Below are 72089 nucleotides of genomic sequence, written 5' to 3'. Positions count from 1 at the left end.
ATGGTGGTGCCATTGACTAAAGCCAGGAACATATGAGGATTAAACAGATTGGAAGGGGTAAAACATGATTCCCAGTGGAAATGCCAAGTAAATGTTTTTCTCTTTACAACTGCTTCCCAATTCAGCATCTGACAAGGTCATACAAAAAAATAAGTTAATAAATGTTTACTGAATTGATATTAATTTTATAATAAACATGAAAATTCTATGGTGACAGTAGTGGAAATAAAATACTCCAGAAACATCCTTGAAACTTAAGCTTGTCATCAAGGTAGACAACCAGGCCATTATATAGAATATCTCCTGGCCCCATGTCCAGCTATCATCATGGAAAATTCTCATCACTTGGAAAGTGACTATCATTCGCTAGGTGGCTACATAGGTAAAGCACTTAGGTATTTTATAAACTGTATCTCACAACGTCGCCCCAGCTCTATTTCACTGAAGAGGTAACAGGGTTTGGTTACTTAAAAGCTTTCAAAGAGCAGGTAACAGCAAATCCTGCCCCAGGCACTGTTTTAAGCCCTTCATAAATATTGAAACTTTCACTCCTCATCGCTCTCATGGCAAGTATTACCATCATCTCTATTCGAGGAATTAGGAAACCCGGGCATAGGAAGCTAACCAGTTGGAGCAAGGTCACATGGCAAGCAAAAGTCAGATCCAGGATTGAACCCAAGCAGGTGGGTGTTGGAATCCATGATCTTAACCGTCACCTTACTCAGCTTCTGCAGACTTCGGTGGCATAGTGGGTTGAGAATCAAGTCTCTCTGATGCCAGAGCTCATGTTTTTCCTTCCACCTTTGCCCAGAGCAAACTTTTCTGAAGCTTCCCTCTGAGAATAAAAGAAAAATGATTATTGGATAACTGGCCCAGGATCAGATGGAAATTAATAGTGACGTCTGTAACTCATGATTCTAACACTCAGTTTAGGTTCACGTTGCCCTGCTATCAAAGAGTTAACAGTGAACGGGCTATAATTATTATGTATTTTAGGAATGTCTTTCAAAAAATATAAGTGTGCGTTTTAGTTATTTATAATAAAGGAAACATTGCACTTAAAATCTTTGGGGCAGAGGTGAATACTTGATAAATATAATCAGTGATTTTCCGTGGTTTTTACAAATCAAACTTTAAGATAAATTTCTCAAAAAAAGGTAATTTTACTTATCCACATTCAGATTTCTAGGTGCAGTTTATTATCATGAATCCCCCAATCATCCTTTAGAAACACTACAATATAGGGTTTTATTGTAGCTGTCTTTTGAGGTTGCAAATTGTTAACATCTGTCTCTTAGTATTTTTTTTTACAATACTCTAAATACTCTAATCTCTGGTTATCCTGCTAATAACTATAATTTTCTAGTCAGCTGCTATCTCTCAAGGTAGTTTAAAGGTCATTTTTTGCAATACATAAAGAAGCTTGTGAAGAAAGTGGACGTGATTTATTTTTTAGCAAGTTGAAGTCATGTTTGGATTTGGGTTTTGTATCCAAGAAGAAAGAGTCTCCGTCTAGCAATTTTGCTTCAATCTCTTATTCAATCCCAGCATGATTAATCTGGTCTATTTCATTACATTTTACTTCTGTTACCTGATGTTCCTTCTAATAGGAAAAACAGATATTATTTTCAGAAACATAATTAAAAGATACATTTATATTGTACTTTTTATATTCAAAGTGTTGGTTAATCCATATGTTATCCCTATGAGATAAAAGCATGCTGCACTTTCCCCTAGAGAGACATGTTCCTGAAAACTCTCTTAATCAAGATTTGGAGAATTACATCCACTTCATTTTCTGCAGCACCACAGTGACTGCAGAAATTACAAAACTTGAATAGATTTGTGTAAAACGCATATTCTCATTTATTGAAGGTGCCGATCAAAATATAAGAGAAGCATAAACATAAGCTATCGTGAACATATGGTGAGTTATTTGGGTTTTCTTGGTTGGTTTTGCCTTGTCTGCATCCATTACTTGCTTGTGGCGAGGAAAAAAGCCTGGGTTTCCTTTCAGTAAAATTTATCTCCACTCAACAGTTTACCTGCATGACCATGAAGATAGCTATAGTGATCCCTTTGGGGACAAACATGAGACCCACCCTTGGCCAATGGGATGCAAAATCGGGAGTCTGCAAGAACTCTTTTGGAAAGGAATATCGAACTTATTTCCAGTTTATTGTTCACCAGGTACAATAACAATATGGACTGGGCCATGTCAAATTGGCTGCCATGGGGAAAAATCTAGTCTGATAGTATAGTCAAAGCAGGCTGAAATGAGATGCAAGAAACAGGGAGAGATGGTACCTTGACACCATCCCTGAATTTAGCCCCACCTATGATTACATGAAACGGGTTCTTTTCACTTAAAAATGAGTGACACCCAATTAGCTCATAAGCACAACTGATGTCTCTAGATATTAGTAAAAAATCCAATTTTACTCTAGCAGATAGTAAGTTTGAAGAGAATTTTAATGGAATCTTCTAAACGAAAATAACTGGGCAGGATTAAGTAAGAAAGGCTTCAGGCAAAACATTATCAATGTTTTGACTAAATCAAATAATTATAAAGTAGTAGCTCCTATCCCAGCAGATAAGAGTTTATATGAGGGTTTGTTATGGATTGACTTGTGTCCCCTCAGATTTCATATATATATTGAAGTCTTCACCCCTAGCACCTAAGAAGGTAACCTTGTTTAGAAATAGGGTTGTTGCAGATCTAATCACTTAAAATGGGTTCATACTAGAGTCGGGTGGGCCCCTAATCTAATATGACTATTGTCCTCATAAGGAAGGGGTATTTGAACACAGACACATACGGGGAGAACATCATGGGAAGAAGAAGGCAGAGATGGGTGATGCTTCTACAAGCCAGGGGATGCCAAGGATTATCAGCAAAGCACCACAAGCATGAAACAAATGGTCCCTCAGAGCCCTCAGGGGGAACCAGCCTTGCTGACCCCTTGATCTTGGAGTGCTAACCTCTTGAACTCTGGGACAACACATTTGTGTTTCTTGAGCCAGCCCGTTGGTAGTACTTTGTTACAGCAGCCCCAGCAAACTAATACAGGCACTAAGGAGAATTACAGATGAAGACCAAAAAATATTCCACAGGGAAGAAAAGAGTCAAAATGAAATAGGAGAGCGTTGATCAAAGTTAGCAACATCTGCCCCAAATGTTCATAGAACAGACGTTTAAGGACTAAATTAAGATGATGGTTTCATAATGGAGATAAAGGAATATATCTGAGAAATAATATAATGGGAAAAACTTGAAAATTGACAAGAGGAGGGATTATTGGCATGCAGGTTTGGAGGCAAAAAAGATTTTGTTTTTTGTTTGCTTTTTGAGGTCTTCAAAACTATGGGATTGGAGAATTAGAAACCAATAAGGACACTGTCCGCAAGAGAGTTTGAAAAGAATTGTGGTATGGAGTAGGAAATTCAAAGATAGTCAGAATCATAACACACTTCTAGGTACACATCTGATCGACTTCTTAACCAAGGGGGAAAATGTAATACCACCAAGAGTGGGACAGCTGCCGTTCTGTGTCTCCTGATGTAATACTCTTAGAAAAACAAAAGGTCACCTGTTTGTATTTTTCCAAAACTATCTAGCCTGCATCAAAATGTGAGGAAACATTCAGACAAATACAAACCCCTGAATGTTTTACAAAACCTGGGCTTCTCAAAATGTATTAATTTCAAAAAAGTCAGCAAGGGTTGGTGGAACTAGTCTAAACTAGAGGAGTGTAGAGGAGAGATATGACAGCTAAAGGGGGTGTGCAGTCCTTGAGTAGATCCTGAGCCGGAAACAAACAGACAACAAGAGGGGCGCCTGGGTGGCACAGTGATTAAGCGTCTGCCTTCGGTTCAGGGCATGATCCCGGCGATATGGGATCGAGCCCCGCATCAGGCTCCTCCACTATGAGCTTGCTTCTTCCTCTCCCACTCCCCCTGCTTGTGTTCCCTCTCTCGCTGGCTGTCTCTATCTCTGTCAAACAAATAAAAATAAAATCTTAAAAAAAAAAAAGGAACAAACAAACAACAACAAAAACACACGGTAAGAGACGTTATTGGCATCATTTGAATATGGACTCTACATTAGATTAACGTTAGATTAGTGTTACATTTCTTGAATGTGGTCACAATATCATGGTGAGTTTATTTTACTCTTTCAACTTTTCGGTAGGTTTGGTATTGAGGAGGAAAGACCTAAAGTAACTGGCCTGTCATCCAATTCTCCTTCCATAATGAGGGGTGTGATCCCAAGAATAGAGAAAAGGTGGGTGATCTGGTTTTATTTCCATATATACATGCTAATAACTGGAACTCCTGATAAATACGTTACTGATATTTCCAAAGCAGAGCCCAAAAATATGGAATCTTCCTTAGCAGAATGTCCTTGGTTTGGGGTTGTTTAAGGTACACACACCTAGGATCTATGGGCTTATGGGTTTTGCTCCTTAGAAAATGTTACATCAGGTAGGTAACCATCTGGGGTACAAAATTGAGATGCTTCATAACGACAGAGCTGTCCACTATGTGAAGTAATCTGTGTACCTCCATGAGAGACCTCATCTAGTCGGGGTCAAAATGTATCAAAGGAGCCAGGGAATCACCCTCAGGGTTCCACATCTGTTCTGTGCTTCACCTGTGCCTTTTTTTTTTTTTAAGAATCTTCCTTTTCTTTCTTTTTATTTCTTTCTTTCTGTCTTTCTTTCAGGACCAGGGGGAGGGGCAGAGGGAGAGAGAATCCCAAACAGACTTCATACTGAGCATGGAGCTCAACACGGGGCTCAATCTCACGACCCTGAGATCATGACCTGAGCCTAAACCAAGAGTTGGATACTTAACTGACTGTGCCACCCAGGCTCCCTCACCTGTGCCTTTTGGCTGTTTGTCTCTGAAATTATGAGTATAGGTTGGCTCTGGGAAAGATCCTTAGTTGTGAAAATCTGATTTGATAGTCTGATCCTTCGTGTGAGCTCAGCCATTTTTCAAGTTAAAAAGTTCTTTGGACAGCATGGAATGTCAGCTTTTAAATTTTTCATAAATAAGATTTGGACTAGATCTATACAAATGATGACAGGTTGGGTTTTTTTTTTTTTAATAGACTATTTTTAGAGCAGTTCTAGGTTCACAGCAAAATCAAGCAGAAGATACAGAAATTCCCTGTATCTCCCCTGTCCCCACACATCCATTATCAATATCACTCACAGGAATGGTCCATTTGTTACGACTGACGAATCTGCATTGACATATCATTACCAGCCAGATTCCATACTTTACACTACCGTTCACTCTTGGTGTTGTACGTTCTATGGGTTTGGAATAAATGTATTATGATGTGTATCCACCAATAAGTTATCGTACAGAGTCGTTTCACAGCCCTAAAATCCTCTATGCTCCTCCTGTTTACCCCACACTTCCTCTCTACCTCCTGGCAACCACTGATCTTTCGACTGTCTCCGTAATTCTGCCTTTTCCAGAATGTCATATAGTTGGAATCACACAGTGTGCAGGCTTCACAGACTGGCTTCTTTCACTTAGTAAGATGCATTTAGGGTTCCTCCATGTCTTTTCACAGCGTGATAGCTCATTTCTTTTTAGCACTGACTAGTATTCCGTTGTCCAGATGGACCACAGTTTATTTCTCCATTCACCTGCTGAAGGACATCTCGGTTAACTTTTAGTTAGTGTATCGTGTTGATTCTATACCTAAGTCTCAGTACTGTTGCCATTTCTCCTGGTTAGAGAGGTCATGCAGATGTGAGTGACAAGGGACATATCCCAGGGTTCGGTCACCAGCTTCTGGTGGTCAGGAGTCAGTGGTGCAGCTGCAAGAGAGTCTTGATCCCTGAGATGTCTCCTCTGGGGTCTCAGTGGCATCTCCTCCAGGTTTCCCAACAATCTTCTAAGCCCTTAATTTCCTACATGAAATCCTGTTCTGCTCAAAATGTCTAAAGAGGTTTCTGTTTCCTGTGCTGAACTCTGAATGATGTCACTAATTACTAAACCAAGTAATTGCTCTATTTTAGTTTGGAGATTTTTTTCTCAGGTTCTTGATCAATATTTTGCCTACCTTTAAGATTTTTAAATGTTTAAAGTAAAAATAAAAGGTAATAATAGACATACCACTTGACCAGGCAAAAAACAAACAAAACAAAAACAAAACAAAACAAAAAAACAGGGGACGACCTGTCATGTTTCACAACCTATAGGCTTTACTCATTGTACACATCTTTTTAGATAACTGTTTGTGCAGTTGCTGAGGGTTTTTTCCCTCTGCATGCAAGTTTAAGTATCTGAATTCTTATTAAGAAATAGAACAAATGCACTGAGATTTCTTTTCTGGATGCAAAAAATGGTTTGAAGATTATTTGAATCTTTTTTTTTTTTTTTTGATCAGCAGATATCACAGCAAACTAATCCAGAATCTAAAATTGTTAATGCCATATGTGTCATTGATTTCCATCTTGCCAATTAAATAAAGGTTACCGCCTGGGCGCTTCAAAGATTGCCTCTCTCCCTAGGCACCAACACAGTGATTCAGCTCAGCCAGGACACTCTTGCTGGCAGTCCCCAAATTCCCTCTGCAGGAATGAACGGCAGAATGCCTTCTGGGAAAGACTTCACTTAGGGAATGGCAAAACTGCTGATAACCACAGCTCCAATTTGCTGACCTTTCATGGCTCATTAAAAATGGTTCCTCTTTTCTGTTTTCCCAAAGAGACCCGAATTAATTCAACAAGCATTTATTAAGCACCTATTAGGTACCAGGCACTGGGCCAGGCACTAAGGATCCTAAGAAAAATAAGATGTGAAGCTATGTTCCTGTCCTCCATGAGGTCTGACTTGGAGTAGATGGTTACATATCTAGCTTTAACACCATGTGATCAGTTCTAGGAATTGAGTGCTCTTGGGTGGCATGGAGGCAGGAAGTGTCCAATCTCACTGTAGGAAGGGAAAGAATTGATTTGCCAAGTAGAGAAGGAGGTGACATTTGAACTCCATTGTGATGGAAGGGTTGTCCAGGCCAGAGAGATGGAAGCATAGAAGAATTCCAAGGAAAATAAGTCCAGAATGACCCAAGGCAAGAATACAAAAGAGGACCAGACTTGGTTAGGAAACTACCAAGACGGTGGCTAGGAAAAGTGTGAGGGTGAATTTTATGTGTCAGCTTGACCAGGCTATGGGAGCCAGAGATTTGGGCAAACTTTATTGTGGGTGTTTCTGTGAAGGACTTTTTGGATAAGACTAACAATTAATTTGGTAGACTGAGTAAAGCAAATTCTCTCCCCTAATGTAGGTGGGCCTCATCCCATCAGTTGAAGACCTGAATAGAGCATAAAGACTGACCTGCCTTATTTAGGAATAAGACGGAACTCCTGCCGGACTGCCTCTGAGCTAGGACATCATTTGTTTTTTGGCTTTTGGGTTTTGGGTTTGGGTTTTTTTTTGTTTTTTTTTTTTTCCCTGCCTTTGGACTCAAACTGAAACATCTGCTCCTCCTGGGTCCCAAAGCATCCAGACTAGAACTCCACCATTGGGTCTTCAGGAATTGCCAAATGCACATCTTGGGACTTGTCAACTTCCATAGTCTCATGAGACACGCACACACATACACACACACACACACACACACACACACACACACACACACATTGTATTGGTTCTGTTCTCTAGAGATCTCTGGCTCATACAAAAGAAAGGGTGGCATGAGATGAGGTTGGGACAGTAAACACAACTAGAATGTGAAGAATCTCACAGGCTGTTCTACGTATATTAAAAAACATCTAATATTTCTTTTCAGTATTATAACTGTTATTGTTGACAATGCTGCCATTTATTTCATGGGTGGACAAGACACTCTTCCGAGTGCTCTGTAAGTACCAGCTCATGTATTCCTGGCAGCCCATTTATGAGGGAGGCACTGTCACGCCCCCCAACCCCTACAGAGGCACACATGAGGCACAGAGAAGTGACCAGCGCTAGGTCTCACGCTGCTGAGTGGCAAAGCCTGGGTCACAACCCAGACAGTCATGTCTCCGGAGTCTGTGCTCTGTTGCTGCTTTGTCGATGCTCTGATATTGAACTAATTCTACAGGTAGTTTTGATCAAGGGATATAGATCAAGTTTGCCATTTGAGGAAGAGGATGGTGTTGGTAAGATAGAGAACGAGTCAGAGAATGGAAAGGACAGAGTAGGGCAGAAATCTGAGATGAGATGTGGTGATGTGATTAGAGTCTGGCCTGGACCAGGAGTGCTGGGAACCGGGAAGGGGATGATCCAAGAAACCTCTTCTCAAGACAGCGTCACCATGATTCGGGAGCTTACCGGGTAATGACAATGAGGAAAAAGAGGTAAAAATCAGCGTGATTAGGAATTGCTGAATGACTACCTGAGCGGGCAAGCATTTTGTGGGAGAAGAGAGCTAGAGGTGATGTAGAAATGGAAATTGAGACAATCACAGAGAGGAATTTGAATCTCAATTCAGAAGAGAGGTCAGGATTAGAGAAATAAAGCTGGGAGTTGTAATAGTTTCCTAGGGTTGCGGGACAGAGTACCACAAACGCCCTGTCTTAAAGCAACACAGTTCTGGAGGGCGGAAGTCCAAAATCAAGGTGTGGACAGAGCCACACTCCCCCTGCAGGCTCTCGGGGAGAATCACTCATTCCCGGCCTGGTTCCGGTGACAGCTGGGGTTCCTCTGGGGTCCCTTGGCTTGTGGCCACTTCCTGGCAATTACTGTCTCCCTCTACGTGCCTCATCCTCTAGGAGTGGGTTGAACCCCTTCTACTTCTTAAAAGAACATCTGTGATGGCATTTGGGGGCCACAAAAATCACCGAGGATTATCACTGTATCTCAGTATTCTTAATTTAATCACACCCACAAAGACCCCTTTGCCCACTTAGGTGACATTTATAGTTCCAGGCATGAGGACCTGATCATTTTGGGTAGTTAGTCTTCAGTCTCCTGCCGCAGGCGTCTGGAGGTGGAAGACGAGAGGTGAGACGAATCACCAAGGGTGAGAGATGGCAGGAAGCCCCCACCGGGGGAGGGGAAGCGGCCCCTCGACTACAAATCCCACTTTGCCCCTTCTTGCATGCACCGGACCAAGCAGCGCGGGCGCTTTGGACCGTATTTTCTCCCCCGCCAAATGATGCAGGGCCACTGCATGATTTTTCTCTCGAGAAGAAAATGTTAAGTGCGCATTTCATCTAAATAAGTGCGCAGAGTCCTTTGGAGCCGCGGCTGTTTCAAAATAATATCACTTTACCTAAATAACAATATTAAAATGAGAGGATAAATCCAAAATTGTCCATAATCCTTTCATTTAACCAAATCAGTGTTTTCATTTGTATGACATTTTCGAGTCCTTGAGCAAGCACACATTCGATTTTTACATATTGGCCACACTTTTGTAGGTAGAATTTTATAATCTGTTTCGTTATTTAAAATGTCACTGTGATTATGTTTCCATTCTGCTACCATCCTTTCTTCTAGAAGCTCCCATGTTCCCTTCCCTGCCCATGCTGGCGGTCACGTTGTACGGTTAAAATGAGACGTATTCCGTCTGAGCGGAGGGTAGGAGGGGTGGGGAGTTGAGGAGGGTGGAGGGGCGGAGAGGCTGGGGGGGGGAGCCAGGGGAGAGGAGAGGGGGGAGGGGCAGGAGCTGGGCTGGGGGTGGGGGTGTGGAGCAAGGCATGCTTGTACCCCCACGGGCCCCCCTCCAGCAGCCCCAGTGCTAACCAGCTCCAGTTAAGGTTTTTTTCTGTTCCAAACTAAGATTCTCATTCCTACCCAGGTGAAAATACACCAGTATGCAAATACTTGAGGTAACTTCTCCTAAAGCTTTCATTTTCGATCAAGCTTGAAACAACACTTGAGAGAGTTAAGATACATCCTGTATTGAACTTGCTTAGCTTTCCACTTAGGTGACCCCTCAGCTGTGGCTCCTCAAAAAATTAAATCCCATTCAAGCATACCTGCTACGAGCTCTATCGACACCATTTTACAGGACATGAAATAACTGCTAAGAGAAAGTCTCGATGTCAGTCATATCTACCCTGCATGGGAGTGCTGAGCATAATGTGAGACTGCCCCACTTTTCTGCAATAAATAGCAATCTGAATATAGCTGCAAAACTTCTGAGCCATTCTTGGAAATGTATTTATTCTATTTGGTCTTTGCTTTTTTTTTTTTTTTTCCAGGAGGACTCTTCCCTTAAATAACCTCACAGTCCACAGACACATGCTTACACACACACACATACACATACTCTCTCTCTCTCCCTCTGCTCTACCCCCCCCCGCCCACACACATACCACAGGGGAAAAAAATTTTGCTTGAACTATCGCAGTCTGTTATAATCAATTTTTGTTCAGTATGTATTAAATTTTGAAATGGTACCAAAGAGCATGAAACTAAAAGAATCAATCATCCTTTATCATGTCCTTTCAGGATGAAATTAACTTGAAATGGTCATTCTTGTTTCTTTCCGCTGGAAGAGAAAAAAATAGCTTATGGGTGAGAGTTAAAATCTGGGACACTGAACACCTGCTGTAGGGGAGTAAGGTTCTTGGTGTGGGAATTTAACAATCTTCAAGGTGTTACAGTTCACACAGATGTTCGGATAGTGGTGAAAATACTGCATGTAACTCAGCACCCTGTAACACCGGACACAGAAACTCTGGCTCAGGTCTGCTGTCAGCTGCTCTTCTGCCTCGTGTTCACTCTGCAGGAAGCTGCCTGGATCTGTGTGGCTTGGGCAGGTTATTTAACCTCTCAGTGCCTCAGTTCCTGCATCTTTGGGGAGGATGGGGCTAATAGTGCCCTCCTTAAACAGAGGTTGATAGGTTCAAACCAAATGATGCATGTGAAATAGAGGGTCGTGCCTGTTGTTTAGTAAGTGCTCAATAAATCCTAGCTGCATTATCCAGCTTTTTACTTTATAGAACACTTTCATCATCCATCCTAATCATCCCATTTTACCAGTGTTCCTTGAGGACAATTTGTGTGAATCCCCATCAGTCTTCAAATCTCCCTGCTCTGACTTCCAGCTTCACCATGCAATAGTCATGTGAAAATTCCACAGTCACCCCGTGGGGCCATGTTGAAACACACAGACCTTTGGGACGGGAAGTCCAGGTGCAGCCCAGCATCAGTTGGTGAAGCCGGCTTACCACTTGAGTATTACACATGAAACCCTGGATGACACAGAGGAGAATAGAAAACAGTGGTTGGTACCCACCTCCCAACGAGTTAAATGAAACCAACACATGTGAACCTCCAGATTGGCCTGTAATTGAAAAAAAGGTTGGCACCATGCAGTTTGCCAGCTTTCCAAACGACATTCTGACCTTTTTGTTTTCATTTTCTATTTATCTGTTATTGAATATCTTTGGATACTGTGATGCCGACACAACAGAACTCAGTGGCAGATTTTCCTTTTCTTGCAAAAAGGATCAAATGATAGGATTCAAAGCTGTGAAAATCTCTTACTTTAAAATGATTTAAACAATAACTTTTTAAAAAATAATGTCATCATAGAACTCATTGCTGGAAAAGTCCTTAAATCCTCAAACACAATGATTAATTTTCTCAAATGGAGAAACTGAGATCTAGAAAAGTAAATGTATTTCATCCGGAAAGGCTCTTAAAATTACCCAACTGTGGGTCATTCTTTGAGGATTAGATTATATGACTCATTATCTACGTTGATTCAATTAGCTACATAATTGATCAAGTTAACTATATAATCTATGCAACTGACCAATCTTTACCAAATCAGGCCTTACATTACATAATTGTTTAGGTTTTGATATGTCATCTAAATCATTCTTCACACCAGTCCTCTGATAAAGGCATTATAATACACCTCTGTTCAGATAACTATGCATGGTGACAGGTGTTAACTGCAATTATTGTGGTGATCATTTCACCACATATACAAATATCAAATCATTCCATTTACACTTGAAACTAATATAATGTTGCATGTCAGCTGTACCTCAATTAAAATCACAAATTTCCACCCTTTTTGGGAAAAAAAATGAAAAATTTAGACCTGGAAATTAGTTTATCTACCAGTGGCCCCATAGCTGGCAAGTGGCAGAGTTGAAACTTGAACTCAAGCTTTTTGAATCTCTATTCCATGTTCCTCCTAAGGAAATTTCCCTAAGAATAATGAATAGCTTGTCATAGGGAATTATTTTAATTACCTAAGAACTAGACCAACTGGAAATGGAGCACATATTGGAAACATGTGGGGGAAGCAGGGATACCAGGGCTAAAGGAAGGGTTTAGGTAGATTTAATCTCAAAATAAAAGCTTTAACTACTTACCAATATTGTTGCACCCTAGGCCGTGAATATGCTAAAGTTTGGTAGGAAAAAGGTATTTGATTTTGTTTTCTGGGATTCAACCATATTTTCACAAACTAGCCCATGTGTATAAAGAAACATCTGAAGTTGAAATCAATCATAAGGGGTGCCTGGGTGGTGCAGTCGTTAAGCGTCTGCCTTCGGCTCAGGGTGCGATCCCGGCATTCTGGGATCGAGCCCCACATCAGGCTTCTCCACTGGGAGCCTGCTTCTTCCTCTCCCACTCCCCCTGCTTGTGTTCCCTCTCTCGCTGGCTGTCTCTCTCTGTCAAAATAAATAAATAAAATCTTTAAAAAAATTAAAAAAAAAATCATAAAGCCTCCTGAAGCCCCCCCGCCCCACCAAATATTTTAAGTGGCTACAAGAATTCCATCCTTGCTGGTCCTGAAGTATCATTATTTTTTACAGGAGCCAAAACTGCAAGTACAGAAGAGGAAGACCTTTTTATGAGAATAGCTGAACACTGATAGAGCCATTTCCTCAAATGATACTTATCTTTAAGTAACAGTGCCATAAGAAGTAGATTTAATGCAGGTGTTTGGGGGAATATTAAGTTCCAGCACAGGATTAAATTCGCCGTGCCTAGAAAACTGGCAGGGCTCCTCCCCCTTTGGTACTAACACATCTTTTCAGACACAGCATTGAAAAGATGCATAATTGTGCATAGCTCCCACTCTGCAATCTACATAATATTCTTGCCTGTATCATAGCCCTTTTCTTAAATCTAGAGAAATGTTCACTCTTTCATATTTTAATTAAGTTGGTTGGTTTAACCAGCTGTGCCTTAAAAAAGGTAACCACCCAGGACTTCGCACTGACACCAGCTCTGTTCAATAGCAGTAGACTATAAACAGGCCAGTCCGACTGGCGTATAACTAGCCACATGGGAACAGGTAAGAAAGCGAGGTTAGCTAAGCGCTTTCTCCTTTCCCCCAACACCCCCAGAGCACCTGTATTAGAATCATTTCAAGTTCATATCCACAGGGCGACGCCTGGAGGAGGTCTGCTCTTCTCCCTGGATGATGCATTTAGTCCTTAGAAAATACTCTTGAAATATTACCTTGATTCCCAGGAGGCAAGGAAATGTGGCAAAGGATGGAAAGAAGAGAAGATGAGGGCAAAAATGTTCTTTCTTATTCAGCCGTCCTAGTGGTGAAGGTAGATGATGGACTATGGTAGAAGCAGTTGGGTAGCCGTGCGGGTGTAGTGTGCATGTGTGCGCGTGTATGTATGTTTGTAAGTCTATGTTTGTGTCTGTGCATTTACTCATCATTACAGTTTTTAAAGAAAGAGTCCAGTACAAACTACCTCTTTATTTACAAATCCATTGATCTATAATATCTGTGTACATGTGGGCGGCTGGGTGGCTCAGTTGGCCAAGTGTCGCACTCTTGGTTTTGGCTCAGGTCATGATACCCAGGGTGGTGGAATTGAGCCCCGTATGGGGCTCCACATTTGGTGGGGAGTCTGCTTGAGATTCTCTCTCTCCCTCTTCCTCTGCCCCTCCCCCACTTAGGCACGTGTGCATGCCCTCTCTCTCTCTCTAAAATAAATAAGTAAGCCTTAAAAAAATGTGTGTGTGTGTGTGTGTGTGTGTGTGTGTGTGTGTGTGTGAAAAGGGTGTATTCCTCTCCAAATACACCGTAGTCCACTAGAGCAGATACGTACTATATCCTTAACCCAAGGATGGAAATTCAAAATCCTAAACTACCTCTTTAACTGTTTCAGGACTGGGCTCCCTTTTGGTCACACAGAGCTCCTTTCTCAAGGTGTTATTGTGTGACTAGCACCCATGACAATGCCCAGTTTCCTCATAGACACGTTTCCAATCAGAGTACTTGGAGATGAATCTTAAAAAGAAAGTCAAAAAGTTCACGTCCACTTTCACGCTTAAAAGGGGTAGTTTCCCTTGTAAGTAACAATAAATAACAATTTACCGTCATGTGCGGGCAGCATGTTAGGACCTTTACACACATTATCTCTAATTCTAAAAACAGTTCTACAAGTCAGATATTACCAACCCTACTTGATGGACGAAAATAAGAACACATTGACGTTAAGTGGTTTATCCATCATCACACAGAAAGGACCCGGAAATCGAACTGAGGTCTCTCTGGGTCCAAGCCCCTGGGTTTCCCTTAGGGAGGGTCTGCAGCTCTTACCAACACTCCAGGGAGGCTAATTTTTTATCCATTTGTTATCTGTTTTCAACTTCACAAGAAATGCATGGGAATTGTGGAAAAGTTAGAAAATGCACATTAACAAAGACCAAAACAGAGAAAGAAATATAATTACTTGAATTCCCAATAAATTAGCACCATTAACTTATAGGAGTATATTCCTCAGCTTTTTCTTACCTCTGTATCTATACAGATATCTATGTCTTACCTCTATATCAATATATTCACATCTATAAAGATATCCAATTATATCCATGTAATAGTATCTGTAGAGGTATCTATATACTCTACATTTAGTGGCATCTAATCTAGTTTAATATTCCATATAATAATGCATTTTTAAACAAAAATTGGAAAGATATTATAAATACTGCTTTATGGGATTTTTGTTGTTCTTTTTCCTCTTAAATCCTAAGCAGAGTGTATTCTTTTGGTAGCTAGATATCCACCTTTGTTACAATAATTTGGTAAATAAGTATCGGTTTGCATCACCTCCCTGTGTTGTAATGTACAAGGTCCCATGTATCAGGCACCATATGAACATCTATCAAGGCTGCACAGGGTAACCTAGTACGGATGCAATATAATGTACTTTACCAGTTTCCTGTTGTTGAATATTTAAGCAGCTTCCAAATTTTACCATCATTAACAATGTTGTGCTAAGTATCACTGTGTGTGTGTGTGTGTGTGTGTGTGTGTGTGTGCGTGTGTGTGTTAATAAGCACATGACAGTAAATTGTTATTTATTGTTACTGTCATTGGGAGACTATCCCTTTTTTTCTTTTTAAGATTTTATTTATTTATTATTTGACAGAGAGAGACAGCCAGCGAGAGAGGGAACACAAGCAGCGGGAGTGGGAGAGGAAGAAGCAGGCTTCCAGCGGAGAAGCCTGATGTGGGGCTCGATCCCATAACGCCGGGATCACGCCCTGAGCCGAGGGCAGACGCCCAACGACTGAGCCACCCAGGCACCCCAAGGAAGACTATCCCTTTTAAGTGTGAAGGCAGATGTGAACATATATATATATATATATATATATATACACACATATGTATATATATATACACATATATATGTGTATATATATATATGTGTGTATATATATATATGTATATATATCTATATATCTATATATATATAATCTTGTGCATTTATAAGATTATTTAAAACTTTTTAGAATAAAATTTTAGAGGAGTAATTACTTGACCAAATACTCTTAAATACATATGAAAAGTTTGGGTAACATATTATTGAATTGCAGTATAATTTCAATCCAATAATATTTTATCACTTTACTCCCTTGCAGATCAAAGTGAATGAAACGTTTTCAGACTAGAGATAGTGGCCAAATAACTCGGTTGTGGAGCTGCATACACACCATGTTCATACCAGTGCAAGGAACGTGATTTGTCGTAGTTTTTGAAGTCCAAAGAAACAACAGAACGGTATGTTGATATAACATCAACCAACATTCACTGAGTGCTTACCAAGACTGATATTCAGATCAACATGCTGGTTAAAGTCTTCTGATTGGTTGCTGTCCATGCTGAACTGTTACGTATTTTAAATATCACCTGGTACTTACCATATGCTAGGTTCCATCCTGACCCTGGAATATAGCAGTGTACAAAATCCCAGATCTCTGAATTCATGATACTTATATTCTCGCCTACAAATACATGCATAAAATATACAGTATCTGCAGTGAGTATACCAAAGGTAAAATAAGGCTTAATATCCTTCCAGTTTAGTTAGAGACACAGCACTTAAACATATGCAACAATTAAAAGCAAAGATTACACTGAGTTTCAGGACATAGTAATTTTATGATAAGAATATGGATACATTGATCGACCCAGGTGCAACCCGGCCCCCGGGTCTGCCACCCTTCCCATGTCTCCCATACGTTACCTGTGGCCTGAAATGCCACATTTTCTTTCCTTGGAGGCAAATCTTTCCTGATGAGTTTTTGGGCAGCATATTATGCCACCCCCAGTCCTGCTGGCGGTGGAGGAGGACATGGCATCTCCAATCTGCTCGTTTCTTTCAGGCGTCCTAATTGGAAGTCCTGCCTAGAACACATGGCCAGAGCAAGGAGCCAAGAGAAGAACAAAGGACAACTGCTCACATGTGTTCCTTCCCAATCTGGTCCAGGCTTTCTGGCTCAGCACAGAGAGTCGGCAGTGCAAACCGCTAAATGGTGCAGGGTCAGAAGCAATGAGTGGTCACATCCCCGGTGGGCCATGGCCCTGCTAGAAGAGACACCAGCTAGATTAATTTTACAAAGGAACTTTTACAAAGGAACTAAGGTGGAGATTGGAAAATGAGATAAAATGGAAGGGAAAACTTATAAAAGAGGAAAACCCACATTTCTGTACCTAATGCCTTTCTAGAATTAAAAATGCACAAAGAGGCGAAGGCTTTCTTTTTCTTAAAATTTAAAAAATTAATCTTTTGAGGACACATTATGCTGATAATATGGGGAGAACATTGAGGTAGAAATGGCCGGCCTTGGATTTTAAGCCAAGCTCTAACATAAACTCTTTCTATGGTTTCAATTCATAAACTCATGTATGTGGTACGAATCCTACTCAACATCTTAGATGTGTCACTTACGGACTCTTCCAAGACCAGAGCAACAGGAGTTGGTGAGACATAAGGTAAGATTTGGGGTAGGAATAGTTTCACCTAATTGTTGAAGAATAAAATTGGTCAAACATCTTTCCTAGACAATCCACATGTAAAAGACTGAGAGGGTAAGGGTACAAATAGAAGTCTACTTGGCGAATGTTTTACAAAGAGGCGTGATTTTTCCAAGGTAATCAATCCAGAGAAGTTTCACTCCATATTGACTTCTAGTTTGTACTCAAAATCTTCATAGGCCTTACTCAAGACCCACCTTTCCACCACCTCTATTCAAAGCACGTGTGCGTGGACATGCATACACAAGTCACACGGTCAATTTTTTTTTTTAATAAAAAGAAACAACAACTCTGAAAAGCCAGCGGAAATATCTGAAATTCTTGGAACCATATTTTTTGGGAATGCAGGATTTTGCGGATTTCCGAAGGATAAGGGAGTACAAGCTCCCTATATTATGTAACACCCTCACAAGCACCTCACAAGCAAACACATTAAGATCTTTGCAGGAAAACATATGAATGTCCACTCTACCTGAGATAAACAAAGACCACATGCATCCTCACATCAGCGCAGGTCAAGTTTTACCAAATAAGGTTCAGTGACCAAGTTACAAAAAATGGTTTTAATTGTTAGAGCTTTTGGGATTTCCAAATTGCGAATGAACTGACTAATGAACTGTGTATCTCCCGACACTTTCCCTTTATTCAATTCTACCAGTGATTGGGATCCTAACCAAATTATGACATAATTATCATCACCTATAAATATTTATTGATTACCAATTGAAGAAGATGGGGCATTTACTCAGGATGACACAGCTTTTCTCATCAGCTGCTTATACACTATAGACAGTGCAGAAATTTGAAATGCTGTATGACTAGAACATGATAAAAGTCTTAGTTATACGTTATATAAAATTATAGTGGTTTTGTTTAAATGTGAGGTTGTGTTTTTTGTTTCGTTTTGTTTTTTGGACGAAAGGTTAGTTTGTTGCCTATTTCCCATTCTTCCATCTTAACACTTCTTCTCTTTCCCCTCTTCTCCTGCCTCAGCTCTGTCACCATTTCCTTAGGGCAGGGTCCTTGCCTGTCCTAAATAGGTAAACCTGCTCTGTTAAAAGTTTTTATGCATTAGGGGTGCCTGAGTGGCTCAGTCGGTTAAGCGTTGGGCTCTTGATTTTAGCTCAGGTCATGATCTCAGGGTCTTGAGATAAAGCCCCGAGATGGGCTTTGCACTCAGGGCTCTGAGCTCAGCACAGTTTGCTGGAGATTCTCTCTCTCCCTCTCCCTCTGCCCCTCCCCTTTCTCTCTCTATCTCTGTCAAATAAATAAATAAATTTTTTTAAAAAAAGTTTTCATGCATCATGTACATGTCCTCCATGGAAAGTATACAATTATTTTGTGATTTTCAAAAATTAGTATCTTACTCTCCTCTAGACCAGAGATATGTCTGAGGTTTTTTTCCCACCATTATTTCTTCAACATCTAGCAAAGTGTTAAACACAGAGAAGTACCAAATAATACATATTGGATGGGTGGATGGATGGATGGATGGATGGATGGATGGAAGGATAGTTGATTGGTCTAGTATAAGCGGATCATTAGGGTCAAGTTGAGGTTAAAGTGAAAATGAAGCTTTGTCTCCTTTTGCATAAAGTAGAAATAAGAGGGTAAATACATATTGGGGGGGTATTCCAAGACACTATTGACAAGATTATTTATATCCAACACCCCAGTTCAGGTCTCCAGATATGTTTATATGAGAAAGAATAATTTGGAAATCTTGACCTCTAGCTTGAGACAAAATAGCTTAGAAGCTCTGAAAAAGAAGAGGATCCAAAATTCAAACTTTAAAATAAAAATAGGATTAATGCAGAAAGACCCTCTTTAATCTTGGGTACATTTTTATTTCGACGAAATCTGTAGGAAAACTGAGCTTGGGAAGAAATTATTTGCAAGTGGTGATGGGTGAAGATGTAGCTCAAATGAATTCATTCGACAGTCCTAAAAGGTGGCCATAATTTCCTAAAAGAACAAACATGTTCTCTGCAAACAGATTTTCTTTTCTTTCTCTCCTGGCCGATATCTTAAAAATAATCAAATGCATGCAAATAAGAAAAGGAAACCAATGAACTTCTAACTAATAGGAGTCATCCTGAGGGTATGAATAAAAAGAAACAGAGAAGAGGAGGGCATGGAATCCATTAAACTCTCCAAGTATCCGAAACCTGCCAGCAATAGCAAAAATGAAAATGAAACCTTACCTTTTTGAAGTTCTTCCGTTACTAATTGAAAGGTAGGAAGACTGGGTCTCTATGCCTTACGAAATACAGACTTAACAGATGTCTTTATTGAAGACTCTGCTGTTCTAAAGGGAAGGAAGATGGATACCTCTTCCTAAGCCCTTTTGTCGTGGCATACCCAAGTTCTGTCACCTAAACCTGATACACTGTTAAACAATTGGCTAGGGTGTTGTCTTGACAGATTATTCGCCATGCTGGAAATGAGGACATATTTGCTGCACCACTCACTTCTCTTGCTGGAAATGTTCCTAATGAGCAACATTACCAGCAGGAATTATTCTTGTGTTTGGGACCCTCTCTCTAAATGGGAAAGGAAAAGTCAAGTTTAAAGCTAAACTCTACAAATTAAAGGAATAAAAAAGGATTCTTAAGTAAAAGAATGGCACTAAGAGGAGGTTAAGTGACTTTGTCCTTTATCTGAAAATCATTTCAAATTAATCACATCCCTCTAAAGCCCATTAGTGAGCAATATTTTTAAGAGTAATATTTGAACTTGTTTGTTCATTTCGATATTTTAAGGAATTTTACTTTGTATCTATAGTTTGAAACTCTTATTCAAAGCAACCAGTTCTGAAAGATGGTACTTCTTTGATGTGATAAAGGCCTTCATCAACACATATGAATGAGGGTGTAAAGCCTGGAAGACATAAACGTTTGCTTCCCCTGCCTCCAGCATCAGCAGAGGTGATAGTGTCATATGATGATTTCTACTTCATTCTATGTCAAAACATGCGCGTGGTATGGAAGCAGTTATTATCTCAAATGATCGTTTGGGTCTTCATCACTCTTGTAAAGATCTGCCAAGGAAGATTTTGCACCTGTACTGACTCATGGGCATGCAATGGTGTAACCGTATCTATATACACACCAATATGCCCGTGCATTTGTGCATCTAGGTGGATATTATGCAAACATGAATGTGTAGCTATATGTCCAAATGTGTTTATGCATTCAGTTTTGGCCCATCCTTTACAATCAAGACAACATCTGCTATTCAACTTTTCTCGCAAACAAAAGAGGAGGAATCAGAGAAAGGACGATCTAATTTTACTACATAGTTTTAAAATTTTATCGTACTCACAACTGATCTGGAGTACTGGTGAAATAGACTGTTTTCTAAGGCCCAGGATTCTGCATTGGAACAATTCCTCCATGGTGTGAGTGTCTTGTTACCCACTATAAATATTATGGCCTAGTGGCCAAGCCAATTTTAGGCCAACTTACAGTCAGGGATGTTCGCCCCTAGAAAGGGAGTTAGCAAACTCCAATCCGTTGCCTGCTTTGGTTCAGTCTGAGAGCTAAAAGTGGTTTTTACATTTTTAAATGATTGAAAAAAATTAATAGGAGAAGAATGTTTTGTGGCACATGAAAATGATATGAAATTCAAGGTTCAGTGTCCATAACAATGTTTTACTGGGACACAGTCATTTAGGGATCCTCTGTGGCTGTTTTACATGTTACAGCACCAGATCAATAGTTGCAAGAGAGATTATATGGCCCACAAAGCAGAAAATATTTATTCTCTGACCCTTTGCAAAAAAGATTAATAAATAAAAAATAAAATGGTGCTGACCCCTGTCCTAGAGCCCTACCCCTATTCTATTGGTGGCTTTTAAATCTATCCACGACATACTGTTTTACCCCTTCTCTCCTCCTCTTGTCCTTGAAGGAGGACCTGACGGCATACACCTCTTCGTCTTCAGCCGTTTTCTCATTGTAAGTCTTGGATCTTCCCACAAAATTCAAAAATTATTCCCACTATTCAAAAAAAAAAAAAAGTGAAGCTTAAGGAAGACGTAGGAGAAAATAGAGAGTCTCTACTGGTGTCCTTGAAAGAATACTATCAGAATATTCTAGTACCATAGGAGTAAAATAATACTATAAGAATGAAGGGCTCTATGGTATACAGACCTGCTCATCCCCAGAATTATTTGAGGAAAGTTAGGGACTTCTGGACTATCAGGAAGGTCACAGAGAAGAAATCATGATTCCTTTATTTTTTTATAATAATTTTTTATTATATTATGTTAGTCACCATACAGTACATCCCTAGATTTTGATGTAAAGTTCCATGATTCATTACTTATGTGTAACACCCAGTGCTCCATGCAGTACATGCCCTCCTTACTACCCATCACCGGCCTATCCCAATCCCCCACCCCCTTCCCCTCTGAAGCCCTCAGTTTGTTTCCCAGAGTCCATAGTCTCTCGTGGTTCATTCCCCTTTCTGTTTATCCCCCCTTTCTTCTTCCCTTTCTTCTCCTACCGATCTTCCTACTTCTTATGTTCCAGAAATGAATGAAACCATATGATAATTATTTTTCTATGCTTAACTTGTTTCACTTAACACTATCTCCTACAGTCCTGTCCATATTGCTGCAAATGTTATGAAATCGTTCTTTTTGATGGCTGAGTAATATTCCATTGTAGATATGGACCACATCTTCTTAATCCAGTCATCTGTTGAAGGGCATCTCGGCTCCTTCCATGATTTAGCTATTGTGGACAATGCTGCTATGATTCTTTTAAACATTAATTTCAGAATTTGTTCAAAACTCAAAATCAATGATTTGTTGATTCTAAATAATCCTCTAGTCTGCTAGGTAAGTCTGTGGAGGTATCTTTTCTTGTGGCTTCTGCCCATGAGATATGTCTAAAGACCTCTTCCAAGTCTGATCCAAAAACAACATTCCTAGCAAGCAGGAAGGAAATCTGAGCGTTCTGGATCCTTCTTTCACAGCAACCACCACAATAGCAACTACAGTGATAATCAGTGATAACCTTGTGATCATCTCTTTTTGTGTTTTTTTCTTAAGATGTATTTATTTATTCCAGAGAGAGAGAGAGAGCACGCAGAAGTGCAGGGGGGTTACGGAGTGGGAGGGAGAGGGAGAGAGAAACTCAAGCAGACTCCTTGCCGGGCATGGAGCCCACCAAGGGGCTCAATCTCATGACCCTGAGATCAGGACATGAGCTGCAACCAAGAGTCCGACATTTAGCCAACTGTGCCACCCAGATGCCCCATGTGTGATCATTTATTTAATGGCTATTTCTTTCCAGACTCTCTCACCCAGGGTTCCTCATCTGAATCACAGAACCCAGAAAATGTATCGCAAATTATTTTCTCAATTATCCCCAAGAAATTTGACCTTAGGCAATTGTGGGACCTGGTTATCTCCTTTATATGAGGTTGTTATTTGTACATCTGAAATCTGCAGGACAGGCAATCAGCCAGGAGAGATGGACATGAATTGGGAAAAGCAAGGTCAAACTAGAACACATAAGACTGACCCAGAACTCACATTGGTCGTTCACCAGTTCTGAGCCTCAAACCTTGAGGAAGGGGATGTCCTGAAGATAGGACTAGCTTCATGTGTATGTGGCCTATGTAGTCACTCAGAGTCTCCTGCTAAGAAAGATCTCATGTTTGCTTTCATGCCGTGCTGGTACCATCTTGAAATTCTTAATGATATTTGAACTAGTGGCCCCATGTTTTCATTTTATACCGGGCCTTAGAAATTACGTATTTGGTTGCGCCTGCTGGAGAAGCTGGCACTGCTGGTCATGCACCTGGCTCAGCAGCTGGAGAAACAGAAGCAGAAGATCCAGAAGGAGATACTGAGGGCCAGCTGTTGTCCCATGTCAAGCAGATGAGCCAGCAGGTGAATGGCAACATGGGTCATATGCTAAGGAGCCTCATGCTTAGCACTGACCTCCCCAGGGAACAGGAATATGGCCACTTCTTCATTTATACCATCTAAATCTCCCCCCAAAACAAATATCTCCAGTGGGCCAATACTAACTCAGAGTGGTCAGGGAAAGGAACTGTTGAAAATGTAATATAGTTAAGTTGGCACACTAAACACTCACCATACAATCAAAACCACTTCAGTCAAATCCAGTGGGATGCAGTAAAGCAGAATGGAAAGAGCCACAAGACCTGAGTTCAAAGCCCGGATCCGTCATTCACTGATTAAAACCTTACACAAGTTATTTAAACTTCGAGGTTCATTTTCCTCACCTATAAAATAAATAGAGCAAAACTAACTTGCAGAATCACCGTGAGAATTTGATAAAACATCATTAATACACTTCCACCATTTTAAATAAATAAATAAAAAATAATCTGAAACTTTCTGCATTCCTAAGTAAAACACGTCGACAAATGAACAATTTAAGAGAATGACCTCTTGGTTGAAAGGACCAGGGTTCTTTTTTTGCTACTGTTTTAGCCAATAGCAGCACCTCCCCAAATCTCCCCTGGGAAACCCCAAGTGATAGAAGAAGGTAAACTTACTCCTTCAGGGGCTTCTCGCTCACTAGCAGTGCAAAATTCAGTGGTCTTATTTTATCTTGAACAATCCATGGGACTTGTGTCTTCTGTGCTATAATAGGGCTGTGTTTGTTTTAACGTAAAAAAAATTCCTTGCATGACTTATGAGTGAAATCACTTACTTCTGTCCCTTAAATCCTCAAGCACTGTTGATGTTACAGAAAGAGGCAGCCTTGCCCTTGGCACCTCCACAGTGGTTATGATGTGATGAAGAGTAGCCAACTGTACTGAATACTGAGTATGTATCAGATGCTACACGAAACATTTTCAATGGATGATCTAATTTCATCTTCATAACATCTTCATTTTATGAAACGGAAATCAGGAAATGAAGGCTCAGAGCTGCTAGGCAGCTCTTCTAAGATCAAAAGACCAGGTTCATAAGTGGTACAACTGATCACAAGCTTGGGATCTCAAGTCTACATTTGTAATCACTGTTCCACATTGTCTTCCCGAAAGGACTCAGTGCTAAGTTTAAGAAGCACAGTGAAGAGATCTCACTACAATGCAATCTGTAATATGTATGTGAAGGAAAGCTGATCCACAAATAATTACTTTTAAAACATATATTTGGCCAATGTGAGAGTTTAAAGCATATCGATCGGTACTCCCCAAAGCATTAGGAAAATGTGGGTGGGCAAGTGAGAAAGAAAAGGGAACAGATGGAGGTTGAGATGAAGGAAAAGAGAAAGGGAGAGACGAGAGAAATTCACTACGAATCTAAAATGAGCACCTTAAATTTGATAGGTCTGTGTGCCTTTCCTCAGTTGCAAAGTACGGGTCTGGCTGACAAGTAATTGCGTCAAAATCCAGATATTGGGAATATGTACTGGTGAAAAAAAAACTGGTGAAAAAAAAAAAGGCAGCCACTCCCATCTACCCAAGAAATGAGAAGCACAGGAGCTCTGGAATCCAGATTTCTGGAGCCTTGGTTCCAACTCCCCATAGAGTCAAACCCAACAAGGCTAATGCGAGACTGTAAAGAACCCCTTGGGCATAATACCCTCAACAAGTAAATGTGCCTCCTCCTAGAAGCCCTAGAAAATCCCAGGGGCCAGAACCAATGACTTCTGACCTATTCTAGTAGCAGAGGCTACAGCTCCTTCCTTCAGCGTCATTGGGGTACTAACATCCCTTTTCCAGCGCACAGATCCTGGAGCCCCGCAAGGCTAGGATGGTACTTGAAAAGCAAAAGAAACTGCTGCAATCCTCCTAACATCCAGCACACGGCTTTGCTCATAAAAAGCATGATCAGTAAGTATATGTTCATCAGCAGGTGATGCCACTTCTCACACAGACACTACTCCAAACCAAAACTCTGCTTAAAAAACATTTCAAATTTAATAAGTGAAAAAGTGGCTAAAAGCCACTGCATTATGAGAAAACATGTTTTTAGTGTACAAGATAGTTTGCTGAGCATTCCAGGTTTATTTTAATTCAAAAACGGCATTAGACATTTAAAAACATGATTTTTTTTTTCTTTGCCATTCTGGACATCCTGGGGGGTAGAAACCGTGCCGGTGTCATCTTCCTGTCTCTATTCAGTGTGTTTTATCAGGGTGACTCAGACAGAGAATGTCCTTTTAGAGATGGGATTACTTTGGTCTAAAAAGAGAAAATCTGCAAAGCTGTGACGTGTCTGGCTGATTTGGGAGGATTTTTTTTTCTTCTTTTCCTTTTCTTAAATTAACAATCAGTGACTCTGTGTGTGTGTGTGTGTGTGTGTGTGTGTGTGTGTGTGTGTGTGTGTGTTTAGGGTACTTTTCCTCATGTGGTTATGGTGAACCCAACAACCCTTCATGATTTTGTTGTTTGTACTGACCCCCTTTGGCCCATCGTCTTTAGGATCGTCACCAACCATTTTTCTTCATTCTGTGATATTCAGCGATGATGCTAAACGTAAGACTGAGTCCCACAGTGGGAAGTGAGTATGAATCCATATAATCGGAGCCCTGATAGGCTCCACTGTACTAAAATGTCTCCTAAATAAAAGAACATTCTTGCCACATTGGTCAATGGTAGTCACAGAAGGTAGCTTTGCATGGATTCCGCAATCCGTAATTTGAATACCCCACAGAAGCATACCCCAGTATTCCAGTCTGGCTGTCCTTCGCCTCACAGCTTACATGCCACCAGTTCCAGGAAGCCTTCCCGGATACCTCCTTCACCAGATTTGCACAGTATGTGGCGGCTGGCATTATTAATACTTTATTCCCGACGTGGACGTCGGCTTTGATTGCCCTGAAGCAGAATTCTGAAACGTTAGCCTAGGTTTCTGGGTCCTTCCCACTTCCTCCCCTTCACGTCCCCCTCGACCATCTCCTGTCACCCACAGTCGGGCCCCATTCTGACTTTGCCTTCCACGGAAGGGAAACCACGAGCTGTCCCAGTGCCTCTGACAGCAGCGCATCACCTCTTTTAACCTCCACGTGAATTTATCACCCAGACTAGAGGTGTGAGCAATGAGCAATGCTTCTTTAATTTTTCTTTCTCTCTGTTTCCAGAGTCACTATTTTCAGTCCCCGGCGAGCCCCCAAAACTGATTTTTGCTAAGTGAGCAAATGAACTCTGAGGAGAAAATCCACAAATAAGACTTGGATGTCAGGTCAATAAACCTACAGAAGATTATTTTTAAATTCCATCAAGATGATGCAAGTTTGCTAACGAGAACCCATTTATAATTACAGCCTTTATCAAATATGTTTTTCATAACTGAAATTCCATTGTCATTAAGCCGCTGCCTGCAATATTAACCCCTGGTCATTTCAGATTGAAAATACGAAAGGAAAATTTAAGGAGACATTTTGGTTTCTTTCATTAAAAAATCAAGCTATATCATGAACTGTTCTTAATGGATAAGACTAAACAATGACAAAATTCAACTTTATGGAATACCTTTTTAAGAAACAAGATTGCTTTCTACAACAAGACTTATTTGTTTGAATAACCTCTTTCTATAATGGCTAAAGTTTAAAAGAAAAAAGCACAATTACATGGTGCACCCACGTCTGGGGCGAAGGGCAGGTAGAAAGCAGAGGAAAGACGGGGAGAAGGAAAAAATAACCACAAAGGAAGGTTAGTTCTAAAATCCTAGCACACAGATCTCCAGCTATTTTATCTTGACTTCATTCTCCACCCTATGTGGCCCTCAACATGATGCAACCACAGAATTCACTTTTTGGCATGACTCAGAACTCGTTGGCTCAAAAGGACTTCTCACTGCTACAAATTTCAGTTAACTTTTTAACTTTTTTTTTTTACTTAAGAACCTTTGAAAAAATATATCAGTATAATTTATTAAGCTGTGTGTATAAATACAATCTATAAAACATATTTAAACTTTGGTTTCAATGATTCTCCATTGTCTGCTAGATTTTAAGTTCCTCAATAATGAGGACATTTCATGTATCTTTCCACCTCTAAGAACTTGTATGGCAAGTAGTCATGTTTAAAATTACTGATCTACACTCCGGCTTATTTCGAGAAGTCTTGGGTTGTCCTCTTAAACTGGTTATTATACAACACGAACATCTTTAAATACTTAGTCATGGATACACTGAGGAGTTCAATCAGCATCACTAATATAAATGTAACTCCCAAAAGTATAACTGAAAATTATTTTTATTTTTTTTTAAAGACTTTATTTACTTATTTGACAGAGAGAGAGGCAGCGAGAGAGGGAACACAAGCAGGGAGAGCAGGAGAGGAAGAAGCAGGCTTCCCCCTGAGCAAGGAGCCCGATGCGGGGCTCGATCCCCGTACACTGGGATCATGACCTGAGCCAAAGGCAGACACTTAATGACTGAGCCATCCAGGCGCCCTGAAAATTATTTTTAAATCTGCCCTGAAGAGTAGACTTCTTATTATTTTCCCCATTCTGTTAATATGATCAAGAAAAATCTCTTTATTTGGATTCTGAATATGAGACCGTGAGCTTTCAGACTGACCATGACGATGCTCGATGTCCTCAATGCCTAGCCCACTTCTTCAGCAAAGAGAAGGTATCAATGAATGCTCTCAGTTAAAAATAGAGATTGACTGCACATTATATTAGGTATATGTTAGTTAAGATAAAAGTAACAATACAGAGACTATGGACTCTGAGAAACAAACTGAGGGCTTCAGAGGGGAGGGGGGTGGGGGAATGGGAGAGGCTGGTGATGGGTAGTAAGGAGGGCACGTATTGCATGGTGCACTGGGTGTTATGTGCAACTAATGAATCATCGAACCTTGCATCAGAAACCAGGGATGTACTATATGGTGACTAAGATAATGTAATAACAAAACATTAAAAAAAAGTAACAATACGGGATTTTAAATTTATATTCTTTCTGAAACAACTTGATGCTCTCATTTTCATCTTCAGCAGAGACCTACGTGCATTAGCAGCAAATGGGTGTTTTTGCTTGCACTGCAATCAAGAATTGAGGCTCATTGGAAAGTGGATGAAGTATGGTGGGACTCTTTCTATTGGAAATCAATGCCCCTTAAGAAAATAATGCAGTAATATATAAATCCAGATATTCCGCCAACCAACTCAAATTCCCTTAAACTTCACAGTCAGACAAGAAAGGTCTGATTGAACAGGCTGCAGGAGGCTGTGAATTCTGTCCCCTGACACCGAGTTGCAAAGGCATTCACGTTACATATTTTCAGATGGTCACCTTCAGTGGGAGAAAGAGAGAGAGAGAATGATAATATAATGTCTTGCTTTGGCAAGAAAAATTCCTTGCGCAAACACTGGAGGTAGAAAATTCTCCTTGTGTAAGAGGCATGGTTACATAACGTGCCTGAAACAGACGAACCATGAATTCCAATGAAAGCGTCATTCTTTCAGAATGCCGTAGGTACTAGAAGTTAATTTATGGAGTCTCCTGATGTACAGATGCTCAATCTGAGTCCTCCGACAGCCTCACTATTTTAAAAGCAAGTTCGATCCCAGCACTCTTGAAGATGGAGAGGCAGCAGAGAACGACCTTCCCCGATTGTCTGATCAAGATTCCACAGGAGAGGAGATACCACTTTACCGGTTCTTGTGCCTAATGAGTAAATTTGCAAACCTCCCACTTTGAATGAGTTGTGTGCGTTTATTTTCTACAAATGAAGCGATCTGGTAAAAGGTTTTCTAATTTAGCCTCATTTTTTTACACATTTTCAGACAAAGCAAGGAAAAACAGTCTTTAAAAACAGACTAATGGATTCTTTTTTTTTTTTTTTTCCTGTTTTTGGCAGGAAGGTAAGGAAAATAGTGCAGGGTGTTCTTTGTGAGGTTTCTCTGCCCATTGACAATTACTTAACAAAGTTACCCCAATCTGCATTTCATATCTTTAGGTTATTGACATCCATAGGAGCTGTCTAGCAGTTTGAGACTGGCTTTTATCTTTTCTTAGCATTTGGAGTCTACACTGGACAATGACAGCAGTCCCAGCCTCACTGAAGCTCATCACACTGTCTCATTCACAGTGATGACTGAGTTGGATTAAACCCAAGGACTCGGCTGCTGGTATTAACCCATCAGACGTTGCGGCCCTCAGCCGCTTTAATCATTAGGGTGGGATTAATAGGTTTGCTCTGCCACAGCCTCCGTGCCTAGGAAATCACGCCAGGAGAATGTGGATGCTTCAACGGGCCGAGCTTTAATCACACCAGGCAAAACATGACAGTTTGGAAATTAACTCAGGAGGATAAACTTGGAAAGGAGATTAAAATAGCCTGGGTGTTTATCAACAGATTGTACACTATTAGCCAAGCAGATTTCCCAAACTCCCAGTGAGAACCCCCGTGGTTGGCGCTCTCCATGTTCTTTCTTTGGAAATCAACAATGAAGAGTTTACACAGGCACATCAAAAGTAAGGCAGGTAAGTAGCTAATAGGGTTATAGGTAACAATCCTGCACGTTTCAGGGAGAACAAACACTCAGATCAAGACCGCATTGGCAGGTTCTCCAACAGAATTTAAAATACTTTCTGCTCCAAGTCTGCACATGTCCAAATAAATCATGATGCACTTGAGCTCCACTGGACTCCTTTTTTTTTTTTTTTTTCCCCTTCCTGGCTGTAATAAGCATGCTTGATTGTCAGGCCCTGCTGTTCTTAGGGCCAAATCAAAAATACAATATTAACTTCTTTCAAAGATGCAGTCACCAAAGCAATAGAAGAATGCAAATAAATCAATTCTGCATGCTTAAGCCCATCTCCCTTTCATGCAAGCCCGGTGATAGAGAGGGCTTCTTTTCTCCCGACTCTGCCTTATCATTTTGAGGTATGAAAAATAGATTGTGTCACAGTAATGAAGCACAGGAAAAGGGAGCTTGTTATAAGCTGATTACAGTTTAGATTGAAGGACTGGTTCTCATTAGCTATTTTAGATTGGACAGCATCCTTGAGCTGTAGTAATTACTGAAAGTAATTTTTGAAAGGGAGGGTGGGGCAGCTGGTGCAAGGAGAGACTCCAACAGTTGCATGGGGATTGGAACGAGGGGTGGGGGGGAGAGACCTGCAGCCTGCCTGGTTGTTCTTACCCCAGCGCTAGGGCAAAATGAAGCCGCTGTGCCTGGCGACTTTCTTGTTAGGCTCTCCGGCAACGCGAGAGCGCTTTGCATGGAGGAATGAATACAGCATAAGCGGTAAGAGGCCCTATTGAAAGTTCAAGTGGGCAGGGTGACTCCCCGGAGCTATGCCATCAACACACAGAAGCTCAGTTTTCATCCCATAATAAACGTGTTGAAGGCAGGTTTCATTGCTGGTTACAGAAGCAGACTTAAAAAGCAGACGCTAAGTGATGGTCAAGGTAAAATGACCTATTTTCTTGCTTCATTAAGTGGATATGAGAGCTTGACCGTTTCCCTGGTCCAAATAGGATGAAATATGCAACTTGACCAGTCTTGAAGGTATGCTGGGAAAAATCGCTGTATGTGTTGTTCCAAATTCATATTTTTGATCCAGGATTTTCTTCGGTAAAAGACAGAATTTTCAGGGGAGAAAAATGTGTCGTTTGTTTGCGTTTGTTTCCTCAGTTGGGGAGACCCGGAACTTGGAGGTTTGATTTCCAGCTCTAGACCTGCCCCTACCTAGCTAGACCTCTTGCGACCCTAAGTAAACCATTTAACCTCTCACTGTGTCTGGGAAATAAAAGGAGCAAATTCAATGTTTTCTAACATCCCTTAAAATTATTGACTTCTAGGATTCCAATTATTGTGTCTTTGATCTAATTTATTGAGAATGCGATAAAGAACACAGAAATTTAAAAAAAGGGGGGGGGTCTTTTCTTCCAAATCAAGAAACAAATTCTGCATGAGATCGAGATGAAACTTTCTTACTCTGGAGCACAGGAGATCCGGGCTGCACTCCGATGGGAAAATAAGGAGCATTTAACGGAGACTCTAATATGTGGGAGACTTTTCAATGTATCGATTCCCCAATAACGCTGCGACGGGCAGATGGAGACTTCGAGCTTTAAAAACGCCATGCCTCGTGCCCATGGTGGCACAGCTCACAAGTCGACAGACACGAAGCGATAGATAAGGCTGCCCACCCGCATGCGCAAACCGACCATGAAACAGCGGGCCCCGGTCACTGCAAATTGCAGGAGGAATGGATAGCCACTTCCGTGGACTTATTTGAGCAGTCCAAAGGCTTCTCTTCTCTAAACACCTCTTACACTCTCTGAATGTTGCCCGCATTCCCTCCCTTAAGGCCCTTCCTTTGGGTTAACAAATGCACCCTCTCTAGAAAGCCCTGATTAAAATACAAATGTGTTACCTGGGAGGAATAAATTCATTAAGCCATTAGTAAAAATTAACAGTCTTTATAAAATTAACAGCCTGGATGTGTCTGATTAACCAGCTGTCATTCAGTGGAAAGCAGATATTAAGGGAAGTCTATGAAGCTGAAGTTTCTCCTTCAGAGAGGAGATCCAGAAAAGTCTGGGATTCAGGACCCTGGTCCAAGTGCATGTCCCTGTTAGGGTTCTTGAACAGCTAGACAGCTAGACAGCAGCAGAGGCAAGAGGGACCTGGGGTTGACTTGTGGGGCTGGTGAGGAACAGGCGGGGAATGGAAGATGAAAACCAGAGAGAGGGATTTCTGTGGTGGGAGAGAAGGGGTGGGGGGGGTCACATTTTGTCACTCCACTCTGGCTACAGACCGAAAGTAGCTCTCAAGATTCAAGGCATTTGCATACATCGTTCTTATTAGAGAATATAAAAAATATTTAGTCCAGTGACTTTCAAATTAATGTAACTGAAAACTACCCCCACACCCAAACCTTCGAAATAGAGGAGGCCCGCTTCTATCTGTGTTCTGTACTGGGCTCCTTTGCAATATATTGTTTGAAGAATGGATTCGAATGTTAAGAAAGAAAGACAAAAAGTATAAGAAGGAAGGGAGGGAAGGAGGGATGGAGGGAGGATGGATGGATGGGAGGGAGGAAGGGGGAGTGGGAGGAAGAGAGGGAGCGAGGGAGGGAAAAAAAGAGGAGGGAGAGAGGAAAGGACAGGGGGAGGAAGAAAAGAAAGTGGAAATCAATGATCTAATTCAGCAATTGGCAAACTTTCTCAGTAAAGAGCCAGATAGTAAATATTTTAGCATTCACAGTCCGCTAGTCTCTGTGGCAACTACATAATTATGCACAAATGGATATGTCTGTGTTCCAATAAAACTTTATTTACAAAGCGGGAGGTGGTTGGCCACTGATTCCAACCCAAGTTCCCTATGGCCTTATAGCTAAAGAAAATGAGGCCCAAAATTCTTAAGAAATTGGGGCGCCTGGGTGGCTCAGTCGTTAAGTGTCTGCCTTCCGCTCAAGGCATGCATGATCCCAGTGTTCTGGGATCGAGCCCCGTGTCAGGATCCTCTGCTGGGAGCCTGCTTCTTCCTCTCCCACTTCCCCTGCTTGTGTTCCCTCTCTCACTGGCTGTCTCTCTCTCTCTCTCAAATAAATAAATAAAATCTTCTAAAAAAAAAAAAAAAGGTACTTAAGAAATTGCCCAAAGCTACTCAGGCCTTCTTCTCCAAAGTCAGGGATTTTGCTATAGAATCTCAAGATAGACTTACTTGTGTTTAAAGTATTAGTTACACATTGAAAGGTGCTCACGGACCCCTGAAGATGCCCGTCTGAGTTCAGGCTATCGGTCCAAAGTAAGGTCCGTTTGCAGTTAACCTGTGGAGTCACTGCACAAGGCAAGGAGAGAGGCTGAGCCCTAGAGGAAACCACTGCGGAGGAGCAGCAGGGAGATCTGCACTGAGACATTTAGGGAATGCCTCGCTGGCCGTGGCCTTGGAGAAAGCGGAGCCGGTTTGCGCGTGCGCATACGCATGCGTCAGTCACCTCTCACAGCGCGTGGCTGGAAACTGAGGGTCAGAGCTCCAAAACACTGCTCACATTCCCGTGGTTGGGATGTAAGAGCCAGGATTTGAACCAGTTACATTTCATCTTCTGTTGTTCTTGCAAGAAAAATGGTAGAGAGGCACCTGAGTGGCTCAGTCGGTTCAGCCTCAACACCGGTGGCTCAAGTCACAATGGAACCCGGGTGGGGTTCTGCGCTCCGCCGGGGTCTGCTTGAGATTCTCTCCCCCTCCTCTGCCCCTCCCGCCCCTTTAGCTGGACTCCCTCTAAAAAATTTTTAAAAAAAGGTAAAAAAGTCTAAAAACAATTTTACCTGAGGTTTATTATCATATTTCTCTTTGTATATCATTGTTAACCACCTGATATTAACAAGGAAGAACATCTTTGAAATTTTATAATTATCTAAGAATTATACATTAGCCTTAGCTTTAAAACTTCAAGTGTTTAGCTCCATTCTCACTTTCCCTTTCACACACACACACACACACACAGGCAAGTTTTTTTTTCCTCTGTGTGTCTTTTACTTTCATACTGTCTTTCTCGTCACATGCATAGGTGTGTGGCGTGCCCTATAAAATGATCCTCACCTAGGCAAATGCAGCAGCCTGGGACTGGTCTCCCCTTGTTTACTGTAAGCACAATGATCTTGTGTAAATGCTTCGTTGGTTTCGCTTTGCCGTGAGCGTAACTTCAGCAGCGCCTCCAAACCCTACTGCGGATGCCTCTCCTTGCAGCCCCAGCCTCCTCTTTCCAATTGTCCTTTCTCTCCCCTCCGGTGACACGGCTTTCAGTACCCCAACTGAGGCTTGCTCCGGTTCTCCACAAGACCGTTAAACCGTGTCCCTTCAGGAAAGCGCTTCACACCTACTGGCTTGCCCACCTCCTCTGGCTCATCTAAATCCTATTCATTCTTCAGATCTCAAGACAAAAGAGGTGTCCCAGGGCCACACTCCCTGATTCCCCAGGCTAGGCCATTCCTCACTGTGATATATCACATAGCAACCAATAGCACTGCCAAGATTTGAAATTACATATGCATTAGCATGATTATTTATTTTGGGGCCTCCCATGAGACTGAAAGTTCCAGAAAGGCAAAGACCATGTTTGTTTTTCCTAATCCCGAATTCAATACAGGGTCTGACATAAAGGAGGCAAACAAAAACCATTTGTTAATTAAATAAATAAAACCCCCTGTGAACTTAACCTCTAAATGCTCGCCACTGCTGTTGAAAATCTCTTCACCAAATTCTGAGCTAGTTATAAAATACGTTTTAAAATGCATCCTCCCTTCTTAATATCAGGGTGGTTAGTATATAAAAGGAAATCAAAATGTGATGATAAGCTTCAGTAAAGTTGCCTTAAAGACTTCTCTATCATTTTTCATATAATAACAACAAAAACAAAAAGACAAAATTTAGCTTCTTGACATATTCCCAAGCTACTACAAAAAATTATATTGCCCGAGGGAGTTAACCTTTTTTTTTTTCTTCCTTCCATGTCACTAGATGCTTCCTGGGAGAATTCAGCCTCCTATGCACAAAAGCACTTTTTCGCGGTGTACAGTCTCTCGAGGTATACAAGAATGCACAGCACCAGAATCAGAGATTGATCAGAGAACCGCCAATGACGGCTTTGTCCACCGACAGCTCTTAGAACCTTGGGCCCAATCAGCCCCACTCCACCTTTTGCCCTCTAGGTAAGACGGGTCCTGGAACGGTGCCTTAAATATCTGTGCCTGTTGGAACTTTCTACAGAGATCCCTCAATGGAATTACATTGTTCAGCATTACCCCAGCATTCAGCTTGACTTTATGAGTTTATGTAGCGTGTCTCGATAGGATTAATTTTAGTAACTGCCTTTTCTAAACACCTACACCTGAAATTAAAATACTAAAGACAGGGCATCCTCAAGTCACTCCCCAATGAGCAGATGGGCCCCATCGTGCACAACCATGGACTATATGAAGCAACAGATTGTGCATCTTTTCACAAATCCTCAAATTAGAAATTCCATAGCATCATGAATTTCAAGAGGAAGTCTGTTTTCCTGAGGAGATTTTGGGCTGACCTGATGCCAGCCTCCAAGCCTCCGTCTCTAATGGAGCACTTTGCAAATAAAAAGTGTTTTACAATCTATTTAATTAGCCATTGCTCACAACCATGCTAGTAATTCAGATGACTGTTATTTGTATTTTATGATTGCATTAACTTGCTCAAAACATGCCCTGGACAATTTCTTAGTGTCTGATTTCACGCTACTTCGATGGGGCTAGAGACAGTGAGCCAGGGGAGGGACCTGTCCACAGCAATGCATTCCATTTCCTCCTAGGACCACACCACCCTACTACAGTATTTGCAGTGGGCCAGGCACCTATGTGTCCCTTGGCATTTGCAAGAGATGGATGCATAAGACCTCTACCTTGACCACCTGCTAATCCCATCCATTAGCAAGCAGATGGCAGTATGAGGGCACCTGGCCAGATGTCTCTGTTCTGGCAAAGGAGGAGACACACCTAGTCCAGCGGAGAATGGGGAACTTGCTGAAAGGGCTAGAAACCTCAGTTTCAGGGAGTAGCCTCTCCAAGTGCATGACTCAGATGTCCTTGTGTAGGTTTCTCAAGCCTAGAGAAAACTGGAGGATCTAGAATGCTTGCCAATTCATAAAACATGGCATTTTTATTCACTGGAATGGTATTCCAAAGTTCAAAGCAATCAATTAAGTTAACAGGAGTCAACATGGAAAAATCTTGGAAACAAATTGTTGACTAGAAACACAACTTACAGAACAACATCTATAGCTTGATACCGTTTGTGTGAGAGATACCATAGGCACACACATGAAACCCATGATGTTTTCTACATATGTAAATATGCATGTGTGAACTAGGAAAGAGTGATTTGGGTGCATATCAGTTTGAATTCCTTCAGGAAACCTTTAGGACTATTTTAAGGGGAAAGTGGATAATTATCTTGGGAAACCTATTTTTTCTTAATAGTTTGAGAATAAGTCAACTGGCTAAATTTACCTTTTGCTTGGGACATATATATCCAAATAGATATAAAAACATAACATAATTTATATTTATATATATTTATATAATACCATACTTGTTACATGTAGTATATATTTATATACCATACATATATAATTATTTTAGGAGCTAAAAGGATATATACTAAATTCATCAGAGAATCTGGGGAAAGGGATCGAGCTGATTGTCAAAGAGGTCATCTGTGGGCGCCTGGGTGGCTCCATCAGTTAAGCTCTGCCTTCAGCTCAGGTCATGATCCCAGGGTCCTGGGATCGAGCCCCAGGTCAGGCCACCTGCTCCACGGGGAAGCTGCTTCTCCCTCTCCTTCTGCCTGCTGCTCCCCTTGCTGTGCTCTCTTTCTCTCTGCCAAATACATAAATAAATAAAATCTTAAAAAAAAAAGAGGTCATCTATATAATTCATGACCAATGAAATTATAAAAATAAAAAGAACAAAATAAAATATAATAATAGTTGTTAATGTAATAATATGAAGAAGAAGAAGAAGAAGAAGAAGAAGAAGAAGAAGAAGAAGAAGAAGAAGAAGAAGAAGAAGAAGGAAGAAGAAGAAGGAGGAGGAGGAGGAGGAGGAGGAGAGGAAGAGGAGAAGAAGAAGAAAAGGAGGAAGAGAATAGTATTGACTCCTTATTATAAGCCAGGCACTCTTCTAAATGTTTTGCATGTTTAAATTCACTTAATCATCACACAACTCAATGAGATAAACGCTGTCATTATACCCATTTTGGAGAAGAGGTGATCAAGCCCCAGGGGGTAAGTTTCCTGCCCAAGAACAGACAAATAGTAAGTGGAAGAGACACGACTGAGACTCAGGCAGACTGCTTCCAGCCCTGTGTTTAACCACTGTGATCTGAGTGGCCCCTGAATCTCGGCTCTGACTCTCCAGACGCCCTGCCGGCTCTCCTGGGAGAGAGACTGTTCCATCATCCGAGTGAGAGTTGTGGGAATACGTGTGTCTTGACTCTACTTCAGGTGACAGATCAGAAGTCATTCATAGAACACTGCTCTCAACTTACTCCCCTGCACGTAGGAAGTCAGAATCAAAGCAAAGCCCTGCTAACAAGGCAGAGAAAGCCCAGCCTCTAACATTCGGGGGACTAGCCTCTCCTTAAATAACTGATCAGGGTTCATGGATTATTGAATGAATACACACACACACACACACACACACACACACACACACACACACACATATGACTAGTACTCTCTTTTTTCTTTCAATGCATTTCAAAATTGACTCTGAAGATACTGACTTGGCCTATTTATGTGGTTTTTTTCTTTCTCAAGGCAAGGTTGAAATATCAAGACTCAGAGGCATACATTTGATAACTCAAAATGCAGTTATTTGACTCAAAGACGTAAACAACGTAGAATTTCTTTTTTCCTTCTTTCTTTTTGCAGCTAGGGTTCTTCAAAGTCACTGAGCTGCCAGCTGTGGCGAGCATACATCTATTTTCTGCCCCTCCCCAAACTCCAAAAACCGAACATAACTGAACTCTTAAAAAACAAAAAACAATCAAATAAAAAAAAAAAGAGAGAGGAGAGAACAGGACAAATGATCGAAGTAGATGAGATATTGCATTAAAGGTTTGGAAGAACAAAAACAGATATAGGAGAAGAACCTGTGGCTTGGAGAGGAGAATGCCAGCCAGGGTGCTCGCCCAGCTCACGACGTGAGGCTTCAACCAGAGGCTGACGACGGGAGACTGGTTGAAAGTTTGCATTAGTTTAAACTCTGGGACTCTTCTCCTGCTTCGCAAAGCCAGTCCCCCTCCCCACCCCTAGATCCCAGTGATCTAATTATGATAGAAATAGAATCTGAGAGGCCCAAGATCCAGGTACATCAAGTGCAGTAAGGGTCGGGGCGGGGGGTGGAGGGTAGTATCCACATCAAAACAGGAGACAAAAATGAAAGTCTATGCGGGATGGTGGGAAGCCAGCCCGTCCTTCAGTTCAGTATCCCCAGGCAGAAGATTCCTCTGGAAAAATGGAAGCACCCTGGACAAAAGATTTCCCAGAACTGGCAACTGTGGGATAGGCTGATGTCTCAGTGCAAAGCCAACCTGCTGCCCGATGAGCACAGCTCCACCCAGGCATAGAGATCTCTCTGTAACCCTTTAGCCTCATGCTTTGATAGGAACAGAAACCAAGGGCCACCAGACATTTGTGAAAAGCCTCTGATCTGACACAGGGAGACTAAATCAAATAAACAAGTATATGCACAAAACACAGGGCACTATTGAAAGGAGCCAGAATGGTGAGGAAAGCCAAAGAAAACTGAAAACATACACAAACATCCCCAGAGAGGGAAAAGAAAGCACTGCACCCATAAAACACAAATTGCTGAGAAGAAAGGCCAATCTGAGAAGAAGCAACAGTTCTTGGAAGTTCAAAATAAAATAGCCAAGGGGCGCCGGGGTGGCTCAGTCCGTGAAGCGTCCAACTCTTGATTTCGGCTCAGGTCATGATCTCAGGGTTGTGGGATGGAGACCCTGCTTGGGATTCTCTCTCTCCTTCTCCCTTTGCTCCCCTCCCCCCTGTTCACACATGTGCTCTCTCTCTCTCTCTTAAAAAAAAAAAAAAAAGCCAAAGAAAACATTTGATAGAAAAGTTAGAAGTTAAGAAATTTTCAGAAATTTGAGCAAAAAATAAAAAATAAAATAAAAACGATGAGAGAATTGTGATATTAATCCAAGAAGCCTAAAAACTGATGTTCCAGAAGGAAAGGAATAAAAATGAACAAATTTTGAAGAAGAAATTGTCCAAGAATCAATGCAAAATTTTCCAGAACCAAAGACATGGGTCTCCAAACACAATGACTAAAACAGCCCGGCACTGAGGCACAGCTCATGAATTCCTGGAAAATTATGAACAAAAGGTTAAAAAAAAAAAAAGACCACATACCAAAAACAAAGAATGAGAAAGCGCTCTCAACTGTAACATGACGATAAAGTGAGTGAATATTTATGTCCTACCTAGTGTAGCCCCTGAATGCTCACTGTATTTGTTAAATATGTAAGTAAATGGAGCAAATTCTGGTGGAAAAGGGAAGTGATGTGTATGTTTTAGATTTTATTTATTTATTTGAGAGAGAGACAAAGCACGAGCAGGGGGTGGGGAGAGAGAGAGAAGCAGACTCCCTGCTGAGCAGAGAGTCCGGAGCTGAGCTCGATCGATCCCAGGACCCCGGGATCGTGACCTGAACTGAAGGAGGACACTTAACCGACTGAGGCACCCAGGCGCCCAGAAGTGATGTGTTTAAGTGTTTTAAACTTATTTTGATGCACAAATGATAGAGATGTTGAAGAACCTATGGGTCTGTAGCCCGCACAGCCTCTTCCCACACCCCACACTCTTCTGCCTCCCTGACTGTCCCACTATCAGGCAACCATAAGGTCTCAGCCAAACGGGGACGCTGTTGAGAGAGCAAGGAAGCCTCTGATAATTATGCCATGACGACAGGATAAATTAAGACTGTCCTGGGCAACTAGCATGCTGTTCCATCTTAAATTTGCTTTTCCTAAAATCTTGCTCACCTTTGTCAATGGAAAGCCCATCCTTCCGTTCCTTCGGTCCCTAAGGCTTAGAGTCATCTCTGACCACCCCACTCTCTCTGATGCACCCCACGTCCAATCTGTCAGCTAATCCTACCAGCACTACCTTCGAAATAGGCCCCAAGTCCCACCATTCCTCACCCTAAGTAAGTGGCATCTCACTGCTTCCTCTCTGCCCGGCCTTCTTCCGTCTATTCTCATTCCAGTCACAAAGAGCCTCTTCCCAAATCTAAGTCTCATCTTGGATCTTGTCATTCCCCTACTCAAAGCCCTCCAAGGCTCCCACCTCCCAGGGTGAAAGCTGAAAGCCGGGTACCATCTGCGGTCACGCACACCCGCGTCCTTTCCTGCCCCACGGTCAGTTGCTCACCCCTGCTTGCTCTGCTTCCTTGCGGTTCTTGTTTCTAGAATACATCATAAGCACTCCCATCTAAGGGGTTTTGCGTGTTGTGTTTTCTCAACCTGTGACCTTCACCCTCAGATATCCTTCTGAGTCACTCCCTTGCCTAACTACAGTTTGTGTCTGTGTTTTGATTCAACCATTGCGTTCTTGTTTTGAATGTTTTCCCTGGAACGCGATCGCATCTTAGACAGTTCATCTATTTATTTTGCCCGTTGTGTTCCTCCCCCTGCGAAATGTCGGCTGTATGGGGACAGCAAATTTTGACTATTTTGTTCACTGCTGGGTACCTGCAACTAGACTGCACCTCATTAAATATTCATTGAATGAATAAAATAAGAATATAAACAATATTATTTAAAATATGAAGTTAATAGTAGAGGACACAGCCAGAAGAGTTGAAGGTGGTTGCTAATGGTGGGGAGGAGGAGGGGAGGGCAGGGGATGGCTGTTTTTATCATAAGCCATCTAGCATTAGCTGACTCTTAAAAACCCTTTGTTAGTTTGCTTTTTTAAAGTAAATTAACCTCATGAACAAAGGTGGATTAAGTCCTGGCAGCCTAAACTTCTGGCCTTTGTGTTAGCCACACCGGGGTGTTCTCTTCAATTTCTCACACGGGCCTGAATCCACTGAGGCCCACAGGCCCCCTGCCCTCGTCCCCCCCAATAGCCACAACATGACGTGCGTCTTCCCCACGACCTGCCTGCCTTAGTGTTTCCACCACCAATGAAGCTCTCCAGACCCAAAGGACCAGTTTCCTGGAGCTGTCATAGCAAACTACCCCAGCCTGGGTAGCTTTAACAACAGAAATTTATTTTCTTCCCAGTCCTAAGGGCTGGAAGCCCAAGACCAAAGTTTCAGCAGGGTCGTTTGCTCCTGAGGCCTCTCTCCTTGGCTGGTCGAGGGCCATCTTATTCCGGTGTCTTCATGTGGTCTGTCCTCTGTGTCTGGGTCCCCATCTCCTCTTCCTGTAGAGACACCAGCCATGCTGGATGAGGGCCCACCCACTTGGGCCTACATTTACTCTTAATTACCTCTCCAAATACAGTCACACCCAGAGGGGCTGGGGGTTAGAACTTCAAAGTATGAAATGCCATCCCCATAACACACAGCAAACCCGTTGAATGCCTCCAAGGTTCACACTGAAGAGGGTAAAGAGGAGAGAGAGTGGGGCATCAGGAGTTCATAGGGATTTCTTTCTTTCTTTCTCTTTCTTTCTTTCTTTCTTTCTTTCTTCCTTCCTTTCTTTCTTCCTTCCTTCCTTTCTTTCTTTCTTTCTTTCTTTCTTTCTTTCTTTCTTTCTTTCTTTCTTTCATCTTTCCTTTTTTTCCCAAAATGCACTGAACCTACCAGATCTCCTTAAAGAGAGTGAGAAACAAACTGAGGGCTTCAGAGGGGAGGAGGGGTGGGGGATTGGGATAGGCCGGTGATGGGTATTAAGGAGGGCATATATTGCATGGTGCACTGGGTGTTATATGCAAGTAATGAATCATGGAACATTGCATCAAAAACTGGGGATGTTCCGTATGGTGACCAATATAACAAAATAAAAATTACAAAAAAAAAAAAAAAAAGAAGAGACTGAGAAAGAATTCATTGTTGCAATTTAGGAAATGCTCCTCTGGTGACCTGGAAACACTGTTTTGTTGAGAACTTCTGATCTAGAGGAGAATAAAGGAAATGCTATCTGTGCAGGATTTCTGACAGTATGAAAAAAATAATCTGCGTGTTACGATGATCACCTTCTTGGTGATGAGGCAGGAACTGGACTGCAGAAGAGGTAAATCTAATCAATTGAATGGACCCATCTGGGGGCCGTCTCACTGTGCAGCTTTTATTATTTTTAATTTTTGCAACTAACCGCTGGCCTGACGAACAGCAGGTCTTCAAAATAAAATTTCACAAGGGCCTAGGCATTTAATTTTCTCCCCACCCATTTGTTAACGCTGAATCTTCCCTTTGGGCCATTTGGTTAGGTGTAGAACCAGGGAAGGCCAGTGAGGAGAGGCACCCCCATACAGAACAGAGAACATGGACAGACCTAGGGGTGGAAAATAATGAAAATCAAACTTGGCCCAAAAAAATGGCTTTTCAGTATATTGAAAAGAGGATTGAATCCACCATGGACCAAGAAATCCCCTCATCAAATTCAATCTTGATTTTTACCTATGAACTGATTAGTCCCACCTGTCACTCAGGCTTTTTATCTCCCAGGTTCAGCGTAAGAGCAATTTTGCTGTGGTTTGTCAATTTGGTGTCAGTCCACTGAGACCAGAATAGTGTTCAAGGTGGTAAGAATGAAAAAGAGAGCCACTTAAATGCATTTGATATTGCTTTTAGAAGATATTTAAATCACGTTTTAAAAGCCTCAACATTTTCAAGAAATTCAAGGTTACTTTACAGCAACAGTGCAGAGATAATTGTGGAGACCCAGCACTGATACCTGATAATACTTTTAGTTTTATAAACTCAAACAAGGTAAAGCTTGATTCCAAAATATAGGTAACTTTAAGAGTCCAGAGCCAAAATATTAATATATCTTTGTAGTCCTTATGCATCCTGAGACTGAAGCAGATTTAGAAAGATTCTTCCTAAGCAAATAAATCACTTTGGAAAAAAAAATAAAAATAATGGTTCTATGTTTTTCATTAGTATTGGACTTTTGAAAATACCCTTTCACAGCTCACTTACATTTTATCATAATATTTTTCTCTTGTTTATTCTGCTGATACTGATTATCTTGATTTATGAACACAGCTAGAGAAGCTGGACAAGCCAAATACCTTTCCATATTAAAGACACTAAGTATGTAAAACCACTGGGTGAGGAAAATAGATTTTCCCAACCAAAGCACAGATAACAGTAAGGAATATATGACCTCCCAGTTACCCTCTGTTGATGAGATATAATCAACATTGGGCTTTTTTTTTTTTTTTTGTCTCCAGCAGGGCATTTATAAATGGCCACCTTATTTAAAATAAGTTATTATAAAATGAGAAATATTTATAGAACATTCCATTAGGACAGAAAGTTATACCCATAACATTAAAGTTTATTTTTCCTTACATTGCATAAGCCTATCTCAAGCCCAATCTCTTCCTTATGTTTTTAAGATACGATGTGCACTTCACACATGAATCCCCACACAGTGCTTCCTCTAATTCCATTTGTCAATGAAACAGAAAGTAGTCATCCAAAAATACCATTACTTGCCGTTCACCAGTTTAACTGAATATTCAGGCTCAAGTTTAGAAAGGCATATTTTATTTTACATGAGTGCCCCTCCTTGGAAATTTCATTCAGGGGAAGAGATGTATCTCATTGTTAATTTGAAGACGTGTAAAATGATTCAATATTAATCACTAACATTTAAGCGATTTACTATACGTCAAGCACCCTGCGTTTGTTGTACATATGAGACTTCATTGTAGCCCCATTGAACAGTGGGGAATCGGAGTGTAAACACTAAGAATGCTTTGGCTAAAAATACAAGAAAACCTGACTAATCTGGCTGACCAAATATATTTGATTTTTCTTCACAAAAATAGCAGTGAGACTGTACTGCAGTCTAGAGCTGGTGCGCTGGCCCGATAGTGTCCTAGGGAACCTGGTGTCTTTCCATCGCAGCGTCCTCAGCATGTTGGAATATTGCTTCAGACTTGTTTATGTGATGGCAGTTGCAGGACTTGGCATCACGTTTTCTGTTTGTATGAGTCAAGGCTGTTCAGGAAAACAGAAGACTAGGTATTTTAAGCTGCGAAGGGGTTTCAGTGAAGGGGATTGAGCGTTTACGGGGTTGTCGGGAAGACGGTCGGGACGCGTGGAGGTCTGCGTAGTTCACTGCTGGTTCTGAGTCTGCAGCCAGCCGAGGGGTTTGGAAGCTGTCGGAACCCAGAGAGTAACTGATCACGATTGCAGGGCTCAGCGTCGAAGCAGGTGATTCGAACAATAACAACCACAAGTCTGTGCTCTGCCGGAGTCCGTGTATCTGCTCGTTGCTGTCAAAGGACCAATAAAATGGCTTCCGCATCTCTTGTGTTTTCCAAGTCTCCCTTGAGTACTGACTCCACACAGCAACTCTGATGGCAGGAATTCTGAGAGAGGTAGATCCCAGCCCTCCAGGCGCTGCAGTGTAGGAAGGGTACGGAAGGAGGGAAAGGTATTGAATGGACAATCCGGCCCAAGGCTCTGAGGAGCATGAAGGGCAAAGAGAAACCGCCAAGACTTCCATCCCTTTCACCAGGAAGAGCTTCTGCTTATATTCCGTTGTCCAGGACTGGGTCACCTTATGCCCTTTGGCTGTAAGGGAAGCCAGGAGAATATGCATTTAGCTTTTCTCACTCTGTGGTGGAGGCAAGAAAGAGTCTCATGAAAGACATTAAAAGATAGATGGCAGATGGAGATGATATACATATATGATCTTTCAATCAGAAAAGAAAGCAAAAATTAGGCATCACAATAGAAAAATGGGCAAATACATAAATGTCAAATTACAGAAGAGGAAGTCCACAATGGACACAGTAGCATGTGAAAGAAATTATCAATATCATAAATTATCAGAAAATTGTGAATTTAAATTCAGGTATCTTAGGGATGCCTGGGTAGTTCAGCCAGTTAAGCATCTGACTCTTGATTTCAACTCAGGTCATGATCTTAAGGTCATGAGATCGAGCCACATGTTAGGCTCCATGCTGGGAGTGGAGCCTGCTTAAGATTCTCTCTCTCCTTCTCCCTCTGCCCCTACCTCCCCCCACCCCATCCTGGTTCAGGCTCTCTTTCTCTAAATAAATAAATAAATAAATAAATAAATAAATAAATAAATAAATAAATATTCAGATATGTTGTAGTGAGAGCATTAACTTGCATAGCTATTCTAGGTGGCACTCTCACAGTACTTAGTTGAATTAAATGTAGATTTCCCTTTTGACCCAGCAATTCTTCTCCCAAGTATATATTCCAAGGAAATTATCAAGCAGGTCCACAAATGAACAGGTGCGAATATAGTCATCACAGTTCTGTTAATAGAGAACACTGGCGGCCGTGGATAGGTAAAATGTGGTGGAGGGACACCAGAGCAGACTAGGAAGCAGTTCGGAGTAACACGGATCAATCCATCAAATACAGCGTAAAGTGAAAAATCAGTGAGAAATAGGAGATCTATAATCCAATGTCATTTGTAGAAATTAAAATAACATGCAAGCAAAACACAATACACATTTGATGATAACACAGGATTAATGCCTATGGTGAGAAAACTAGGAAAGGAAGTGGAGATGATAAATAAATAAATAAATAAATAAATAAATAAATAAATAAATAAATAAATAAAAAGGGTCTTCCTTGGACCACTGATGGTAATATGCCATGAACTGAGGGCAATATGACTGATTTAACCCTAGGAAAATAAGACCAATGAAAAAGACCAAAATGTCAACTGATTTAGAATACTACCGTGTGTGTGTGTGTGTGTGTGTGTGTGTGTGTGTGTGTTACAAATGCTCTCATAGCACTGTGTCACCAAAGGGGTTCTAATGCTGCACATGTTCTGAAGTCTTATCTGTAAACAAACCTACCTTGGTTAACATGACTCCTTTCAAGATGAGCCCGTTCCCAACGGTATGTCCGTACACAGGGGAAATCAGTTATACTCCACCATGGAGTAACTCCAAGGTCTATCGGAGATAGATTAACACAATGAAATGTCAATGGACCAGAAGCCAGAAGACACACTCTGTGGGAAACATCTTCCTTTTTACTGGCAATAATTAAATGGTTCTTCTCTCTCTCTCTTTTTTTTTTAAGTGGCTCTTCTTATGAGGTTACAAGTGAAGTATTCAAAACTCTAATGGGCAAGCATCAGTCGCAGGACTCTTTTACAAAGTTCTTTTAATATTCTGAGAAGAGTTCAGGGTGCCTGGGTGGCTCAGTTGGTTAAGCGTCTGACTCTTGATTCTGGTTCAGATCATGATCTCAGGATTGTGAGATCAAGCCTTGCATAGGGCTCTGCACTGGGTGTGGAACCTGCTTAAGATTCTGTCTCTCTGCCCTCCCCTCTCTAAAAAAAAAAAAAAAAAAAAAAAATCTGAGGATGTGTTAAGAAATAATGAGGTATTATCTACCTAGGTTTCTCAGCTCTTTGCCCGTGAGGATTCTTTTTGTTTCAAAAGACTAGACAGTGAAGTTCTCCCTAGCCCTCAGTTAGCAGGGGAAGAAAGAGAAACTTGTCCAGTTCTGTGGACCAGGCTGTTCACCACTTCCCTGGGGGTCAGTGGAAATGGACTCCCTCTTTTATTCCAGGGGTGATTGACAGTGACGACATCCAAGAACAATTTTTTTTCTCAGTTTGGATCCTGAAAGGTGGGTGTCCTATCTTCTCAAACAGAAGTATTCAATGAAACCAGCACGCATAATTTATCATGACATAAGACAAGATAGAAACATTTTTCTGAACATGCCTTGCCTTTATCTACCCCCTCTTCCTGATACTTCCGGGGTATCCCTGGAGAATCAGAGACCAATCCTGGCAGCACACTGTCCTGGTAGCGATTTATCAAGCTCATCTCTTTCCCAGATGATGGAATGATTGCCACCTGACAAAGAGACTGCAGGAGCAGGATTTTCCAAGGATTTCTTAGCAAATCCTTAAAACCCAGTGCTTGTGCAGCTTTGGACAAGCCACTTAACATCCTTAAGTGTCCATTCACTCTAAAAAAAAGACTGAAATATTTCTAAGCACAAAGAACTACTGGGAGACTTAACCAAGGCACTTAGGAGGGGCAGTCCTGCAGACGACAGTATTTGTAACTCCTGGAACACGTGCTTCTGAACCACATCCAGCCTTCACTTTCTCAAGGTGGACTAGTGTGGAAAATGTATTTCCTTGGAAAAAGAGGACATAAATCCACCCGAATGCAATGATTATAACCTATGTATTTTGCAGCCTCCTTTTGAATAGAGAAACCCACAACCCGTCTCTTCTTCATATCACACTAAAGCCATATTCTATGTCAATAATATATACGGAAATGAAGCCACATTTGTTCGCTCCTCTTCTGTATCTTAAAAGTAATCGAAAATTGCACCTCCCTTTTGTATTCTTTTATTTATTGAATATTCCTGTCAGTATGACTGAGAAGTTGTATACACACTCAGAAATTAAAAGATATGCTGTATTATGGGGCGCCTGGGTGGCTCAGTTGGTTAAGCACCTGCTTTCAGCTCAGGTCATGATCTGAGGGTCCAGGGATCGAGTCCCAAGTTGGACTCCCTGCTCAGCAAGGAGTCTGCTTCTCCCTCTCCCTCTGCCCCTCACCCCCACTCATGTTCACTCTCTCTCTCTCTCTCTCAAATAAGTAAATAAAATCCTAAAAAGAGATATGCTGTATTTTATGACCCATTTCAAAGTAATTGAGAGTAATTTTGACCCTTCATGATGTTTGCCCCATGTACTGAATTCAGAATCTCACTCCCAGTTAAGAGACGTTGACTTCACTAGACCTTTAGTAGTCACGAGAGTGGACTCTGAATCTGATGGACTGGGTTAGAATCGTCATTCCACACCATGCTGTGTACTCTGGGGCAAGTTATTTAACCTCTCAGAGCCTCAAGCCCATCATATGAGCACAGTGCCTGACAACTTACAAACACTCAGTAACTATTAGTTGCTGTCGTCACTACCGCTACTATTAGTATCATTGACTGTCCCTTTGTTACTGCTCGCTAATACCCAGCCACACGAGAATCACTCTGAACGTACTCTCGGAATCTCTAATCATGTCTCCCCGGAAGCATGTTGCTTTTCTGTTCCAGTTTGTCATCAGTAGCTCTTTCTTCCCAAGTTCGATCAGTAGGAGAAATTTTAAAATCAAAAGAATTGTTCTCTAAATACTCTGGCCTGTGCATTGAATCGGAAGACATTGCTGTCACTTCAGAAGGGAATAACAAAGAGTGAGAGCCTCCCGTGTCCTCATTTTCACTTTGATGTGCCACAAATAAAAAATGAGCTGACGCTCCTAAAATATGAAGACACCATATTGTTGTCACTCTGCATCCTGGCACATCTGATCCCCCTCATGCTGCTCGGGCTGTGGAAGCCTTTGAAGTTAGAAAATACCGTTGCCTGATCTCCCGGCACTGATAATTAAGACATAGTGTGGCAAATCAAGAGAGACATGCCACCTAGTATCTACATTCCCTTCCCAAGGGGGAGAGGGAGGGGAAAAGAAGAAGAAGAAGGAGGAAAGCTGGCTTAGAGTTGTGATTCATAAATCCATTGGTTCTGCCTTTCGGTAGGAAAAGACCAGCAACTTCTATATTACAACTCAATCCCATCTTGCATCCCCAAATCAATTCTTCTTTTTTTTTCCCCTATGGTTTATGATCTTTGCGTTTCTTTTTCTTAAAACTAATTTTTCTTCTAAGAAGGGAGAGGAATGCCATCTCTTAAAAAAAAAAATCTTATCATTTGTCTTCCTGTGGGGGAAAATAGATGCATTTTTATGTCATTTTTCTTTGTCATAAGCAATTGCTGTTGTGTCATAAATTTAAAACAGGTTGTGCTTCTGAAGCCCCGTTCAAATCTGAGCAGGGGACATGTGGGATATAAAGGTTTATTAGTATAAATGGATAAATAATGAACGTTGAGTCCCAGGAACCTTGTGTTCCAGCTAGTTGGCTCCAATAACATGTCATAATATATTAAAAAAAATTCAACTAGGCACTATCTTCACAAAGATAAATTGATCTGAACTCTAATTGGAAAGGCATAGAAAGCATATTGCCATGTTCATTTCTTTACAATAAATAATTTGGGTCTACAAATTCAACTGTGATTTATTTGTAAGTATATCATAATCATCAAAATGGGTGACAGCCTTCTTTGAAAACTCACTGTTGAATATATTCAGAATTGAAACCTGTTAACTCCATGGAAGATCTGTCTGAACATTATCTTAAGTGATATTTCCCTGTTGTTCTCCTTCTGGTCTCTGACCTTTCTTTTCCTACTGCAATGTCATTTAAATGGAAAGATTCACCACAAATTGCACAGTGCTACAAAAAAGACTCAGAGTGATCTTTAAAGTCAAAGGAAATTCTAACTTGACAAATAAAATTAAATCCCACCTCCCGTTTTCTGAAGAAATTTTTTGAGAATGTCAAGATAAGTGTTTTCAAATTTCAGATTGCTCAGATTATGGAACTATTGACCAATTGTCAAAATCATAAAAAGGAGTAAATTTAAAAATAAGTATTAGGCATTCATTGGGTAAGATTAAAAAATGATCCAATCATTTTCTTAATTGCTTTATGCAAGCTCTAAGATTAGCAAAAGAGAAACAACTCCTATAACGTAAAATGCAAAATCCTTTTGAGTCCTGAGATGCTATTTTGAGCAAGGAGAAGGAAGAATGGGTGGGTGGGACCAGAGGGAAAAAAGGGAAGCAATGGAGGAATTAATACGCTCCCAAAGGTCAATGTGTATGCAGACAAAAGCATTGAGCTAACATGTGGTCTTACCAGTTTGTGTGTCATGTAATTCTTGACTGTGTTTAATCAGGAGAGGGAGATGATTGAAGAACTCCAGACTTTAAATGGATTCCAGACCTTCATTCATATTAGCCAAGGTTGGAATGTCAGAGATGGCTCTAGGGATACCTTAATTCGGAGGAGTCAGACGTTCATCGTGGGTACGGACCTTCTACAACATGGAGGTTGCTGGAGTAACTTAAAGACCAAGCCATATGTGGAAGCTACATTTATTGTCACTGCTGCTACTGTTTTTCACTTAATGTGGCTACAGCCTCTTACAGCTTATCATTTATAAGTACACGTGTGTGTGTATGTGTATTTATAATCTCATTAGATCTTCCAAGAAGTCTCCAACCCTGTTAGAAGTGTGACGTGAGGACCTGAGGGTTTAGCGATATGTCAGAGATGACACAGGCCCCAGGGACAGACCTTGAAACAGATCCCAGTCCTCTGGAGTCCGTTTCCATCTTGTCAGACGGATTGTATGACCTTTGAAAAAACATCACTCATGAGAGAAGCTGTGAGAGGAGAAACACTTGGGTGGGTGGAAGGAAGCTGGAGAAACTAGGAAGGGGGAAATGGTATAATTTCTTCAACAATCACTTAGAGCACTTGGTCTGGGCCAGGCGGTCTTAGGCTCGTTATAAATACTGACGCACCGGCACTCAGAACAACCGTGTAAGGTAGATACTACTAATAATTGCATTTAAAGGTGTAAAACTTGAGGCCCAAACAGATTAAATAACCCTTCCAAGGAAAGGATTAAATAAAGTAATATAGAGTTTTTAGAATAGCTCTCGGGAAATGTTGTTTAAAAGAACATAAGAACACAGTCAGCTATGTGCAGAAGAGAGTTGGCAGACTTCTCTGGCTTAAGTAAAGAACACGTGCTATGATGCCACACAACAGGATGGAAGTTGAACACAGTGCAGTGAGGGGGCTCAAGAGCGCCCCTCACCCAGGAGCCTTCCTGGATGAGTTAGTCTCCATCCGTGTTTTATCTACACAGACTTTGGCCTTCTGTTGAGCTTGGCACAGTCCGTACCAAAATCAGATGGCCTCCACACTCTTTTTCCTCTTAATTCCCAGCTCATCCTTACTTAAATCCAGATCTAGAACTAGTTTTCCCAGTGTTTTGAAGTAATTTCACAGCTCAAACTTTAACCAAGTCGCCGGCCTCTGAAAATACAAAGATGAAGAGACTACCGCCTCCCACCTCAAGCAGCGGACCCCCTAGAAAGTGACTACAGACTGATAAACCAGTAATCACCACACATACAAAAGGGCAAAAAAATAAAAGTCTGCCCAAGGAGCAGAAGGAGCACATCAGAGGAATGTTGCTTTGTCTTGGGCAGATGTCCCCAAGGAGGTGAACAGAGACCTTGGAAGGGAAAGGAGATAGGTGTGGAGCTGAGTGTCTTGCAGAGTGTGGTGTGCTTAGGGAAACATGCGTGGCTTGTTATTGTTTGAAAATAAGTTTGAGTGGGAGGCATGAAGAAACAGGAAGACTGAGGGGGTGGGAGGAGGCTGGGCAGGTGTCTGTCATCAAGACTGCGTGCACCGTGTGAAGGCTCAGAGGAAAAGAGAAATCATTAAGGAGATCGGATCTGTATTTGAGAATATAACTCTCATGAAAGCATGGATGAAAAGTTTGAGGAGGAATACATGAGATGCAGGAGTCTATTTCCAGGTGAGAAATGTCAACAGCCTGATCTAAGACAGCATTAGTAGGAGATGAGGAAAACAGAAGATGCGTTTGCAACTGATATGGGAAGGCACATTAAAAGGAATAAGGGAGGGTAGGTTCCTGGCATGAAGATTTTGTTAATGGGGCCACTGAAGCAGATGGCACATACAGGAGGGAGAGGAGTTTTGGGGATGAAGGGGATGTGATGATAAGACTTTTGGCCAGGCTGAGTTTCCAGTGCCGGTGAGGCATCCAAGGAGAGATATCTAATGGATGGTGGAAAATACAAGCACATAATAGGCATTCAAAATAAGTTTCTCTTTACACATTATCCCCCCTGAGATGACAGATGACAGTTGTTTTGGATGTATTCGTCCTACTGGAATACACAGGACTCTGGAGATTCTTTTCCATGTGTATCACTGCTCATCCCATGAGGTCCCTTCTGGATGAATTTAGCTTCTGAATGAACGCGGCCAATGGCAAGACGTTGGAAGACGGAAGAAAAGAGAAGTTGAATGATGAGTTTTCTTGCTCACTCACTGCAGTGTGACTATAGACTGGTATCTTTCAACCCAACGCCACAGTCCCTGTTAGGTGACTCCTCCCCAAGTTCATTCTCTCTCTGTTCCTGTCTCTGTCTCTGTCTCTCTGTCTCTCTCTCTCTCTCTCTCCTTGTGCCCTCAGGCCTAGTAGTGGTAACCTCATTTCTACCCCTTGGGTAACGTGACTATTTCCCTGGGCCTTCTCTATGCCGTGATCACACCATTATGAAAAGCCCCTTTATTAAACTTCTTTCAAAGACTCTACTTGAATGCACTACCTTTTTCTTGCCAAACTGCCTGATAAACTTGGCTTTAAGGTATCAGGCCCTCCTGGCTCCCCTCTGACTTCACTATCCACTCCATCATACTATCCCTCACTGGTTTCATCCCATCTTCACAACATTTAATTTTAGAGTGCCCTGGGACTCACTTCTCAGGCTTGTTCTTTTTCCTGCGCACCCCCTGTGCCTGGATGACCTCATTCAGATCATTAAATACCATCTACGAAGTAACCACCAAATATGTTTCCAGCCCTAACTTTTCCCATTAAATTCCAAGCTCAATGATCAACTTCCTAGGTTAATAGGCAGATCAAACTTAATTTGTCCAAATCATATCCTCCCCCTCCCACTCCCACCAAAATCCCCTCTACCCTGGTCATGCCCATCTCCACAAGTGGCACCACCATTTATACAATTACTCAGGCCCAAATCCTAGGAGTGTCCTTGGACTCCTCTTTGCTGCCTACCCTGCAAGCAATTCAGTAGCAAGTACTGTCAACTCTCCCTGGGGTTATACCCTGAAACCAGCAGCTTCTCACTCCTACAGCACCAGTGTCCTAGTCCACGCCACCTTTGTCCCTCCCCTAACTACCTAATGATCTCCCGTCTGACGTTGCTGCCTCCACTCTCACCCCTATGGAAGCTAGAGCGGTTCTCCTTTTATTTTCCTTTTTTTTAATAATAATTTTTTATTACATTATATTAGTTACCATACAGTCCAACCTTAGTTTTTGGTGTAATGTTCCATGATTCATTATTTGCGTATAACACCCAATGCACCATGCAATACATGCCCTCCTTACTACCCATCACCGGTCTATCCCAGTCCCCCACCCCCCACCCCTCTGAAGCCCTCAGTTTGTTTCCCAGAGTCCACAGTCTCTCATGGTTCATTCCCCCTTCTGTTTACCCCCCCTTCATTCTTCCCTTCCTTCTCCTACCGATCTTCCTGCTATTTCTTATGTTCCATAAATGAGTGGATCTCCTTAATGAGGAAATCAGAACACCATCACTCACTCATTCACATACTTTCAGACACTTCCTTTTTACAAGCCAAATAAAACCCAAACATTTTCCTGTGACTCCAGAGCTCTCTGTCTTCTGGCCTTTGTCTTGCTCTCCAAGGACCTATTCTTGTTCAGCCACTCTGACCATCTTATCACCTAATGTAGTAGCCACTAGACATGTGTCTGCTGAGCTCTTGAAATAGGCTAGGGAGACTGGATCTCTTTTATTTGATTTTCCTTAACTTAAATTTAAACCTAAAAACAGGTACAAATGTAATTATCAGAAAACACTTAAGTGTGTTTGGATAACATGGATACATGAACCTACTTTATCAATTATACATTTTCTGAAATCAGAATGCAGATCCATTATTTCCCAAAAAATGTAGCTTCTGAGTTAAGACATGCTTTAAGTAGAAAATACCCACCAGATTTTGAAAAAATTATATGAAAAGAAGAATGCAAACTATTACATTCATAGTTTTTACATGGATTATATGTTTAAATGTAAAATATATCATTAAAACCAATTTTGTTTCCTTTTTACTTTTTAATTTTATGTTTATTTTTTATGGTGGTTATTAAAGCATTTGAATTACATGCGTGGCTCTCATTGGGTTTCTACGGGCAGCACTGCTCTAAGACACCAAACTCGGCTCTGCCTCCAGGGTCTTTACATTTGTTATTTCCTCTGTCTAGAAATGCTCTTCCCAACTCCCACCGATGCATGGCTCATCATCACTCATTTGCAATTTCTCTTCAGATCTGTGCTCAAATATCAACTACTCAAACAGCCTTTTTCTGATCTCACTAGCTAACAGCGTTCATCCCATCTCTCCCACCCTGCTTTACTTTGTCTGCATAGCACTCACATTACTTCTCTCTGCACATCCTCTGAGTCCCGTATTAGAAAGTAAGCCTCCTAAGGACAGGTACTTCTTTCTTGTTTAGTGCTGTATTCCCCGGACCTAGAAAAAAAGAGTATATGTGGGCCCTCGATATTTGTTGAAGAATGAATGCATGAATGAATGCATAAATGGGTGAAGCCACTGACACAATTGTGGCATAGCATGAACAATTTCTTTGTGTATATCTATGATACTTACCTGAATTCAGCCTTGCAACCTCCTCACCGTGCTGGAATTCAAGCGAGCATGAAATATTTATCTCATGAGAATCTAGGACCCTGAGATGCTGATATAAACAGGACAGTTGCTCAGGGCCGCCATCAGAAGAACGCGGGTAATGGCAGAGCAGGCGCGAGCGACACAGGCCACTCTCCACATGTCCCTTCTACAGATACAGCCAAGAGCCACAATCTGGTACCTACCACCAATGAATCATTCATATTTAAGAACGCTATTATTTTTCATTTATTCTCTTTCAAGACAGGGATTTCAAAGGTGTATGAAAGTTTTCAAAAGGGAAAATAATACGTGAAAGATATGAACTTGAAGCCTTCTAAAATGTCTTTTCTTGAGATGCCTTAAAAGTAGGCTTGAACTGTTTTGCAAACAGCCATGATTCCAAGCACACGTTATTTCTTCCATTTTCAAGAGTCGGGAGCAGGTAATTCTAAGAAGGAAGGAAATTAGAGTAGCATAAACATATTCTAGGCTACCTCTGATGTCAAATACATAGAAGGCTTATCATTTGTAAGCTGCACTGTGAATTTTTTACTTAGATTTTCAACAGAAGTATCACTTCAGGTACTAAGACAATCCTTTTTCTCCAAATGTGAAGTCGTATATATATTTAGCAGGGAAGCCAGGGAAGTTAAAATTTTCCTCTCAAATTGCATCAATTTACACCTCCTAAACAATAAAGATTGAGCTAACAATAGCATCCTCATAAATGTCAAAAAACATGCTTTCACTCAGTTTAGAAATTTCAAAGTTGAAGGTAAGGTGAATGCATCAACGTAGAGAAGTGGAAATAAGATGCATTTTTATCTTGCCTTCTAGAAGGTGCATAACGTTCTGTAATTGCAACATTATCATCGATAACTGCTAAAGATTTTTTTTGAGATTTTATTTTTAAGTAATCTCTACACCCAATGTGGGGCTCAAACTTACAACGCCAAGATCAAGAGTCACACGTTCTACCGACTGAGCCAGCCAGGTGTCCCAACTGTTAAAAATTTTAGGCAGATCCAGGCAACGAATCTTCAGTGATAGGAGGGAAAGCAACAGGGGAGCCTGGGTGGCTCAGTCATTAAGTATCTGCCTTCGGCTCGGGTCATGATCCCAGCGTTCTGGGATCGAGCCCCACATCGGGCTCCCTGCTCAGTGGGAAGCCTGCTTCCCCTCTCCCACTCCCCCTGCTTGTGCTCCCTCTCTCACTGCCTCTCTCTCTGTCAAACAAATAAATAAAATCCTTAAAAAAAAAAAAAAAGGAGGGAAAGGAACGGGGTGGGGTGGGGGTAGAAGATATTTTTCTAGAAGGTCACAAAAGTGAGAATGTGCGTGAGGACAGCTGCCAGCCTAGCTGATGGCTGGAGTCTAAAACCATTTCTGAATGCCTACTGTTTCCTCATTGTGGACATGTGGGTAATGAGCCCATGAGGGGGTGAGGGAGGAAAAGCACCTCAACCATCTTTACTTGTCCCCATTCTGCCAGGCCTGGTGTTGCTGGCTTATTTTCCTCAACAGCTTTCTAATGGGCTGTGAGTTAACAAAGTGGATTAAACTTGTACATGACTAAGGAGAAAATATATTTTACGTCAGGTGTGGGGAGATATTTTGTCTGAATATTTCTGAATATTAGAGCCTCATATTTGTGACCTTTGTCTGAAGACCGTAATCACATTCAGGCTCCCTATTATATTAGAGATAGAAGTGGTGGGTTTGGTGAATTTTAGGGGGGGAGAGGTTAGAATTTTACCATTTACCCTCGTTTTCAGGCCTGTGGAGTTAGGAGAATTGCAGAAGATGTTCTTCTGGAAATCAGCTTGCTGATTCACTCATCGTGGTGTTTAGCAATGACAGCACGGATTCTCTGTTCAAATCATGTGAGGCACAGGCTGCCGGTCCATAGAACATCCCTGAATTGTGTCATATGCTCTTGAAAAAAAAATGTACATTCTAGGGGGTCTGCTCTTAGTTGGTACAAACGGTCAGGCACAAGAAGTAAATTCAATCTCAAACCACTGGTACGTGGATGAACCTGCAGGATTCTGGCTTGTCTCAAATTACAATCACTTCCAGAAGGTCTTTCAAACCAAAAGGCCATTTATTTGGAAATGAAAAAGAAAAAAAAAAAAAGAGAGAGAGAGAGAGAGAGAGAGAGAAAATATATTCAAAAGTGTTTTTTGATTCCTAAGGTTTATTTTTATTTTTTTCATTCTTTTCTACCTAGGAATTGCTTTAACACCCATTTCCCATGATTACTCCACTCCTGTCCTATGAAATCCTAAGCTGGATGTTCACCTTAGCCAACAACTGATATTACAGTGGTTAAATGCGACAACACTTCCCACAAGAGAATATGCATAACTGTTTCCTATGCCAGTGATTCATTTCAATTCTGATATCAAACAGATTTTGCTTTAGACCTCTGGCCGTCAAATGCATGTGCTGGCCTTCCTCTCAATTTAAAATCCAGTCAGGGAGATGAAGGAGAGAACACCTCTTTTATTACAATTTGGGAAAACAATAAAAATCATTTTGGGTATTGAAATATCCCATGAAGCACTTGGGTATATTTCTCTCTGTGCTTAGAAAACTGCACACAATATATTCAAAGAAACAGATGTCAACCAAACACGGTTAAAGCAATGATGCCTCCATAGTCACCAGTAGATTTGCAGATACTCAACTGAATCAGCAAACCACAAATAAATAAGCACAGAGAAAACTAATTGCCTGGAAAAGAATGTTCCACTTGCTTTGGCATTAGCTGCTTGAAACTCTCTACAAATGCAGCTTATCTGAAATCCGAATTCTGGAATAGAGATCAGACAGCTACTGAAGTCAAGGCCAAAGCTTATGTCTGTCTTCTTCTCAACCACTTCAATCAGGACAGCCAGGTCTCAGAGCAAACTCACAGATGTGAGTGAACTTACCGGTGCTTTGCAGTTCATTTCAGGGAGCTTGTCCGTCCGTATAGAGAGGCGCCATTCAAGACTGCTCAAAATTTTAGGGGCATAAAATTCACCTGCGATCTTGAGAAAATGCAAGTCCTGATTCAGTAGGTCTGGGGCAGAGCCTGAGAAACTGCATTTCTAACTAGTTCCCAGATGATGCCCAGTCTACTAGTCTAGGGGTTACATACATATTTAATAGTGGGAGCTCACCTGGCTAATAATTTATCTTAGAAATCAGAACACCTGTTGCCATTTTCACTCCCGGTTAGTCGCTGTAGGTTCTTAGGGAAGTTGTCTAACCTCTCAGTGCCTCTCCCTCTCATCTGTCAAGAGGTACTGAAGTTAAAGAGATCATGTTAAAATGAAAGGTCGAAGAGAGTTAAAGATGTTCCGTGAACAGGGTGGCTGAGCAGGCATGGTAGGATGAGATCCATCCATCGGAAAAGGGAAGAAAGGAGTCTTAAAGGCTGAGAATCAAAAGTAAACAAACAGGTCCTATTGAGAGGCAGAACCCTAAACAGAATGTAGAAGTAAATTTTTTTTTTTTTAAAGGGCAAAGTGCCACAAAAAGAATCAGTGGGAGGAAAGTCAGACTCAGGACAGGGGAAGAGAGGATAATGCAGAAGTACTACGTTCTTCAGTATCTGAAGACGGATGACCACAGCGATTCACAAAGGACAGGTCCTTGGAGAGAGGTGGGGGAGAAGAGGGTGCAGAGCATAGAGAAACAAAGAGAAGATAAGGAAACCTCGGATGGAATACAACAAATGATTTATATAGTAGGTGATAAAAGAAACAAATGTAATCACCTCTTTGCCCAAAATGTTGGATGAATTTTTAGTGCAACTTTTTCCTTGTCCTTTCGATACTTTTTAAGTACCTGGGACACACACATACAAGTAGCATGTTTTCCGGTCTATTGCTCAGCTATCCATTGCCACCAACATGAGATGAAGCATGTTGCCAAGAATTTCCAGATGCACCAGAGGTTCACATCTTTAGGCTGTCTGTATCGGGCCCTTCCAAGAAAGGCAGTGTGTCTTTTTATCCACAAAGCCTCCCTGTGACAGGGAATGCCTAGCAGAAACCTGGGGGACAGAAAGGAGGGAGAAGAAAAGAACACTTTTAATTTATTTTTCTTTGTAAGTCACTAATAATTGAACTACTGCAGCAGCAGAGCTAGAAAATCCCGCCTGTCCGGATTGTGACTTAGACCAGTAGCATTCTCGAACTTCTCCAAGTTTGGAACTACTGATGATTAACTTCTGGGAATACGCATGGTAACTATTTCAGACCTGTGAACTATCACGCCTTCTCAATGTCAGCAGACACCCACATCAGGCAAATACCTTCTCAGAAGGCTGTAAGATTACATTTCATTTTTGGAAGTGACCATTCTAGCCACCAAATGGTAATACTGTCTCTGAGCCGAGGGCCGTGGCTGACTTACTTCCAGACAAAGGCGCTATCTGCGTAAGACTAACATTACCTCCGTATCAACAGTTTCCGCACCAGAGACTGTATCTGAAATCTGCCAATTTCCATACATCTACAGAGGGAAACAAAGGGTCACATTTCAAAGGCTCCCAACCCAGGGAGAGAGTCAGTTAGAGCATTTGCAACACAATCAGTCCTACAACAGGGCAGGGGAGATGTGGTCTCACTCCCAGATGAAGACAGCAGTCCGGGAAGAGTAACCTGGCCCTCTACATTTACCAAGATTCACTCAAGATTCCACTGCAGGACTCACAGGCTTTTATCTCTCTGACAACCAAACCCAAGAGGTTTGCCAAAATAGAATTCCAGTGTAGGGGGAAAGAAGCTAAAGAATTATGCATTAATAACACCTTTACCCACAGGCGGAACATAGTTTCATCTGCACACATCACGAACCGGAGATCTTAGGTTATTAAAGGTGAAAGAGGCTAATAGTCTTTGGGATGGCTCTCTTGGGATGTCTATTTGCATAATGAAGCTAATACAGGGCAACCCAACTCAGCAGTTCTCTGGGATCAGCTGCTACTTGTAGTCACTCACAGTATTTTAAATTCACTAACTAAATTACTCTGTGGAAGAACTGTTGTTAGCTAATCTCAAAACTATGTCTACAAATAACTCATGACCGTATTTACCAATGAAGAAGCAGCCTAATTGGCCAAGATGTAAGGTTTAGTTCATCTGTCTTTTAGAAAATAGCAAATTAATGCATACATAAAGATCACCATTGATAAAGATTTAAACAGTGCTGAGGTCATCTGCATAATCTGAATTCAGAATGGAAAGCCCCTGCCCTGCTCTGGATTCCCAAAGCCAGGACCCCTAGATCAGGAAGCAGTCCCTGCCAGGAGCTATCCTGTATCCAAGGAAAGAAAACCAACACTTTTGACCATGAACTTAGTTTCATATTGAGTCATTGCACAGCCATTTCACTTAAAATTATGGAACCCAAACTGCAGGAAAAAATTTAGCATGAAAGATAGTAGGAGTCAATTGATAACTTGGTTTTAAACGAGAAATGGGATTTATTTACCTAAAAGGGACAATCTAATATTTTGCAGTTAATCCATTGGGTCACTTTCTCTGGTGTTTTTACTGCAAATGGTCTTACTTTACTGTAAATGGTCACTCGTGTCGGGGGCATGAAGAAGAGGAAGAACACAGAGGATTTTTAGGGCAGTGAAAATATTCTGTATGATAGTGTAATGATTCATGTCATTATACCTTTGTCCAACCCATAGGATGTACAACGCCAAGGGTGAACCAGCCCTAAGGTAAACTACAGACTTTGGGTGATAATGGTGTCTCCATGTGGATTCCTCCATGGTAACAAATGTCCCACTCTGGCAGGGGCTGCGGATGATGGGGGAGGCTGTGCACGTGTTGGGACAGGGGGTATATGGACAATCTCTGCATCTCCCTCTCAGTTTAGCTGGGAACCTAAAACTGCTCTAAGAGTCTGTAAATAAACAAACCTAAACCTTCATGAATAATAATGTAATGATCATTAATATTGATTGAATATTTGTTATGTGCCAGGCACTCTGCTAAGTGCTTTTTTAAAAAAGTTATTTATTTATTTATTTATTTATTTATTTATTTATGTATGTATTGAGAGAAAGAGAGATTGAGGAGGGACAGAGGGAGAGGGAGAGAGAATCTTAAGTAGGCTTTATGCCCAGCACTGAGCCTGCCCAACGCAGGGCTCGATCTCACAACCCTGAGATCATGACCTAGCTGAAATCAAGAGTTTCACACTCACCTACCGAGCCACCCAGGTGCCCCTCTGCTAAGTGCTTTACATGGATTAATTCACTTATTTCTCACAACCGCTCTGTATCATAGGTGCTAACTATATACCTATTTTTTAGATCGTCACAGAAAGGGTGAATAACCTGCCCATGATCACACAACTAGTAAGTGGCTGAACTGGGATTCACACCCAGACACTGAATTCGTGCGCCTGTTGGGAGATGGTGCGGCACGATCCATTTGCAGTGTTTGATTTTCCTAGTGCTTTGCTTTTCCTGTGTGTGTTTGCTATATAGAAATTGGTGAGTGTTTGCTATATAGAAATTGGCGTGTGTTTATGTCCACAACAATGTATCTCTTCTCTAAAACAAAAATGTATTGGGTACATACTTAGTGCCACTTAACGTGTTAGGAGATAAATGTAAGGTCCCTCCTTCCGCAGGGATTTCTGCATCGCCTTGGGTGTTCCTTGAAATCCTTCCGTCACATTACTGAGTAGCTCTCCCATCAGCTGTTAACTTGTGAAGAGAGTCATTTTAACTCTTTATCTGTTAAGTCTAAATTTAGCTTCTTTGTCCTTCATCACTAACCTTCTAATCCAACACACCTCATCTTTCAACTCAGAATTTTGTGGAACCGGGGAGATTAAAGTAGCTGTAGGACGCCGTGCTAAGTTTCAGGCGAAGACCATGAAAGTCAGGTCGGTACTATAGAGAAGAGAAAAAGTATGTACGAAAATGGGGACATTTTAGGGAGCTGGTCATGAGAGGAGGAAAGTGTTTAGAAAGGAGGCAGGAAACTTGGAGTAAATGTGATCCATGTAGTGGTGGAGTTGCTTAGAACCCAAAATGGGGAGACTGGACAGGCAGAGAGGTAACGAGTTAAAGGATTATAGGTTGTCTCCTTCCCCTTGAGTGGGCTGGATGTTTGACTCATTTGCAATGCGTAGAGCATATGCAGAGGGATAAACAGTGACTTTACAGGGGAAAACCTGGCAAATACCACCTTCACCAAAGGATTAAGCTCAATATCACCCGTGATCAATCATGTGGATAACATGGGGCCCTGATACGATGTGATGAGAAGGCACTTCACCTCTGTGATATTTTCCCTGAAAACCCACAACCCAGTCTGCTCATGAGAAAAATGTCAGGTAAACCCAAATCGGGGAATACACTACAAAACGCTTGACCAGCACCCTTCAAAACTGTCAAGATTGTGAAAAATAAGAGAAGATTTTGAAATTGTCACAGATCAAAGGAGACTAAGAAGTAATGACTAAATGTAATGTGGAACCACAGATTGGATCCTGGTGCAGAAAAAGGACAAACTGGTGAAATCCAAGGAAAGTCTGCAGTTGAGCTGATCGCAATGAACCAATGTCAATTTCTTAGTTTTGACAAATGCTCCGTAGTGACGTAAGATGTTCATATTAAAAGCAAATCGGGGGCACCTGGGTGGCACAGCGGTTAATCGTCTGCCTTCGGCTCAGGGCATGATCCTGGCGTTCTGGGATGGAGTCCCACATCAGGCTCTTCTGCTATGAGCCTGCTTCTTCCTCTCCCACTCCCCCTGCTTGTGTTCCCTCTCTCGCTGGTTGTCTCTCTCTGTCGAATAAATAAATAAAATCTGTAAAAAAAAATAAATAAATAAAAGCAAATGGGATGAAGACTATCAGGAACTCTCTGTGCTTTCTTTGCAACATTTTTTGCTTGTTTGTTTTTTTGTAATTTATGCTTATCCCCAAATAAAAAGGTAATTTAAAAATAATTGTGAGTTATAGCTTCATCTTATTAAAATGATTTTAGGACATAAGTTTTTCTCAACGGATTTAAAACACTTAAGAAGAGATGTAATTTTTTATGTGCTAAGGAAAATGCAGACCTAGAGGGGCTGTGCTTTAACGGCACACTGCGTTCGACAAGCTAGTGATTACTGACTATGTAGAGGCTTTATGATAAACAAGGTTTAAAGCCATGGATAAAAGGAAAGGCACATGGGGAGGGACAAAGGGAAAAGCATTTCAGGGTGAAGGTACCGATGTCAGCCATGTTCCTTTTTGTCAGTAAATTAGACCTCGATGAGGCAGGAGTTACATAAATTAAAAATGTATGGTCAAGGGAATGAGGATGGGAAGAATAAGGCATGGTTTAAGGGCCAACTCCGGGCAGCAAGAGCAAGAATAAAAATATAAAAGCCAGTGACCCCAATGTTGGTCATTATCAAGCTCAGACTTCAAGGTGACCAAAGGGGAAAAAATTAGGAGATACTTTACAAAGTTGTTTCAAGCCTGTTTTCTCCAGACTTGGCATAAGGAGGCTGGATTATTAACCACTCTTGCTTTTACAACTTTGTCTCCTCCCCTCCTCTTTGACAGCCTAGAGTAAAGAATGAGGCTATAGATCCCTAATGATGGAGATCCCAACTCCTCTACTAACTGGAGTTTTGATATCACCAAGTTCTCTTTATCTCTCTGGATCTCAGTTTCTTCAAGTAAAAAACGAAGAAGTTTTCGTTTTGTTTTGTTTTGTTTTTAAGATTTTATCCATTTACTTACTTACTTACTTACTTATTTAGAGAGCACAAGCAGGGGGAGAGGCAGAGAGACAATCTCAAGCAGACTCCCCTCTGAGCTGGAAGCCTGATGCAGGGCTTAGTCTCACGACCCTGAGATCATGACCTGAGCCGAGATCAAGAGTCTGACGCTTAACCGACTGAACCACCCAGAAGTCCCCAAAATGAAGAGGTTTTATGTGACCAAAATTCTCCTGCTGGTTGTAAACATCACGTGATATGATTTTGTGGACTACTTTTGGCACACACGCCCCGGAATTTACAATCCTTGTCTATGATATCCAATGACACATAAGTAAGAATGGACGGAGTCAACGCTGCTGAAACTGAGCCGTGTGTGAACTTTACCTCTGTCAACCCAGGGAGGGTTCCATCCTTTTGTCCGCTTCGGGGAAGATACACACCAGGACCATGCCACTGCATCTCAGAAGCTTTGCTGTGCTGGGTACTTCAGGTCTTTAAAAGAATGTCATAAAACTTATCTTCCTCTTTCATTGCTTCCATTTGGGATCCATATCCAATCTAGGCCACTGGTGTAGAGATAACATGAATTTCCCAATGAAAATAAAGATACAAATTAACTGGAGGTATTAATGATCATTTCATGGTCCCTAAACACTAAAATGGGAACATTAAAGGTAAATTCTGTGTCTTAGATGTTCTCTTATGGGGGAAGAAAGCAAGGAAGAGGGGTGCAAGTAAAATAAAAAGTGTCTGAAAGCTGGGAAAGATGAAATTTGCAAAAAAAAAAAAAACTCACAAAAAACAAAAACGAAAACAAAACAAAATCCCACCTGATCATATTAGAATTGGAAAGTTGTCAACTATTTTAGGTTTAAAAAGGGCAGGAAGTGTCATCTGGGGAGAATCAGGAGAAAGATAAAATGACCTATTCACCCCAGTTTGCCCAGAGCTTTCTGCATTGGGAGAAACCCCCCAGACCCAGGCAAATGGGGATGTTGGGTCACCCTAGAAAAAGACCGTAATTAAATATTACATTGTTTTATTTTAAGATGATTCTCACAGTGAAATGGTTGAATTTTTCTCTTGATATTTAGTTAGAGGCCAATTAGTTTTGTTCTATATTTATTTAATGCTGTGTAGAAATTGCGGAAACTTCCAAGAGTACAGAGAATGAATAGCTATGCATATGCATACACATAAGGACACACATGCATATATACATATACACATGCATATTTCTTATTCTTAAGAAAACGTATCTCTACCTTACTCATCGTCACCTGACATTGCATAGGCCAGAAAGTAACTTAGATTTGTGATCCTTCTAATCTTATGACTGGGTCTAGTTTTTATTTTTGTTTTTATTTGTTTTCTTATAATAATATTTTTTATTGTATTATGTTAGTCACCATACAGTACATCCCTGGTTTTTGATGTAAAGTTCGATGATTCATTAGTTGCGTATAACACCCAGTGCACCATGCAATACGTGCCCTCCTTACTACCCATCACCAGTCTATCCCATTCCCCCACCCCGCTCCCCTCTGTAGCCCACAGTTTGTTTCCCAGAGTCCATAGTCTTTCATGCTTCATTCCCCCTTCTGATTACCCCCTCTTTCTTTATCCCTTTCTTGGGTCTAGTTTTTAAAATAAAAAAGTACAAAATATTCACCCATGCTACTACCAATCTGTTCAAATAGAAATACCACCACAGCTGAACTATTTTTGCAGTAATCTGAGTTGTTTGGCAGGTACAATCAGCTAAGATAGGAGCAATTCATTTTATACATGAAGACAAAACCGACATTAAAACACAGATGTGGCTAAGTGTTAAGAACAACAAACTGGGTGATTACCATTATGTCCATAATATGAAGAATGAGAAAGGCTAAGATCTACACATTCAGATGAAGAACATATTATTAACAAATAATGTCCTTGACTCCTACTTAAGATCATCTTCTACATCAAGCAAGATGACTTTCAAACTGGAAAGTGTAAGTAGCAAACACAGTTATCAGAGATTGGAGTTCGAGGTGCTGGAAGATACTTAAAAAAAAAAATCTCTTTGCTTAAAATTAATAGACGTCATTAGACCCAAATAAGTTATACACCAGACCAGTCGGGGAAAACAAACAAATAAACAAGACAACCAAAAACATTGAAATTGCCATAAAAACAAGGTATTGCAGGAGACGATATATGGACAAATACTCCCAATGTTTCAAAATAGAGACATGAAGTTAGAAACTAGAAAATGCATCAAATTCAGCTTGATGTTGACACTGCCCATAAGTTTGAAATAAAGTTGAAATCAAGGAACCAACATAAACAATCAACCAGTCATGCCAAACTAATTTTCTTAAAAAAAAAAAAAAAAGGGAAGGAAGGAAGAAATCTTATCAGGGAAGTCAAGAAAATACCATACATAATATAATAAAAAATATTATTATAAAAAAAGAAAAAGAAAATACCATATAAAGAATATATTTTTATTTTAGCCAGTTTAAAATATTCTGTTTGTAATTTGTTTCACAAAGTTTTCCTCTATACCCTTAGCAACAGAAACACACACACACACAGGCACACACACGGGATGAGCAAGTAGCGTGGTTGCACTAAGTGTTCTACCTAATATCTGTTGATTGATGGATGAATAACAGATGGTTGGGGTGTGGTAAGACTCTCTGATCGACATCATCTAGTTTTTTTTTTTTCTTAATTACTAACGGTCAAGAGATACCCTTATCAAGCTTGTAGAAAATATACATCTGGTGATGAAATCAGTTTTCAGAAAGAACTTGACTAACTAGAATTAATGATCGCATTGATTTCTATGAAAGTCCTATTCTGCACCTCCGAAAACAACCACATCTGTGAAATGCAGGTCTTGCCTGATATGACCACAAGATTATTTATAAAAATGCTTGGGAATTTGGGTTGATCTCAATCTCTTTATGAGCCAGTGATGTGGCATGGCTGCCAAAAATAACTCCTGCCCGCTTAGCTTGCACCAGCTAGAAGGACCCTGTTCAGAACAAAGAAGGCAGTGTTCTTGCAGGGACAGTCCTTGGTTTAATCTTTGCCACCACATTTTAAGAGAAAGACTGATTAACTAAGGCTTATCTAGAATAGTGAGACCAGAGCTGTGGAGAGTCCAGAAAGTGGGTTACAGCAGTAATTATTGAATAAAAGAAAGATAACTGGGGACAGAGAACAGTGGAGACATGATCATTATTTTCAAATATTTGAAATTCCATTTTAAAGAAGGAGGATTGAATTTACTCCACAAAGCTCCAGAAGACAAAAGTCAGATCAATAGGTTGAAAATTTGAATAGGCAAAATTGAGCTCACTGCAAGAAAGAACTTTCTAGTAATTATAGCTTTTTAATAAAAAAAAAAATGAAATACCAGTATTGCCAAGGGTATAAAAACATGAATATTTTCATATAATTGAAATGGGGATGGAAATTGGATCATTCTTTCTGGAAAGGCAATTTGGCAATGTATTTCAAAGGATTTAAAAGCCTATATCATTTAATTCAGAAATTCCACTTATAGACATTTACCTACATAATTAGAAGTGTTGAAAAAAGTTTATAACAAAATTAATTGCAGCATTTTTTGTACTCGTGGATATTTTGAGATAAACTATAGCCATCGGATATATATATTACATACATATATACAAATCTGCGTTATATATATATTACATATATAAAATGGAATACTAAGCTGTTATTTTAAAAACACATAGTAGAAAAATATTTTATAGAAGCAAATATTCATAATACATTTTAGTTGAGAAAAGAGATCCCAATCTTCTAAATACAGAAAAATAGAAAAAAAGTTTAAATAAAATACATTAAAATATTAACATTGCTACCTATAGGATAAAGAACAATTTTTTTCCTTCTGTGTGTTTTACCATTTTTTCCAATGTCTAAAATGAAAATATAGACATTTTGTAATCAGAAACAAACAAAAAACAATGGAGACACAGAACATGTATTCTCACATCCCCAATACCTGATTCGCAGTAGGAAAGCTACACATTTTTTCTTGAATAAATGAACAAATTAATTAAATGTTATAAATATTTTATAGCGTGAACTCTCTAAAAGAGTTAATAGCTCCCCATTACTGGAAATGGTCAAGCAGAGGCTGGATGACTCTCAGCATATTTGGAGGGCGTTCTTACTTTGATTTAGAGCAGGAGTTCCCAAAATGAGACACCCGGGAAACCTAAAATACTTCCCCATTTCACGAAATACAAATTTCTAGTCCCCACCCTAGATTCCCCACCCCAGAATCTGCAGGGGTTGTTAGAATTTGCCTGGGTTTCGGGGGGTGGACTTTGGCGATTATTTCCATGCATCTGGAAAAAAGCTGCTGTGGTCCTACGCTGATGGCTAAGGCAGGATCCCGTAGAGGTTACTCTGGGCCTTTGCACTGGCTGTTCACTGGCCTGGAACAACACCCCCCCCCCACCTCCAGCCCCATCTACAGAGATTGCTCCCTCACTTCCTCCATGACTTCATGACTTCATTCAGATGCCGCCTCCTCACAAAGGGTCCCCTGGCTCCACATTGGAGCCCTTTCCAGAATCTCCCATCCAGGTTCGCCTGCTCTGTTTTTTGCCTGAGCCCTTACCAATTCTTATAATATAATTCACTTATTATGTTTATTTTTTATGGTCTGTCTCTCCCTATTAGAAAGTAAGCTCCATGAAGAAAAGATTGTTTTTTCCTTTTTTGTTCATTTAAGTGTCTCAGAATCGTGCTGGGCACATAGTAGGTACTCAATGAGTGTTTGTAAAGGAACAGACACCATGAATGGAAGAATGTCTACGGTTCTATTCAAAGGTGCTTGGCTGCTGCTTTGTGACAAGCGACGTTTTGGGCGAGTCTATTTCAGGTTGGCAAACTTTTTCTAGAAAGGGCCAGATGGAAGTATTTTCAGCTTTGTGGGTCATACTATCTCTGTTGCATTTGCTCAACTCAGCCATGGTAGCACAAATGGAGCCAGAGACAATACATAAATGAATGAGTATGGCTATGTTCCGGACTTGGACCTTGGGCCATAGTTTGCTGACCCTGCTTTATCCACATTTCTGGAAACCTCATCAAGTCAGAATTTTACAAAGTGCTTCTGAACTAGCTTTGCCCACACTAGGTACAAAGCCCTCGGCTCTGAAGGACAGGGATCTTGAGGGAGGTGTCTCTTTTTACTAAGACCAGAATGGGTTCTTTAACTTGACCTTTATGAAAACATCAAAAGGTTTTGTTGATAATGGCAAAATTCACCCACAATGAGAAACAGGTGAAGCTTTGTATAATTAAAGAGTACAGAGGCTTTTTGATATAAACTTTCAGTTCCTCCTCACTAGTTTTAGAGGCAAGCATCCTGGCTAACACTTTGTGGTCCTGTCTGCTCTACACAGTCTATATTTTCTGCCTCATGTCTTGGGCTACTTCTTCCTTTAGGAATTCTGTTACTTTGACGTCACGATGTCTCAAACCAACCTTGGAAAAATGATTTTGCCTCCGTGAGTTTCTGTAGAGACTTTTAATTGCCTTCAACATGCCGTACTTGTTACAGGTGCATAAGGCTGCAGCAATCTGTGGAATCATCTCGGGGATTCTATCACTCCCCATAGAAGTCTAGGGGTTCATCGTTTCCTACACAGAATAGAAAGATGGGGAGGGGACACGTGGCAGGGAACAGAATTTAAACTCCTACAGCATGAAAAGCATCGCTCTGCTTTGCCAGATCTTAAGACACTGCCCTCCACCACAAAAGAAAATTAAAAATAAAAAAAAATAGAAACACTCCCCCATTTGGCAGAAACGTATGTAGGCAACACACCCCTTGCAGAGAGCAGCACAGACCACTGTCATTACATTGCATTGCACCCAATAGCAACATGACACCCAGATCTTTGGATGAAAACTAAAGGATTCAGAAAATCTTGTAGATACTCTTTTTACAGAACCGTGGTAATCACTTGTTTTAAAAGATTAGAGTATTTTATATTGTGAAATCTATGTGTAGGCCACTTAAGACCTCCACTGAAGATAGCCGTTTCATCTAACAAGCAGGGAAACAATTCCCTGCATTAACCTGTTAAACCAAATAACTAGAGGTAATAGCTGGGCCAGGGCAGGGTCTTGGTTCAGCTGCTGCAGGTCATGTTTATGGCCGATGGAGAAAAGAGGTCAACCAAATTGAAATATTTAGGTCAGTCTTCATTTCAAATATTGCATCCCATTATCAGAACAAATCTACTGATTTTGTCACAGAAAATATCGTTCTTGTTATCGTGGAGTCAAAATGAAGAACAGCAGACCTTAAAGAAACACATTTCCTATTTTCTGCAAAATGCCAACATTGTCCACTCAGAATGTCCTCCAATCTCTCCTAAAGACTTTGATCTAAAGCTTGTAAATGCCACAGACATTTTTCTTGGATGTTATTTTTTAGAACCTATAGGAATTTTTTCATCTTCATTCTCTGCAAAAAAATCAACATGTGGTGTCTTTTTTCACAGGCCATTTAGCTTCTTCAAAAACTGAGCAATTCTGTCTCTTCTGGAGGACTCGGCTCTGGGCCCTGGCTCAGGGAAAACTCTGCTGCCCTTCCTCGTCCCCACAGTGGGCGCTGGCCTGTTCCTGGACCCTGCCTCAGGTTCTGCACTCCTTGCTCATTCCTTCCCAGGGCAGAAGTGGCTGATCTTGCTGGTGTTGGTCTGACCACCACTGAGCCACTTCACTGATGTCCAAGGTCACCGTTCCACACAGCCCCTCTCCTCTGCTTCCTCTCCACCTGTGATAAGCCCAAAGGCACAGGACCAGTGTGATACTGTGAAACATACAGTTGGCCTTTGTCCCCGATTCTGGCACAGAGCTTCTGAAATCCTTGGTATCTCCTGAGTGATGAAAGTAAGAAAGGCGTATTTTGGTATGTTAATGAGGTGACTCTTGGACCCTACCTAAAGATGGATGCTGGTTACCGGAGAAACCAACCATGTGATTAGAGAGTTGGAACTTTTAGTCCCACTCCCTGACATCTCAGGGAGTGGGTGGGAGAGGGGCTGGAGACCGAGTTTAATCAATGGTCAATGATTTCATCAGTTGGGCCTATGTAATGAAGCCTCCATAAAACCCCAAAAGTATGGGATTCAGAGAGTTTATAGGTTGGGGAACCAGAACACTTCCACCTGCCACTGTGCTAGGCCCAAACTCCATGAGGACAGAAGCTCCTTTGTTTAGGACCTCACCCTATGTATCTCTTCATCTGGTTGTTGATTCACATCCTTTGATATCCTTTGTAATAAAACTAGTAATCTGATGAGTAAACTGGTTTCCTGAGTTCCGTGAGCCACTCTAGAAAATTAACTGAACCCAAGGAGGGAGTCATGGGAACCTCTGATTTATAGCCAGTTGGTAAGAAGTACAGGTAATAACCTGGACTTCCTACTGGCATCAGAAGTAAGGGACATTTTTGGGGCTCCTGGGTGGCTCAGTCAGTTAAGCATCTGCCTTTGGCTCAGGTCATGATCCCAGGGTCGTGGGATCGAGCCCCTCATCGGGCTTCCTGCTCTGCTAGGAGCCTGCTTCTTCCTCTCCCACTCCCCCTGCTTGTGTTCCATCTCTCACTGGCTGTCTCTTTCTCTCTCTGTCAAATAAATAAATAAAATCTTTAAAAAAAAATTTTTTTTTGAAGTAGGGGGGTTTCTGTAGGACTGAGCCCTTAACCTGTGGAAAGCACTGCCATCTCTGGATACACAGTGTCTGAAATGAGTTGAATTGCAGGACACCCAGCTGGTATCCAAGAATTGCTTGGTGGTACAGGAAAAAAGCCCACAAGTAGGAATTGGAGGCCAGAACTGTAGCCAGCCTCACAACTTCTCTGCTGTTCCATTGTCTCTGCTGGTTATTGAGTGGGTCAGTGAGGAGACGCCTTCAGGATGGGGCCGGGTCCCAAAGTGTAGATCAGGCAGAAAGTCAGTAGGTTTCCCTTTGCCTGTCAATTCTTTGTGTGAAGTCTCCCCTATTCAGAACCCTAAGAAGAGGAGGGCTCCCTAACCTCCAACCATAAACAACGGTATGGAAGAAATGAAATTTTAGTTGTCTGAATCCCTACGTCTTCCTAACAAAATACTGAACAGACTTTAAACAGACAGGGTACCATTGCTGACTAGCGAGTCAACACCATCAAATCTGTCTTCTGTCTTATGTGTGTTCTTTTACTTGCTCTTATAAAGAATCATTAATTAATTAATGTCACAGTAGATATTAATTTATCTAAAGACTATATCCATATGCTTACTTGTCGCCTAAGCATATGGAATCATTTATTAGTTTTGAGAGCTGTGGTACATATTTCTGTGGTGATAAATTGGGATATATTCAGCCAATTCATTTCCCATCCTATTTTCTTCAGGTAAGACTGGTACATGAAAGCAAACAGGCTTTTATCCCTATTATCTATTATATTAGATAGCAGCATTTTATATCCATTCATACATGAACTAAAAATACCCCCAAAATAACACTTGTAACTGCAGACAGAGGAATCCTCTTAGTACACACACACACACACACACACACACACACACACACACACTGCAGGCATTCATGATGGAACACGTGTGAATACTACTGCTGATATCAAAAACTCCAATTACCCCAGGATTTGAGTGCTGACTGGGTCCTGATTTATTTTAAGCACATTAGGCGGTATAATGAGTAAAACAAATACTTCGAGGATCAAATTTAAATGAAGAAATGTAAAGGAATTCAGGTGTAAGTCTGATTTCCACGGGTATTTCTTCAATTGTGGTAAAGTCTCGGCTGCTACAAGCACCAGTTAATGATCTAGATTTCCAACAAAAATAAGGAGTCCTGCTCAGAATGCATTTGCAGAAAATGTGGTCAGTCTGATCCAAAGCTACCAAACTGGCACATTTACT

The sequence above is a fragment of the Ursus americanus genome, chromosome 1, assembly GCF_024610735.1.
Source record: "Ursus americanus isolate L20-20 chromosome 1, mUrsAme1.1.p, whole genome shotgun sequence".
NCBI classification, from domain to species: Eukaryota; Metazoa; Chordata; class Mammalia; order Carnivora; family Ursidae; genus Ursus; species Ursus americanus.
This window is presented reverse-complemented; position numbering follows the sequence as displayed.